General features: G+C 42.5%; 2 protein-coding genes across 3 annotated transcripts; both read right to left on the minus strand.

Annotated features, from left to right (window-relative positions):
• Positions 1–19,543: 19,543 nt before the first annotated feature.
• fgf4 (fibroblast growth factor 4) lies at positions 19,544–26,094 on the minus strand. Its single transcript, XM_004066804.4, has 3 exons — positions 25,673–26,094; positions 24,514–24,617; positions 19,544–19,740 (listed from the first exon to the last, which is right to left on the minus strand). Exons 1-3 carry the CDS (start codon positions 25,956–25,958, stop codon positions 19,564–19,566), a joined length of 567 nt encoding a protein of 188 aa, XP_004066852.1. The 5' UTR covers positions 25,959–26,094; the 3' UTR covers positions 19,544–19,563.
• A 4,931-nt stretch (positions 26,095–31,025) lies between these two features.
• On the minus strand, positions 31,026–34,290 carry fgf3 (fibroblast growth factor 3). 2 transcript variants are annotated; one of them, XM_011487015.3, is made up of 4 exons: positions 32,961–34,289; positions 32,324–32,427; positions 32,044–32,186; positions 31,825–31,943 (listed from the first exon to the last, which is right to left on the minus strand). In XM_011487015.3, the coding sequence occupies exons 1-4, from the start codon at positions 33,202–33,204 to the stop codon at positions 31,928–31,930; spliced, it is 507 nt and encodes a 168-aa protein (XP_011485317.1). In that variant the 5' UTR covers positions 33,205–34,289; the 3' UTR covers positions 31,825–31,927. The 2 variants fall into 2 exon arrangements, with proteins under 2 accessions (XP_004066873.1, XP_011485317.1); XM_004066825.4 differs by having other exon boundaries at positions 31,026–32,186; positions 32,961–34,290.
• Between the last annotated feature and the right edge of the window lie 37,799 nt (positions 34,291–72,089).

Genomic DNA, 72,089 nt, shown 5'->3' on the forward strand with positions numbered 1-72,089 from the left:
ATCACCAAACCGATTGCCGGTAAAAGAGACTAAAAATGAATGAAATAAATATTAAAACAATAGTAGCTATTAAACGTCCATCACAAAGAGGCTGATGGAAGTTGTAGTAAAAAGGCGGGCCTGGGGCACATCCTTCGCGTCCTTAGTCACAGCAGCAGTCGTAAGCAGTAACAGTAGAAGTCTGTACCCCTTTCTGGACACGCCCCCAAATCCTCTCGAGAGAGTTCTACCCCGCCAGCAAGGCCAAGTGGGCCCCATATGGTTAAAAAGTCAGCAGAAAATGGTGTCTGCAGTTTCCGTGGCGCCACTATATTTTGCCCACATTTGTTTAAGTGGGACACTCAGTGGGGTAGCTTGCTACGCTAGCCAGCCGCCTGGTGAACAGTGTTGCGAGGTAGCGAGCTACACTGTCCAGAGGGCCAGTGAATTGTAGATGTCTCTAATTGTGGGGGTTTGTGGTTCAAAATGCCTCTGCACATTTTTAGAAGAAGGAAGTAGGAAGACTTCCCCTCAATTTGACCTCCTTTGCACTGGCTGCCTGCTCATTTCAGAATTCCCTTTAGTAGAATTAGTAGCGGTAGATGTCCTTAGTGCCCCACCCGCCAATTTTAACTGCACCTTAGACATTTTAGGGCCCCTTGGTGGGGAGGGTGCTTGGACGTCACTGTTTGCAAGCAGAAGATGTCCTCTCAGTGCCCGCACTGCCAATTTTAACCCTTGTGCTATCTTAGATGACCCCACCCTTACATTGACATGTTTTCCCTACCATGACAAAGGTGGATAAAGGTGGAAAGATTTCATGTAATCCATGGACACCAGTGAAGATCACAAATCATTGAAGAATAAAGATTCAGAGCACTGTCTACTGGGTCTAGATGACCCAACTCCCAATGGTAAAGTGCCTAGGATAGCACAAGGGTTACACACACCCATTAGTACACACACCCCCTTTACATCACAAAATACACACACACCCAGACACGCACACACACGCTCATCAACACACATACATCACACAAGGAAGAGGAACTTCTGGTCTTTTGTCCCCCGCCCCATCCCTGGTGGAAGGAACTGGGGCCCTCTGTAACGGCTGCCCTGTCCCTGGGGTGCTGGCTTCCTGGGCCCGGCGCCCCTTTCTCCACGCAGGGAGAGGGATCCCTGAGATCTCTGGCAAGACCGGGAGCCGGGGATCACATCACATCTGATGCCGGTGCTGCTGCCGGTGCTGCTGCAATGGTGGGGCCTTGGTGGGGGGTCGGCTGGTTACTCTCCCTATTTTTACATTACATCATCCACCCCAGAAGAACATAAACACTCACTGGAGCACAGGTGCTATCTCACCTTTGCACAAACAGTTTGTGTGACTAAATGAAATGTTTCACATGTGTTAGTCTGAATGCATAAGTAGGCATGTGTTAATGTTAGTGGTAGTATGTCCATGTATACTTGTTTGTGTGTGAACACTTTTGGAGCCAACAGGTGTGTTTGTAACGTTTGAGTTTGTGCGTGTGGACAGGCCCCGCCCATTTTATCTTTTTCATGCATCTTAACCTGTCAGTTGTGATTATAACGCTCCAGCAACATCCCTCTCTCTTCTTTCCTCTTTGTCTTTTCCATCCGGTCCAACAAAAACATATTTACAAATTTAATCAACATGAATAAAGTTTAGCTGAAATTACAAAAGGGTTTATTTAAATATACATCTGGTGTATCATAAGATTCATAACCCCTGTTGTAAAAGTAAAATATGTCCAACACAAAAGGCTTTCAGCTCTCATCTGTTTGCTTAGCCGTTGGACAGGACAAGTTAAAAAAACAAAATAAAATAAAATTAAATAAATTCCCTTTAGTGCTATCAGTTGTCTTTACAGCGTCACATGGTTTGGCACCTGCCCACCTGTCTGAGTTGTTGCACCCTCATGCCCCATCTCAATCTTTACGGTCAGCAGATCAGCTGCTTCAAATATTACAGACGTAGCTTATGGTCAGACCAAACCACGCTTTTGGTCAGCTGCTCCAAACTTTGGAGTAACTGTCTAATTTTTAAGTCTTTGCATAACAAACACATTTTTGACTTAGCTTGTAATGCACTGATATCTTCTTTCATATGAGTTCCTGCACGATCTTTCCACAGCTCTTATATGCATACTGTCTCTTTTTTTGTTGATTCTTTGAAACTGTACAGCACTTCAGGTCTGTATAAATCAGTGAGCTGCTTCATGAAAAAGGTTGGCCTGTTGACTTACACAGGGTCAGGAACTGGTGGTGGAGAACCCAACATGCAGGAGAGCAGGCTTGGTGACAGGAAACAAAACAAATAAACAAATACATAAATAAAGTAAACAAAAAAACAAATAAACAAACTGAAACATGACAAAACTAAGGGGCGAAACAAAAAGGTGACACAACAGAGCAGATGACCTGACAAGGATGACCAGAAACCAAGACACTTAAATAGGCTGAGGGTAATTAACTGAACTGAAGACAGCAGTGGATCATGAACCGGAAACTGGAGTGACTGACAAAATGAAAACCAAAAACATGACCACAGAATCCTGACACACAGACAGCTGATAACAGGATGGGCTCCATCTGTACTAAGAACTGTCCTCACATCTTTCCTTTTCGTATGGAAATGTGCTTAGCTAATGTTTATGCCAGTTCTAAGCGCTGTAAGTTGTGTCACAATCTTCAAACATGACATCAAATCTTGGGCCGTTGTATTATCAGTGCAGATCCTACAAAGTGTGGTTTAAAGCATGAAGACATAAATAAATGCAGAGTCCTGATATTGTCATATAACTTGTGTGTAGATGGTAGATGTATTAACAGAAGAGGTTAGCTTGACATTAGCAGTGTCTCCCCACCGGGTCCTCAAGTCCCCCCCTGTTCTGCATTTTTAACCCTTGTGCTATCCTATGACCCCCCCCCTTACATTGACGTGTTCTCCCTACCATGACAAAGGTGGATAAAGGTGGAAAGATTTCATGTAATCCATGGACACCAGTGAAGATCACAAATCATTGAAGAAAAAAGGTTCAGCACACTGTCTAGTGGGTCTAGATGACCCAACTCCCAATGTTAAAGTGGCTAGGATAGCACAAGGGGTTAACTAAGGTTGTGTGGCACAGTAATGTTCTGAGAGGTCAGGACGTTGTTGATAGCAGATCCTTTTATCAGATGGAGTCCAAAAGTCTAAGTGGCATCAAGCTATAATGTGTAACTAATGATGGTTTTCAGCCCTCTCTTTTCATGCAATGCCTGAACTCTCCATCCCAGGAACAACGATAATTTAATTGCTCGCTCAGCTGAATGTCATCCCTTCTAAGTTAGTTTCTGTTTTTGCACAGAACCTTAACAGCTGGTTGCCCTGTTACTCTTTTAGTGACATCCTACAGACCTCAGGCGACCATGAAGGCTCAAAAGCTGCCGAAGCGCCGAGTCCTCTGGGAGCACTACTGGAGGAAATACGGAAAGCAACAAGAGATCTGAGAGATCAAGTATCAAAAAGAAGGGAAAACTGGATGGTTGTATAGCATGGCCAAACTGAGGCTGTAGCATGTAAATGTTTGCATTATCATGCAGCAATTGTTCTTTGGCAGCAAAAACATGGATGTCAGGATTCATACATGTAACAAGCAAATCAGTCTTCCAGTAGTCCAATCTAAAACTAAACCACTAAAGTTAAATAATTTCTGTCAAGTCATTTTGTGTTGTTTCCAGATCAATAAGTTCCCCAAAGATCCTGTGGGACTTCCAGATCCAGAATGATAGGATGGTAATGGTGAACCAACCAGACATGGTAGTGGTGCATAAAGAACAGAGGAAAGCCGTTGTGGTGGATGTGGCAGTGCCAAGTGATGGAAACATCAGGAAGAAGGAACATGAGAAACCTGGAAAGTGAAGGTGACAGTGGTGCCTTTGGTGATTGGAGCACTCGGGGCAGTAACCCCCAAGCTGGAGGAGTGGCTACAACTCCTTCAGATACCAGATACCTTAGCTAGGAACAGCTAAGTTACTGCAGGACCCTCAAGCTCCCAGGCCTCTGGTAGAGGAGCTGAGCTTGGAGGAGAAACCACCCATGCAGGATCAGACAGAAGGGAATCTTTTTGGGATGGTGTGTTCTTATATATAACACCAATCTTTTCATCATTATAATTAGTGTTATAAGATAGTCTTGTTAGTTAATTATATTGATTGATTGATAGTTGTGTTGATAATTCTTCCACTTTAAAGCAGATTTTTTTTAACCAAACCATCATGTTGGATTCAGCTAATCTTTGTCTGCTTCCTTCTGGTTCTTTTTCTTCTTCTAGTGATCCCACTGCACAATTAAGTTACACAAAAATGTCACATTCATTTATTTGTGCAGTGGGTAAAGTCTGCAGATTGGCTCAAGCTGAGCTTTGGGAGCGGGTCATTCCTCGTTCCAACAACAGGCTTCTTTCCGATCTTATCACATTCTGGCCTCTGCTTCCGCTGGGCTGCCTTGCATTTACATACAAGTTAAACTATAATCAAAGTAAATATCACCATTCACGCAAATGCACTCTGAGGCCCAGATTTCAAAGCTTATCTCGGAATGTGTTTTTTTACATTTGAAAGCGGATCCTCTTCTTGTGTTTTGTAGCACTTTGACAACATTTCATGCAGAAATTGGGCAGATTAAAGGAGGATTTGGAGTTTTTTCAGTGTTTGTCCCTCATTCCGAGCAGCTAGAATGCTACCAAGAGCATGTTATGGAATCCAAAGCGCTCATTCTAAACTCACTAAAACCCACCAAGACCACAAAGATGTCAGATAGAACTTTACTTTGTTCAGATTTCTTGTTTAGCTTTCAGTTCTTACTCATTTTAATTGTTGAGACTCTGCTGTGAGTTCAGAAGAGAACCCGGGTGAAGAAGCTCCAGCCATCAGCTGAATTCTCCTGATCCAGAACTTTATATGAAACATATAAATCATTTTCCATCATTTTATCACTCTTTTTATCATGGTGTGCGTATGTGTGTGAGTGTGTGTGTGTGTGGGGGGGGGGGGGAGGGGGTTGTCGGCACGGTTTGTCTTGTCATCTTGTTTTTAAATTTTATTGTATTTCATGCACAGCACTTTGAGTGACATGTGTTGTTGTAAAAGTGCTATATAAATAAAGGTTGATTTGATTTGATAAATAATATTTGTTTCCTCTTTGAGCAAAAAAAAAAAAAGTTATTGTTGGAAAAAACAGGTCAGCTTCTTCTTCTTTCTCATTTTGCTCATGAACCTTATGAGCAAAAATGTCCGTTTACTTCTGCCAGTAGATGGCGGCCTAGAATAATAAACTCATCTGCTACAAATGTGATTAAAAAAAAAGTTTGTTATGAAAATCAGCAATAGTTTTGACTTATTGAGCCATGCAGAATTTTCTTTGCAGTTTTTTAGATTCATTGAGGAGGAAGAACGACAATTTTCAAACAAGAGCCTGAATAATGGCCAAGCATCACCTGTGTGTCTAAGTGACACCACTTTACAGCAAAACAGGAACAGCCTGAATAAGGAGGGCTGCATGGTGGAAGACTGGTTGGGACTCTCACCTCATCGTCAGACCCTGGTCCTGTTCTCCTCGGCATGCATAGCTTTTCTCCAGTTTCCTCCAACAGTCCAAAAACCGGCTACGTTGGTTGTTCAATGATACTAAATAACATCCACTTCTGCAGCAGTCCAGCTGACTCATTGTGCAGCGAAAAGAGAAAACCTTTGCAGCTCTGATGAAATAAAGCCTCACAGCTAACAGTCTGGTCGATCTTCAGCAGGAACGTGAAGATGCTACCAGCAGAACAGATCCAGGACATTGATCAAAGGATCAGGAAGAACAGATTTAATGTGGACCTCTTGGTTCTATTGTCATCAGACAGTGGTTATGTTAACAAACATAACCACTGTCTGATGACAAAAGAATCAAGAAGTCAGTTAGTAACTACAGACACTATGAACTTTACTGCATCAAAGATTTAATGTTGGTTCTATAGCTAGTCCTGCCTTTACACCACCAGACAGGTACGTCGAAGATGTGTTGGGTGGAAGGTGTGACATTTACCCATAATTCCACACTCCTCTGGGGGGGTGGGGATTCTGCAAAGCAGCAGCAGGAAACAGATCAGACAGATGAGGGCAGCAGAGCAACAGGAACTGCTGGCTCATGACAGCGCCTCTTAGTGTTTACAGCTGGCTCAGACAGAAAAAGTGTTCTGAGGAGCCAAACCGGGATGTCTATTTCTGCAGCCAGTGGTGCATCTGCACAAACAGCAGGTGGCATTAGCAGTTTTAACCCTTGTGCTATCTAAGATGACCCCTCCCTTCCATTGAGGTGTTTTCCCTACCATGACAAAGGTGGATAAAGGTGGAAAGATTTCATGTTATTCATGGACACCAGTGAAGATCACAAATCATTGGAAAAAAAGGTTCAGAGCACTGTCTAGTGGGTCTAGATGACCCAACTCCCAATGTTAAAGTGCCTAGGATAGCACAAGGGTTACAGCCTTCAAAACAGAACTCCCATCACAGATATGGACCTGGACCACGTAGGTCACGTCGATCTTTCTGCGTCATATTTATTGCTTCTCAACACATTGTGCTCTAAATGGGGTTAGAGCAGTACTACAATAGTACCTGTACTCCTCACAGAATGTAATCTATAATGTTTTTAGTACAAAACACAAAAACTATAACCAAATGTCCCTCACAAATAGGAAAATTTACAGTAAAAGAAAATATATCTGACAAACATAAAAAAACCCATAAAGAATACAAACAGAAAAAGCCAGCTTTAGGAAGAAGAACATGAAAGTTTAATTTCCCCATATTGTTAATACTAATAATAATAATTGGGCCCCTGGATCTCTATGCGTGCAGATCCTCAGGTTTGAATGAAACACATGTGAATTCAGGCCAACAACCTCACCCAAAACTCATAAAGCTGTCTTGGAGATTTGATATTAAATGTGTTGAAATGATGTCACAGCTGCCACCAAACCTTCAGGAAACAGTGAACAGAATCATTTGTGACTCAAACACCAACTTTATTGAATGCAAAGCTGAGCAGCTTCCGGACGTCTTGCTGTGCGAAAAGACTTTTGATCAGGGGATGATGGGATTTAAGAACAAAAGTGTGTGTCCACCTACAGTTCCGTTCTTGAATCCCACCTCCTCCCCTGTGGGCAGCTGTTTGACATCATTGCTGACTCAGGCTACGTCGGCAGTTCCTCTTTTCATGAACTCTGCTTAAGGAGGAACTCTGACTCCAGGTTAGTTTATGTGCAGGCCTGGCTTGGATTTGGGGGAGCAGAAAGTTGCCTTTCAGGTGGGCTTGACGCCTGTTTTAGCACAAGGGCTGCATCGGAATGGAAAGACCAAAAATACATAAAGAAGCTATGAGCACACCTGTCCAAGTCTGCCAAAGGCCGGAGAGCACCTGTGCTCGGAGGCAGAGAAAAGGGGAAAATCCACAAATAGAAATGTCAATAACAAACAGAATTAATGACGAACTATTTTCAAGTGATTTACCAGTTCAATGAAGTAAATCCATCCAATTTTTTTTTTAAACTGAGGAGAGCAAAAAGACAACCGAGCAGAGGGATGACATTCTAAAACAACAGAATAGTGATAGTTCAGGAAAGTTCATAGTGTCTGTTTCATTAACTCGATGGAAACATGTCAGGTATGTGAAAAACACAACCGTGTCTGATAACAGAAGAACCAAGAAGTCAGCATAGTGACTGTTTTTCACTTGGACTCTTGGACAGCTTGGACTGGTACCCGGCCCCTGCCCGTGCTCCTTTGTCGCTTTCTGTCTTCGGGGGCTCCCCTGGTGGTCTCTCTGGTCCTGGTCTCTGAGTATCTCGTTGTACGAGGGGGGGGAGGCTCTGGGGCCGCTCACACAGGGGGCCCCGGCTGTCTGTGCTGTATGGAGGGGAAGCCACACCTTCCTGTCTACATTCAGTCCCATCATGGTCCATTCTAGTAAATACACACTCACCTGAACACACGGTTCATGGCTGCATCAGGACGGATGGATCTACGTGTGACGACACGCCTGACAGATGCATGTATGTGTGTGTTAGCTCGTACATGTGTGTGCAGAGAATGTGTGTGAACTTTTGAGTGTGTGGATGTGTGTGGTTGCACACAGTCATTTCTGACATTGATGACTTTGAGCGTCAGGAACTCAGGTTGGTTCTGCAGACATTTCTTTGGGGTCAAATCAGGATAAACTGACATTGAATCAAAAGCCAGATTGAAAATTTGAAGAAAAAAAAAGGGGAAATTTTGCAAAGTACACATTATAAACTTGAAAGAAATACGGAAATATGAAAGAATTGTACTGAAATATTTAATCAAATAAACTATAACCCTAAAACGGTTACCAAAGTTGAAAGATCTTTCTTTGCAACAGCAGCTGTTTTGTGTTTTTGATTGGTGACACACTTTCACCTCCAGAACAGGATCTGATGTCGCTGCCTCTTTTGTTCTGTGTTGCTAGATAGAGTCACGGTTTTTCAGCCCAAAAGTCATCTTAAAACCGCCAGGTCCCACAAAAAAGAAAAAATAAACCTGACAAAAAAAAAAGAACACCCAAGAAGTTAATCGGGGATTAATTATCTGTACTTAGCAGTAATTAATAAATGAATCAATTAATTTTGAATGAAAGTCCAACTTTGATGCATTTTTAATGATTTTTCATCCACAATTTTGCTGCCAGATAGATAAAAACATTCAATCATGGAGTCCCATTGAACTTTGTTAACGACTACAAGATATGAAACTTGAGATGCACCCCCCCCCCCCCTTTGTTTCTTAAACATTTAGATAAAAAAAAAAGAACAAGAAAATAAAAACGTGTTGGTAACATATTCTCATGATCAAAATTGGACATTTTGTTTGCATTTTTACTTTTCGTGAATTTAATTGACATAAAAAAGAGCAAATGTCTGGTTGAAATTTTAAAAACGTGTTCTGGTACATGAATTTTTTTAATAGCCTCGTCATAAAATATTCAAAACTTATTCAAATATCATCTGAGATTACTCCAGAACCTATTCGGCATTTTCTTAATTTTGTGCAACAACAGTAAAAATCCTTGCAAAAACTTTTATGCATTCATAAACAAATGATCCATAGTTACTTTATCACAAAAAGCTCAGCTGTTTTTCCTCACTTCATGTCTTTTCAGTTGAGCTTTAAATCAGATCGGAACACTTATTAATGTTAGACAAACATGAAATAATAATTATTAAATGGAAATTGTCAAACATGTATTAAAAAATAATAAAGTGTTACATCATCAGCATACGCTGAGTAAACTAAAGGCACAAATTCAACCCAGTTCACAGGATTTCAAGATCTTTTGTGAGGCTGCACTCCGTGTGCTGCTTCACCTCACAGCCTGTGCTGTAACTGACCAAGAAATATGCAAAATACCCAGATGTGAACCCTTGTGCTATCTTCGATGACCCCCCCCCCCCTACATTGACGTGTTCTCCCTACCATGACAAAGGTGGATAAAGGTGGAAAGATATCATGTAATCCATGGACACCAGTGAAGATCACAAATCATTGAAGAAAAAAGGTTCAGCGCACTGTCTAGTGGGTCTAGATGACCCAACTCCCAACGTTAAAGTGCCTAGTATAGCACAAGGGTTAAAGTCAAATAAGGATTGAAATTATACATAAAGAAATTGCATTTATGGAAGAGATTAATGGACACATTTATCCATTAAGGCGAGGACGATAACGTTGTAGTATTGTCTCATGACCTTCCCCTGACTGCACCTCCCTGGTTGAGAAATATTTTGATGAGAAATACAAACCGCCAAACCAACCCCAAACCCGTCCAAATCATGTCAGACAGCCCAAACCAAATTTTGCCTGCAAATTCAGAACAAAAATCGCAAAAACACAGCTCCTCCCTCCTCTAACGTACACTAACTCAGAAGAGGGATGAAACAAGCGGCGCCATCCACAGGTGCTGTCCTGGAGAAGAAATGATGTCATCATAACCTCTGTTACCCAATGTCAATCATGTCCCAGTAGCCAGTGGGCTCAAAGCCCCACCCCCACGTAAAATTAGTCTCAACTCCAAAAACAGAAAACAGAAAGCCTGGATTGAAACTGTGGCTTGAGGACTGGAAGCGAACACACAGAAAAACAAAAAAACAAAGTTGAAAATTCACTGCAGCAGCTGTTAGCTTACATTCACAATGTGAATGTGCATTCAAGAAGGCACTAAATGCTTTAGCATATGGTGTTTACATTGAATGAGCTGGAAACGGTGTCCCATTTTTTTGTTTTTCTACTGTTTATTCATGCAGGTCCGCCACCTACAGTTGGAAGAGTTTTGGTGTGAAATGTCAAAGCGATGCCAATCTGGTGAATTTTTTTTTTCTTTCACAGCTCTACTCTGATAGAGGAAAGACTTGGTGTCACGGAATTCCAGCCGGACACAAACTGCAATTATGAATTTCCTTACTGATCAATTTTCCAATGCTTTTAACTTCTGTGAATGAAAGTGGGCGCCATAATAATCTGAGTCCCTGACTGGTCAAAGTTCAACCTGGTTTTAAACTTGTGTAGCGACGCGTGAAGCAGGAATGGTGAACACAGAAGCCCAAAACACACAAATACACGCGTTTGTTAGACTTTTCATTGGAAGTGGTTGCTTGAATGCACCTTGCTAAGGCTGAGGTTCAATAAACAAGGTTTTATATATTTTGGTAATGGTTTGAAGTTTTTTTGTTTTTCTTTCAAAGTTTTTAGTTTCTTCCAAATATTATTTTTAAATACTTCTTTCAAGTTTACATTGTACACTTCTGAGTCTAAAAGAGTTGATACAGTTTCAATTTACCATCTAGTGTTACATTCACTTTACAATGATCCTTATTTGACCCCATCGTTTTCTCTCTTTATCTTGTTTCTCTCCATTTTCTGTACAGTTGTAAACTTTAAAAAATCCAAAAAAAATGTTTCACAAATTTAGAAAAAACAAAGTTTAGTGTCACATACAAATGATACAAATGTACACACAGTTCATAGAGTAGAGTTCATAACAGAACCTCTACTGTAAAGATCAAATCCGTCCAAAACAGGAGGCACTCTGCGTTTGTCTGCTGGTTCAGCTGCTGGACAGCAAAGAAAGGTCATTAGAATTCATACAAATTGTCAAATTGTGCAAACATTTACATATTTATTAGTGAAAAATTATGAATATCTGTAAAGATGTACACGTACTTCAAAGAAAACTCACTTGTGCCATTAAAAGTTGGAGCCTAAAGTCTTTTTACTGTTAACAACTCTTGTTGTTGATATTCCCTCATTAATACAACTGTGTTAGACAGTTTCCCTTTTTTTTAAAAGGAAAAATTATGTTTAAAAAAAATCCCCCTTTTCAAAGTAAAGATGATAACATACATCTAATTTAGAATAAAACATTTTTATTCCCAACTTGGTTTAAGCTGGACTTTAACCGTGTGCACAGCACATACAGTGTTCCACATGAAGACCTGTATAAAACTACAGGACCGCTGAGTAGTAACAGATACAAAATAGTCATAAGACCACAGGACTCAGGTTGGTCATAGTAGTTTCATGACCAGACTTCACCTGAATGCAGAGCAGCAGGCGGCAGACAACAGAGGGCATACGCAACACAACAGGAGTAAAAACGACAAAAATGACAACAAACACAGTCATTCGCTGCTTTCACTAATGCATGACCCATGCTGGGTCACTAAATGGAAGTTTGAGATGTCAAAAGGTTCACTGGAACCATTTTGTAGAACTATGCTGGGAAAAGGTGACGCCACATGTGGTGAACGTTTCTAGAAAGACGGTTTTAAGTTCAGTTGCTCAACTTCAAGACGTGTGTGGACGGACTTTTGCAAAGACATCTAAAATCACTAGGAAACCCACTTCAAACATGAAACAAAGTTTTTCCTGCTTGAGGATTTTTAAGGCAAAGCTTAAACAATCTTGGAGAAACGATGGAGGCTCTGGTGCCTCTTGGTCATCTGTAAACCCTGAGATGAGTTTCAGAACCAGCCTTTGACGTGAAACGACTGACGTTTGCACACGACACCATCACTGGACTGGATCAGGATGGCGGCGAGCCTGTATACAGAGACGTGGAGTGGCTAGTCTTCTGGTGCAGCCAGAGTTAAACTCACTGATTTCAGGAACAACCCCCCCCACGCTTAAACACACACTTATTATCCTCAACCGTCCCTTAAATGGATGAACACCGGCTCCTAAGGTCCACCTGAAGTTGACCTCCCACATAAACTTATTCCAGAAGAAGGCCCAGCAGAGGTTGTACTTTCTGCACCAACTTAAGAGGTTCAACCTGCCTCAAGAAGTGCTGACTCTCTTCTACGCTGCAGCCATCCGCGCCCATCACAGGCCGGGTTTGGATCCACAACCAGACATGACAGGGACAGAAGTCAGTGAAGTCAAATTCTTTGCACGTGCATTTAAACTTGGTCAATAAAGCTGATTCTGATTTGAATGAGAAACTTACTGAGCATCTTCTGAGCTGCAACAGCAGACTCCGTGCTCTGCGATCAGCTGGACAGCAGCTGGATAACCAAATGAGCAGGTGAGGCTGGATCAGCAGAGGGCAAAAAGCGATTCTAGTGTAAACAAGATGCACTTCATGCAAAACAGAGCCACTGCGGAGTAGTGAACGCAGTGTGAGCTCCACATCTTCATGTGTTTGTGCAGTTGTATGCCACTGGCTTCAAGTGGAGGGCATTGTAAATAGTTGTTGTAAATAGATCATGTTTTTGGAGCATCAGAGGCTACGTTCGTCTGACATGAAACCTGCAGGGCTCAGGACCTTCTCTCCAATCTGGTTTGGCAGAAATTAAAGGCTAAAGCCACTACAGAAGAAGTTTGCATGACATTTGCTTAAGTTATTTGCAACTGAAAAGCAGAATGTGGATGAAGAGTGGATCACCTTCATGCATCATCACTTCTGCTCCAGACTTACAGAGTAACTGAAGAAAACACGCCAATCCCAAATGGAAGCCAGATTCCTATGTTAAATATTCCACTTTCTGTTTCTGTTTACATTTTTTAAAATATTTTAATTAAAAAAATGCAGAAAGGAGGGGAAAAAGGAGAAATGACAGCTTTTTGTACGTTTAAGCTTTGTCATTTCTAAAAACGAAATGAAAACTATTATTAGGCATCAATGAGCAACATTTTATCCGCTCCTTTTTGATTGATTAGATGCTAAAAGTAAGCACCACTCCAGCATTTACTCTCAGCGATAAAAGAAGGGAAGAAGTTGGGAATTATATTGATCACGACTACAAAAGCAAAAGTTTTGATATAATAATATGATATTGAAAACTTAGTTCATTATTATACAAGGATTTCTTTATGTAATTCTCATAACAGTTTCCTCCAAAAACATCCCATCAGGGTCATCCTGAGTTCAAACTGCAGATTTTGGAGCAGTGAAATCACAGACCTTAAGGGCTCATTTTCATATCATCATCATCATCATCATCACCAATGAGTTATTTTCATGGCTATCCAGAAGTAAGCTGACTCGATCTCCGACGCACCGCCTTTAGCTCCTTGTGGGTGCCGCCCATTTCATGCTGTCATCCTAGAGTCGGCTTCAGCAGCGTGTCTGCATTTCATCCAAAAAACAAACAGAGTATAAACTTTTGAAAGATGGATGTGCGTGTCACAGGAAAGTGTTTAGCCAATCACTGCTAGCTCCATGGAGAAAGTGGGTGTGTCTGTTATCCTGGAGGCGGTGCTGGCAGTGCAGACTCTTCCTGGAAGGGGCGGTTCCCCACTTTGTGACATCACAATGTGAGGACCCACTTTTTTGTGGAGTGGGAGAGGCTGGTGCTGAGAGCGCAGGTTTTTAAAGGAATCTTCAGAACAGATCAACATAATGCTTTAGGGTTTTTTATAGTAAGGAATGAATATTATAATTCACTAAAAACTTTTAAGAAGTTTTTTTTTCATGATAGACCCATTTAATATAACAATTCCTTAGCAGATTCATTAGAAAAGCCAAGTGCAGAGTGTTCATGAGGCTAAGAGTACCATCTGAACAAAGACTTGATCAGCTCAGACAAGCATGTTAACGTTAGCCTGCATACCATCCAGCTCTGAAGTCCACCATGAACTCCTTTATTTCCTAGTATAGTGGACTTATGGCCGTAGGAGTTGGATCTGGGTCATGGACAGTGGACAGGAATTTAGGAAAAGCTGCAACTCTATGACACTGCCTGAAAAAACAGACCACAATTTGTTGACAGTGTGTCAGTCAAAGTTCAAATTTTACCAAATTGAAATAATGTTGAGATGGAACACTGTAACCAAGAACGCCAACACTCCTGCCTAAAGAGCCACGAAGGACCCAATGCTGTCTCCATAGCAGAATGTGTCCGTGAGGTCCCAAAAACAAGAACAGGGGCTGAGAGTCTCCAGCTGAGACTGAAACAATCATTCATGTTTGCAAATGAGAATAGGAGGACTATTGTCTTAGATACAAAACTGATACTTTCTAAAAAAAAAAAAAAAACACTTTAGTTCACATTAATAAATAATAATATTCTTATTATGAATAAACTTATGTTTTTAAACCTTTATCTAACCAAAAAGGTCAGCTGAGAGCCACCTCTCATTAACAAAGACAGGACTGGACCAGAGCCAGCAGCTCCATATCATCTCCTCAAAAAGCATTCAGGACTCATATGTTCCTGCCAGGATAAGAAATGACCTCTATATGTCAATAATATCAACAGTGGGACTCACATAAATTCAAAAACCAGATGACCAAAACATTTTTTTTTTGGTTTTACCACACACCGCTATTTTCAAAACAAAAGCTGCCATTTGAACTGGTTCCATCTCAGCAAACACAGAACTGCAGGGGCTGAAGGTTTCCTTGATGATGTGGCGCATTTATCTTTTCACTTTATATTTAATATGGTTGTAAAGATCTGCCTTTAATCTTCTTGTGTTCTTTTGTTTGGATGTTTTCAGAGCCCCACAGTGAGAAGCTGTTGGTGCTTCATGTGCTCAGTAACTGTCACAACAGAAGCAGTTGTTTTTGAGAACTCTGCAAACATTAAAGGATTTCTTAGCTTCTCTCAGAACTGATGTGCTCCTGTAGAAGGTTTGGGGATATTTAAACGTGTCTACATTAAATCTACTAAAAGCACCAGAACATAATTTAGCTTCTGACTTTGAATGCATTGACTCACTGTCAGGGTGACCAACGTCTCTGCTGCCACTGAAGATAAGCAACAAATGTTACTCGACGAAGGTGATATTGTCGATAGATGACAATGTGAACAGAAAGTCTGTTTCTGACAAATAACACCGACAGAAAGTTTTCATAAAAAAGTTGTTGTTTGAGAATGAGCCCAAAGTCATTGACAGCATTCTGTACCTTCAACCACTTTCATCCAGTTCTGTTCATTTGAAACTGCATCTCCCTCCCAATGGAATACTAGCACCTTCAGTCACTCAGGGTTATATTTACAAAATATATAAAGAAAAATATAGGGTTACTACCCTGAGTGTATGGTGCAGTCCAACAGCTGTCTATAAATATTTCTCCCATGATTATCTTTTCTAAAAGTATATCATAGGGTAAAGATAGCTGCGACATGACAAGGCGCAACCACTACAACATGGCCACCAGAAATGAGTACTGGACTATAAAGTGGCAGAACTGAGAGAGGAATCGGACTCAGAGGGAAGGAAAACTGAGTCAAATCCAACTCAAGTAAAAACAAGTTAAGCCAATTCTCCTAAACAAATTAAGAACCTGGTTCACAAAAGACTGCCGGTTTATCTCAACACAAAAATGTATGTAGGGTTTAGGGCAGGGAATCCAATAAAAACTCACTGCTGTATGCAACGCGTGAATGACTGTAACTGAGAAATCATAACTCCAACACTTATTCTCGACCTCTCAGCCGAAAAGCATCAATGATGCAGCTTTTCTCTGGGATTCAACCCCCAAAGACCCATTCTGTAAACGTTTCCTACTCGGTGCAGAGGATCACTGCAGAGACACTTCAGAGTCTTGTCTGTGGTGTTCATGAAAGCTCTTTGACATGTTCTCTGTCTCTGAACGCTCTGTGGAGCATTAACTTCCACTGGTGTTCACGTGCGTTAGGACAAGAGGAGGCATGATGTCTGAAAGTGAGATCTACAAGCACTGTTGGTGGATTTTTTTATGCCACTTAGTTTGGTTGTTTTTGCCTATTGGTTTGGTGTTTTTCCAAAGTACGCCATGACTATCAAGCCTAGTACTGGTAGTAGTACTTTACTAAAGTGAGGTAGTACACTTGAAGTTGACTTTTTATATACTATCTATATGATGTAAACTTAAAGTTTTAGTCTAAGGAGAAGTGTTCAGTTCGTATACTGGGTCGCCACAGCAAATCAGCCGTGACTGATTCACACAGAAGGTTTGTCAAAGTTTTTAACGCTGCGCGCCCTTCCTGACGCAATCCTGTATTTTATCCGGGTTGGGGACAGGCACAGGGAAACACAGACTTTGGCACGAGGGGTCTTGCCCAAGGGCCTAAATGAAGAACATTGCGCCCACTGGGAATAAGCCTGGTTCCTCATGAACCAGTCCTACGTGCAGCCAACAGAGTCATTCAACCAATATGCTGTACTACAACGTATACTTACTAAAAGGAACTTCAAGTGAACTAGTATTTTGCTAAGGCTGGGATTTGAACCCTCAGCCAGCTGACGGACACACAGTTGCTCATCTCACTGAACTACACCAACATCAGAAAGCATGTTTATGCTTAAACACTGTTTCAATTCAAGCTGCAGTTAGACGTTGTGATTGTGAGAGTCTAGTGTGTAACTGTCACTGCCAGTAAGGTTCAATAAAGGCTAAATGGAAAAATTGGGATCTTTTCAAGTCAAACTTCAACCAATGAGGCCGTAAAAACACAAAAAACTAACAATTACTGAAAAAGTGACCTTATGTTAACTGAAATGTCTGCAGTCGCTCATAAAATCCACTTTTGATTTTTCAGACTACACTTTTGATATGAGCACAGATGACCATCGTATTCTCTGAGGAAAGAATAGACCATTCCTGCACATTAAATGATAACCAATGTCGCACTGCACCACAGACTAGGGGTTCCCTCGTTTGTTTTTAGCAATCCTCAGCTTCTGGACAAAAAGGCAACACTTAAAATAGTCTTAAACCACTGGTGAAGCCATTGTCTGACTTTCCAGCTCTGTGACCCGGCTTACAAACCTCTACATTCTCCAACATATATAATGTCAGAGAGGATTCCTGTCTCGAATGCGGGACATATAGATCTGACTTAGATTGACGGCAGAAAAGTTCAGAGTTCACTCCCTGACAGAGCTAAAAACAGACACAGTGAAGGTTGTGGGTTTTCTTTGACACCCCCTCCTGACGCTCCCCTACTGCCTCTCTTCACATTTCTCTCCGTCTCTTAATGGTTAGATGGTAAGATGACCACTTCCAACCAGATGTTTCCACCAAATCTTTGCTTCAGAAAGTCCACGTTCTCTTTTGCGATCAGCCACAGACCAGAATCATTAACCAACTGTGGACGCGGGTTTGAACACAAGCCTCTGAATACGCGCCTCTGAACACCCTTCTGGTGGGTTTGGATTATTATAAGGGAGGGGCCTTAGCACTGAAAGACACATTTGCCTGATATTCAATCTATTTGAATAGATCAAGGCATTCAAAGCTTTGCAATGTTCCACAAACTACCCGGTCTAAAAAGACGATTTGGACGGCCCTGCAGTTTGAGGCACACAGTGGTTTTTTACAAACATAAACCAACAACTTCAGCAGAAAACATAATCTTATGGGGGAAAAAAACTGAATTCAGATGGAAATTTAAATATGAAAGCATTGGATGAGGGAGACACTGGAGGTCTTTAAGTTTTGATGCTGAGGTCACAATGTCTTTTTCTGAAACTTGTCACTGTTGGAACAACAGAACAATCAGTGGTCCTGTTGGTGGCACACTTCCTGCTTAGGGAAGAGCCATGAGAGGCCCTGGAGTCCTGTTTGAGTAAAAGGGCCTGTCAACCCAATACAATGTTTTAATTTTTTAAGGATAAATTTAGTGACTTAATGACATTTTCTGGTTATGGGTGCACATGATCTACACTGATGCTTGCTGCTGCTGTTGTTTTCTTGATAAAACCAGTTTGATCACATTTTCCTCTGTTTCTGTTTCTTTTCTCATCTCTTTTTTCTTATGGAACATAACAAGTCTTAAGCTACATTTCTCGCAGACGCACATAACCTGAAAGCGGTTGTCCCATTGTGCATTCATCTGAAGAATGACGATGTAGTTAATATCCTATATCATGCAAAATCTACTTTTGGATCTTTTAAGTGTATTATAATGTTATTTCCTCACAAAAAATGACCCCAAAGCGGTATTTATTTACACCTTTCTTAGTATAATATCTAAAAACCTGCTCTCTGAGCACCAGTCCCTCCCAATCCACGAAAACGAGTGTGACATCACAAAGTGAGGGACAGCCTCTTTCAGGAAGAGTCTGCGCTGCCAGCACCGCCCCCCAGGCTAACACACACCCAGTTTCTCCCAGGTGCTAGCAGTGAATCAGCAAAATCCTTTCCTGCACATCCATCTTTACAAAAGTTTGAATGTTGTTCATTTTTACGGGCAAAATGCAGACATGCTGCCGAGGCGACTCTAGGAGGATGTCATTAAATGGGCGGCGCCCACAACGAGAGAAAGGCGGTGCCTTCAGAGTTCGAATCATCTTACTTCTGGGTGGAAAAAGGAGCTTCAAAAATAACTGATATATCATTAAAAAGTTGTTCTTTAGTGTGTCAAACGTATTGTCATATATATGGATATAGTTTACTCTGAAAGGCTTAAGAATAGCATGATATAGGCCCTTTATGGTTAGTCGGTGCCTGTGAAGCAGCACCGGATGTACAGCAGTGGAAGACGGAGACAGAAGAGCTCAGATAACCGGAAGTCACTGCAGCTTCTCAGACAGAACCATCAGACGATACTTGTGCCTGGCTTTCTCTTTCTTTTTAACTTTGTTTGTCTCTGTTGACGAATATATAAAATTTAAACACGTGCACACAAAAACAAGACAAAACATGGAGCCCTCGAGCATCATGTGTGAGCTGATGCCCATTTTCCTGTGAGGGCAAACGAAACTGACACCCAAACAGAAGACTGTGTACAATAGCAGCAAATATGTGTCTGATAAATAAAAAAGAAAAGCATAAATAATTCTTTTTAGCATCTTCAGGCCCCCCACCCCCCCCACACATATTGAAAAAGACATCAGTTCCTATAAAAGTACAAAACAGCTCTTGAACATCAATTTAAAATGAATATGTATGTACAGAGTAGGAAAACAAAAGTGATACACTTGCATAAAGGTTAGACTGAAAGTGCATCACAACCCCCCCTCCCTCCCCTCAGCCCCGCTCATCCTCAGACCTCCACCCACGCTCAAATATGAGGTGGTCTGCGAAGGCAGCCACTAGATTCTTGGCAAGAAGTGTGTGACCGTCATGGCAGGTGACACTCTGCTTCCTCTTTTTGTTTTCCCGTTCTTACTCAGGCCGATGAACATCCTCGGGTAGGCCAGCGACTCGTAGGCGTTGTAGTTGTTGGGAAGGAGCTTCTCTCGGAACTTGCACTCGTTGCTGTAGTGTAACTGAAAGAGAGGACAGGGGTTTTCTTTCTGCTGATTGTTTGAACAAAGCGACAAAAACAAAGATACTGGGGCATTCTTGTTTGAGGGGGATTTCAAGTTTGCATTGTTCCAAGTGATTTCTATCAAACAATCACTTTATTTCTGACTCTTACTGTGTGCTATTGTACCAGAGGCGTTTCAGACATGCTTTGTACAGGAATTACAGATTGTGAAACAAGAAATGATGTGAGGCGGGAAGTAGGACGTATCTGACAGGTTTTTGATTTTCTGAAGTCTTCACAAGACACTGTTTGACTCCTTTTAGCAGTTACCTTATTTTTGACTGATTATATCTTCTTTTTGTCTTTCTTCTAAGCCAGGTAGCGACCACACCAGGCTTGTCAAAATCCTGTGACTGTTCATCTTTCAATTCATCCAAGTGTCCACAAGGAAGTCCCTGAATCCAACATTGTCCAAATTTGTCCCATGTCCAAAACCTTTGACTCATTAGAGTAGTGTCTTTAGTTGATATAAAACATAAAAAAAGAAATCAAATCTTCGATATAAATGTATTATCTGATTTTTTTTACTATGCTGTAATGGTTGCCAGAGTAACACCTGTATGTATTTGCTTTTAGTGCTTTATTTCTCCAAGTAATCTCAATCCAGATTACTGTGGATGTAAAGACGCTGGTCTCTGGTCACTGGTCACAGCAGGGTGGGACTTTCATTTTTAGAGGCTTTAATCGAAAAAACGGCGGATGTAACGTGGATTAAAACGTTAACGAACAGCCATAAAGAGCAAGGAAAGAAAGTGCAGCAGGTTTTTTTGTGCTGTAAGTTTTTTCTCATGTGAAAATCACTTTATTAGGTACATGTACATGTACACTTTAGTTAGCCCGAGACAGATCTACTACACAAATCAAAGCACAGGAAGCTTTGGTACCGTAACCATTCACCCTGCAATAACTGTTCGGGCTCCTTTCGACTGAGGATAACATCACACTTGGACAAACTACGTAGCGTGGAGATCTGCTCTGGCTCTACCTATTTTCATTTCACGTTTCCTTTTGTAACCTGAAGTTCTTTTCCCTCATAAGTTGTGTCTGACATTATTCTTTGTAGTGTTTATAGAATAAGCGAGCCGTGTCTCTGAGCAGAGCAGCTGGAGTCTCGTAGCTTTGTGTTCGCAGGCAGGGAAGATGATTTGTTATAGCGTGCGGTCCGTAGAAGGGTTCGGACTGCAGTCCATTCGGCTGCAAATGCACTTAATAATAATCATAACAGACAGAACGATAATCTTGCTCTATGTTTGCTTTGTTTGTTTACAACAGACCGCTTCATATCTTCTTGTACGGTAGTATCGTCATTTGTCCAGACCAATCACTATCTGACACGTCATCGGAAAGACGGACAGCCAATCACATTATGTGACGTCAGCACTGGTTGAAGGACCCCGAACGGTTGTTGCAGGCTGAACGGTTATGGAACCTACATGTGTATTAGCATGTGGTCAACAAATGCTGACAATGGAGCAGCATCTCACCCATGCAGAATTAAATGAATCTTTGTTTACTGCTTAATTTTTAATTATTGGCATAAAATTTTGTTTCATTTATTATTGTGACAAAAACATTAATTTTTGTATGTTTAAGCATACAGTTATATTTGTTTGTTAGTTACATAGGTGTCTGACTTGACTTTTGATTTCTGTTCCCCCCCATCATCTTCCCTGGTCTGGAAATGTCAGACCCGAAAGAGGTAAAGCAAATGAAGGAACAGATCAACATTAGATCAACAACAGTGAGATTAATACACGCTATTACACGCTTCCTGTACCTTTAGTTGTGTCGTAGCTCTGTCTAACTAAAGTGTACATGTTTATTTACCTAATAAAGTGATTTTCACATGAGAAAAACTTACAGCACCAAAAAAAAGAAACAGCTTTCTTACCTTGGTTTTGGGCTGTTAACGTTTTAATCCACGTTACATCCGCCATTTTTTTCTATTAAAGCCTCTGAAAAGTCCAGCCTTGCCGGCTCGCCGGATTTGACCTGCAAATTTCGGCCAATCAGATCAACCAGAAAGGGTACCGCCCCCCAAGTGACAAACACCCCCCCTGAAAACTGCACGCAAATCCAGCAAGCAGGCAGGAGCGCCGCTCACTTAGGATTGCAACAGTGCAGTTGTGAAATGCGAGGTCGCTCGGTTAGCATTGGGCTGACGCGGTTGTCAGGTTCACTCTCGCTCACTCAATTCCTGATCTTATCTTTGGGCTCGCTCAACTACCGGCAGCCGTGGAACGCCATAAGATTGGCTCCAGGGGGAATGGAAGCTTTGGCACAATTCCACTGAGGAAGATCTACCTCCTTCTCAGGTACGCCGGGTTGTTACGCAACTCTTCACGCCAACATCAATTAGGCCTTCACTCTGACCTAACAGCTAAATCCTGCGCCCCTTTGTGCTCATTCAATCACATTTCCACTATTAAATTCATAGCCGTTGATCTCCCTGCCTTCCGGACAGTTTCTTCGGCCCTCCTCCACCCCGTTCTCCACACGGCATTATCATCCCATCATCACACCTCCATCAGAGACCAGGCTTTGGCGTTTAATCATCTATGGTCTGAGTTTGTCCCACACATGAAAGACGTTTTCTGTCCAGAAAAAAACCGCCAAAGACTATTGACTTATTTCATGCACATCTTTCTGTATCATACAGAAACTTTTACTTGCACTCTTATGATATCTCCTTGTTGAAGTGGGGAATTAATAATGTGTGAATTTGATATACATTTTTTTTCTAAAGTAGTTCTGATTTTTGTTAAGATGGGGTGGGTGTAGTTATTTTGCTGCAGGGTGAACCTCTGAGCAACAGAAGACATACCTGATTCTGGAAGCCTCTCACTCAATTATACCATGGTCCAGGTCAATACTCAATTCTGATTGGCTGCTGGGTGTGGATTAAAAAGTGATAATCCAAACTGATAATGCACACCTAAAAAAGGAGTTCCGGTCATATATCCTAAATGTTTTTATCACCTTGTTGGCGTCTTTGAAACAAACTTTTGCTTCTTCATTTGGACAAAAACAAGCGGTAAATGGATTGGATTTTTCTGCTCTTTTCCAGACGCTCAAAGCACTTACATTGTGGCCATTATTCATTCACTCCTCATTCATACTTGGTGACGGTAAGCCACAGCTGCCCTGGGGCAGACTGACAGAGGCATGGCTGCCATTTCGCGCCTATGGCCCCTCTGACCATCACTGGGATCATTCATGCACATTCACACACCAGTGGAGCCGCACTGGAGGCAAGGAGGGTGAAGTGTCTTGCCCAAGGACACAAGGACATTTTGCCTGGTGGGAGCGGGGATCGAACTGCCAACCTTTCAATCATTAGACGACCTGCTCAACCGCCTGAGCCACTGGGTCTCAGTCTTCGTTGTGTAAAAAAAATTTAGCGTTCATTAATCAATCAGAATTCTTACATCGCCTCCGCCATATCTGTGGTCCAGGTCCAGCCTTCCACACCGCAACACAAGCTTTACGAAGGAATTCTATTTCCACTCTGTTGATGCGTCAGTTTCATGGCAAAACAGGAACAGGAAACAGGCCGGGTTTCAAAATAAACAATTCTGTTGTCCTTTCAAAATAAAACTTTATAAGTCTTAATTTCATATTTATAGTGATGCGCTCACGCTGTGACGCACGTTAACACAGCGTCAAGTTTAATTGTGGAGATTAAAAAAGAACATCATATATGACACAAAACGTATTTTACAAGGACTCAAGGAAGAGGCATAGGGGTTTATTCGTTGAAGTGTTGGCTGAGGGAAGAGAGCGAGACAAACTACTTAACACAACCACTCCTCTGGGATCCGGGGGGGTGGGTCACGGACCGGAGACGGAACAATGTTAACTAACTGACAGCTGTGTGTGAGACGGACTCCTCACGTAGCGCGGTGGAGACGCACTGCAAACAGGCCAGTGTCCATTCAGGGTCAAGTCTATGAGCTGATGCTTCATTTAACACGTGACGATCAGCATACAGTATATATATGGCTTTCATCTGCCGCTGCTGCTGAGGTCGGTGTGGGCTCTTCCGTAACCATGACAACCCACCGCACCATGTATCAAATAGTCCAGTTTTGTAAAAAAAAAAAGGGATTCAACCAAAAAATAACTAGAAAGTACTAATAATTGACTGAATATTTATTTGGTTTGTAAGTGGCCATGGTATAAGCGGGATGTTGGCATTTGGACCGCGAAGCGACAGACGGTTGCTTTAATGAAGTCCATTCATTTCTGATTGTGGACACTTCATGTGGCATTATCCCATTTCCCACTCCACGTTAAAAATCATAACTTCAACCCTATTTTTTTTGCTTCTTTAGTCTTGCTGTTCCTTTGTCATTTACAGTACAGTGTTCTGAACCTAGAACACGTCATCACTTGTGCTTTTTAAGAAATTTATTTATACCAAAACTGCACATATTTCTAATGCAGAAAAGTGGAATATGTTCTAAAATATTCCAAAACTGTTGACTAATTCTATATGAATGGGTTCTTGAGTAGTTCCTATATGTTTGCATAATATCTATATAATATTGCATCTATATTTTTCTTCCACTAAAAACCTCCAAAAATGATTTCGTAGTGTTCTCAGTTTTGTCCTAAAAACACAACCCCATGATGAAAACACATTCACTTTAGTGTAATTAACTCACACGTGCGTGTGTGTGTGTGTGTGCACATCTGTGTTTATTCCATGCATGCGATCCTGTGGACTTACAGATCCGTAGAGCTTCCCTCGGTGGTTCATGGCCACAAAGCGGTTGCTGCGAACCCCCAGCAGGGTGACCACCCCTCTCTCCACCGGAGAAATCTGCAGGAGACCTGCAAGGGAACCACAACACCCACTGAAGTGTGCTGACACGGTCAACTTCCTGTCGTCATTCCTCACACATCTGACTGCGTGTGTACATGGCAAATGCTAAAAATTTGATTAAAGTATAACGTGTTTGTTTTTTTTAAACTGTAGAAGACATGAATCCAAACCCATTTACTGCTTGAAGTTTTAGTTTTGTTGTATTGATAACCAGGAGATGCAGAAACAGTTTAGTACATCAGATTCTGAGATTTGGCTGCAAACTTGTTTCAGTGAATTTATAACACGCTTGTTTTTATTCTTCTTGTAAGGATTGTGTGAGCACAGAAGTGTGATGCAGATTCTCTCTGAACCTTGACAAGTTACACACATTTGTTTCTCCAAACCAAACAGCACAGGATTGTGTGCTGTTGAGTCTGTTTTATTTCTATGTCTAGAAATTGCAAGAAAAGGTCTGAAGGAGAGGTCAGGACCTGGCTGGACTGCTGGCCACTGATCGGTCACCAGAGCAGATGGACGGACTCAGACAAACTGAGTCTCCAGATTCAAGCTGTCTGGAAATGTCAGCCTTGTTGGGGTGTTTGGCTGTTGTCTGAGTCTTGTCCCAGAGGTTAGTCTGCCTTCATGGAGGCTCTGTCCTAACTTTAGGTGCTGGCTGGCTGCTGGCCTGGTTCACAGCAAGCTCTGATTACACAGTAGGCAGAAAGCAGCATCAGATTTTGGACGGAGTGGAGCCAAAGATGTTCACTGTAAAGTTTTTGATCAGTCTTTCCTGCTGGAGCATCTCCCTGCTCAGGTGAACTGAAGCAGGACAGGTTTGGGTCAGACAGGTGGGTGAGGGGGGTCATTTCATTTTCCTATTTTACAATAAAAGGATGACAAACTGGATTCTGTGAATGCCCCCCCCCCCCCCCCCCCCGTTTCCTTGACATTTTAAAAACTAGTTTCTCTTTTTAATTCAGATTTAAATGAATTTGAAACCGTCGACATATTACAGCAAATAGCTCGGAGTTTTGTGTCCAAAGTGAGCGCGTAATAAATAAACTCAATAAAAGTGACTTACTGTAGCGGTTTTCGTTATGCACTCCCGTGATTCTGCCGTCCGGTAACACTTGCATGTGAAAACCGATCCCCACGTTGCAGTAGAGGCGCCTCAACCTCTTAATGCCGAGGAGGTAGTCGCTTTCCCGGTTAATCTCCTCCCGCTTGTCCCCTTGGATCCGTGCCAGTGAGCGGGAATAGAGGGTCTCCCAGTGGTCCGCCGTCCCGTTCAAACCGGGGGCGCATCCTGCCAGTCCCGTAACCATTCCAAGGACCAGGACGGTCCTCAGGGCCGACAGAGAGCCCATCTCGGCGCTGTCTCTGAGCGTTTGCCCCTCCGGTGACGCGAGCGTGAAAGGAAGACGCAGCAGAGCGGTGGAAAGGAGCGCGTCAAAGTTGCGCTCATTCCCAGACCGACAGGCGCACTCTGGCCTCAGCGCTGCAGCGACATGGATCTGTATGAACGGGGAGCAGCCATGCCTCTATATTTATACCTGCAGACACATTACATCACAGCTCCACACTCAGGAGAAATACACATGGATGAACCCCAAACTCCCAGTCAGTCAGGCGGAGCGCGCACAGACAGAGCGCAGCGTTCAAACAATCAAATAATGGCTGTCTTATCTCGAAAACGTTACGAGCTTGCAGAAAATATGGGAATAAAGGCTTCATTATGATGGAAAATAAAAGTCTTTGTCTGAGGCGCACATTATCAGCAGCAGAATATCATAATTGATGTATGGGAGGATGTAAAATAGGAAACAGCCACGTTTACAGACCGTGATGTGGAGACAGGAGACAGATCTATAAATGAACAATAACAGGAAAAAACACAGGTCCAAATCAAGCAAATGAAAAAAGAGCTCACTTAAGACTGGTAGAAGGGAAATCATGTGGCAGGCCTCCACAGAAACAATGGCAGGGCTAAACAGAGCTGCAGCCTGTTGAGAGGCCCCATCAAAGACCCTTGCATGTGGACCATCAAGACCAGCTCTGAACCACCTCCTAAATACAAGTCACAGTTGGAAATCTGGACTCTTCATGACTGTCAGATTTTTGAAGTACAGGTTTCTGCAGATGGAACGGAGAGCCTGTCTCTCCAAAGGGTTTGGTTCACTTTTAGAGGGGCTCTAACAAAAGTGCCATCACACTGTGTGGCAGCAGACCCTTGCTGCTCTCCCATTGCCAGTTTTTCATTGATAGGACTATGTCGTTTTCTCCAACACAGATCAAGCCAAACAATTCCTCCTCCTCCTCTGTGGTGTTTTTGTTTTCATGTTGCTATTATCTCCTAAATCTCAGAGGTGCGTTTTTATTTGACCTCTGTGCTGGCAGCTCTTTCATTTGTCTTCATTCTGAGGTGAAGGTCTTCCCCGTGTTTCAGCCCCCTTGGGTTCTTTGATCTCCAGGGTGGCTTTGTCCTTCTCCCGTTGACCATGCATGAAGTGTTTTCTCACTTCACATCTCACTGAGCCTTAATGTACAGCAGCGTTGCTCTTTTGTGTGGAGCAGAAAATGGGCAGATCTGCTGGTGCGTGCCGTGGTGGCCCAGAAAATTACAAAAACACAACAAACCTCCAGAAAGATCAAAGTGCTTTGATGGGAATCAAGGCTAAACAATAAGAAGCAAAAGCCCCCCCCCACTGGACTCAGCTCTTGGATTTTTTGGGCCCAAACTCGTTAGGACTTTCAGACTTGTCTGTAGATCTCATTTGAGCAGATCCATCAAACTCTGTACATGTGACAGTTGTAAACAGTCAGTGGACAGCAGCTTGAGAACCAAAAAGGGCTTTTCACGCCATCTTGTTGGAGTCATGAACACTTTGCAACGACACCAAAACCCTCTCTCCTTTGCACACAAATGTAGGGACTAAATGGATTCAGTCGTTTCTGGATCTTTCATTGACATTTTTTATCACCATAAAGGTCGGTTGGTTGGTGTTCTGAGAGTTTCAGCTTTGATGGAAATCAGATCTTCAGAGAACCTAATTTACTTCTGATTGCCTCTGAACTCCAACATCAACTGTTGGACTGACCTGCAGGACACAGAAAAGAACTGCTGTGCATGTAGGAAAATTCCCTCCACCAGAGGGTTGTGCCTCCTTGAAGAGAAGCTCTGGTAGGTTGTTAGATGTTTAAGATAACCAATGGACTTCTGATCACAAGAATAGTTGCACAGCTATGTCAAGGAAATGGGATGGTTGGCATACCATCAGTCTGGAAAAGTGTTGGGCCGTGTGTCTGCTGCAGCACCTGGCTGAAAATCTGTCAAAGCTTCAAGGCAACTTAAGCACCAGAACATTTAGTCAATCATAAATTGTGAAGTCAACAAACCCGTAAACCCTGCAGGTGGGTCTTGCATCCTTGAACCCAAAAGGGGGCACGCAGCCCACTTCCTGGAGTCTGCTTCAAAATGAGAACATTGTGGAGTCGTGACGACAATCAAGTCCAGCATGGTCGCTGTCCATGGTTCTGCAGGCTAAATTCCTCCTGATTCCATTGAAACAGGTGAAGATGCGGCTCCTCTGTCACCGACATGACTAAGTTATGTCTGGCTTTATTTTGTGTTTATGTTGCACCCAAGTGATTGTGGTCTCACATTGCAAGTACGCAATGAATTATGCTGAGGGCAAAAAGGTTTTGGATTTCACTGGGTAGCAGCTGCAATTCAGAGCTTAAAATGTCTCAACATTCAATACACACTTTCATTGGCTCCCATCTTCAATCTTCCCCACGTAAGAACTGGCTGCTGCTTGATCTTTGAAATTCAGAGCCATTGACAACCCGTGGTGTGAAAGTCTTTTTAAACCAGTGGTTTTGTGGCGAATGCAGCACGATTGATGGTATCCAAACTGGGATATGAGGGCCTCTGCCTCATTTTCTCCTCTTGCTTGCCTCATAATGTCCTTTCACTCCACATTTCAAGTTTGGCTTTGTATTAATAAGTATACCTGAGGCCTTCCATTCACTCCTTTCATTCTGTTGATGCCCTTTTTTTTGGACATGCATGTTAAAATGATGAGTATTGTAATGTACAAAAGTAATCCAACTGGATCTCTGCATTCTTCTTTTGAGGAGCGTCCCGTTTTCTCGTCCTGGAAGCCAATTTGTTTTTCGTTCTGAGTCCATATGTGAGTAAATTAGACAGGCTGCCTGCAGGGGGTGTCACACTCCTAAACGCAGGCAGCTGAGCTGATATTTAAATGTGACAGCTGCCTGTAGAGGCTGCTGTTTACACGTTTTGATTCGTAGCAGGGACTCACCTGCATTAAAAGTCCCTTCTGAGGTTTTTTTATTTTTCCCCCTTTGCTCAGTTTTCGTCCGCTCCTTTTTACCATGTTAATTTGAGGTGACCTCGTTTGACTTAACTCTGGCCTATAGGAATCCCTCAGTTTGAAAACTAGTAACAAAGTTAGAGTCTTAAATAACCATTAGTCAACTCAGTGAACTCCTGAAAATGATCTTACACAGATTACAAAGAGGGGAAAAGCTATGTCAATATAGAGGGAATTTCTGTTGTTTTGAATATTTTTCTAAAAACTATTTCACATCAATTCCGTGCCCTGAACCAAAACCCAGCCCGAGAAAGCCAGGAGTTTGTGTTTGATGAAGCCACGTCTCCTCAGTATCATTCAAACAGCTCAGGTTATTTCCAACTGCACAACATGAGAGGATAATCCATACTGGAAGCAGCTGAGCCGGTCCAGAACTCTGACTCACACAAACAAAAGAGCATCTCGTTTAGAATTCATTTTAAAATCCTGGTCCTCACCTTCACATCCCTGCATGGACAAACCCCCCCAATCCAGCCCTACACCCCCCTCCCAAAGGCTGAGGTCTTCAGGGAAAAACCTGCTGATGGTACCCTGCACAGCTTTTAAAACCGGTGGCACCCAGACTGTGGAACAAACTCCCTCCTTCCTTAAGTTCCCTGGACTCTATTGATGTTTGAACAGCCAAGCCAAAGCCCTACTTTAGGATCCAGATTTTCAGTCCCATCAAACGAGCCGCCTCTGTATTTTTACTTTACATTTTTTATTCAAATAATGTAAAGTGGCAGAAAAACAAGTCTTCTTCATTTTTTACTATTCATTTCCTTTGTAAAAACAACCTGTGCCAGATCTTTGGTTTTTATTTTTATGGAAATGAAATAAAGCGTGAAATTGAAATGAAATTATAATTCTGTGTAATTGTAACAGCACTGTATTTGATAATTTAGATATTTCTTTTAAAGAAATGTTCATGTCCCAGAAATCTCATGTTCTCTGCTCATGAACTGAAAGAGATCCTGTTTTGTTTTTTTCCCAGAAGATGGGTTAAAATCAATACATAATTTATTATTTAGAAGCTTCCTATTGTGCCAGTTGATCACTGCCATTGTTTTTTTTTCTTATTGATCCAATAGATGGTATGCTTCCAGGTGGAAAGGTGAAGGCTGACAAATAAAAAAGGCCAAAAGAGCCCCAGCCTCGGTCAGACCTAGCATTCCTGTTGAGTAACACTAGAGTTTGGCATTCATGACAAGGTGCAACACTTTGTGTGGCACAGTTTCTGCTTTCAGGAAAGCCAGTTTTGTTTGTCAACTGCAGCTTTTGGTCGGAACTTCAAAAAGAGAAAGAAAAAAAAAGCCTAAAAGTCTCTGGCGGCTTCGCTTCCCAGGCACCCCCTGGGAGGAGCTTTTGTCCGAGCCAGAAAGCCTCCCCTGCCTGCAGGTATAGAATGACAAGGCTTTATATGCTGCTGCCTATATGGATGGGAATGTGGCAGGGCCAAAGCTTGAATGATTCCCATCAGTTGCTCTGAACCTCATCTGTGCAGTTTTGGCAACGTTGACCAGCAAACTAACATGAACTGACATGTGGAGATGGGGAGGAGATGCGCTCCGCCGCCTCCTGGTTTGGAATGAGCCGAGCTCACAGACTGATGATGACACCTGCCTCTCATCAACCGGAGAATCGACACAATGGAGAGGAGCGAGCAAACCGAAAATCGAAATGTTCCCGTTTAGGAGCTGGGCCTGAAAGAAACGGTTAGCTTTTCCCAGCGCTCCAGATGGATGGTTTACAACGGTTTTTGGTGCATGTGACTTCGGAAAGGAGGTGAAGCCCTTTGGGTCTGAGTGATTTTGCACTTCTCCTGAGAAACAAAATCTCCTATTGTGCACCTCAGGGGCTCCCTGCTTTCAAAGAGCTGCAGCTGAATGAACAGAAGTGGAGGGAAAAAAGTGTTTGCCACACATAAAATCAAACTACAGGACTGGAGTTAAAGAAATGGAAATAAAAAAGCTGCTTTCCCGCCGTGTAAACAAACGCAGGAGTCCAGAGAGGAGCAGCACGTCAAAAACCACCGTCAGTAAATAAAAGAGACTTTCCTTCGTTGGGTCAGTACAATTTATGTTGGAACCAGACAGCGAATAAAAACCTTTAAAAAAAAGGGCAACCTTAGTAAAATGCATCATCAATAACTTACAAGATAGGCACCAAATAAATATTCATGTCATTAGTACAATATACAAAGTATTTCTCTCAGTTTACAGACAGTAGACTATCACAACGTAGGACTGTCACAAAAACAGACAGCAGTTCCTGTTTTGTAATGTGAATCTGACTAAAAACAGAAAACTAAACAAGGTGCTTTGCCTCAGAAACCCTCTTCAGGAGCTGTCCTGCTTGTTAGCGTTTCTAAAAATCAATCTCCTTTTTTGTCCTTTTTTTTTTTTGCTGTGAGGCTGCCGCTCCTGAAGACGAGAACAGATCTGCTCTCCATGAGGCCCTTTCTCAGTTTGGTAAAATGGCTGCTTAATCAAAGAAACTTTTTGAAATCAAAAGGAAAGGTATTTTTGTACATGTGTCCAGAGATGAGTAACATTTTCGTTGCATCAACAGGGTTAAACAGCGGTCTTTATGGAATGTGTGATGATGGCGTCTCCAGAAGATGACCTTTGTGGGCCCCTTAAGCTTTGGTGGTGTCGCAGTTTTCCTTCGTTTGGAGATTTTGTTTTTCTTTGTGCACCAACAACTCCAGCAATCCAGAAAGAACGATCCCAGTTCTGATCCCACATCCTTCATGGCAGCAGCAGAGCTACAGTATGTGTCCAGATTACCGGTTTGAGTGGAGCTGAGGACCCAGAGGTCAAACGTCCTCTAAAAGTCTGCCGAGTCCTCCGGCTGCTGATCTTGGCCCTTCCTAACTCGATGCCGGCGCCGGCGCCGCTCGCCACGATGACTGCTGTGATGCAAGTGTTGGTGTGAAGCACGACTGTCCCTCAGCCTCCTCACCATCTCATGGTCCTTGTTGCCCAGCAAGCGAGGCAGGAAGAGAGAGGCTTTGTCAGTGCTACGAGTTTTAAAGCCTCGCCGTGGCCGCCCTTTACCATTGATGGAAACATACCACAGCTTTTCGGTGCTGGCCCGCCGTTTGCTGCCCCCTCCTGATGGCTGAGGCAGCTCTGTGGAGTGGTAGCGAGATGCATAGGTGTTGTATCCCAACTCAAGGATGCGCTCCACAAATTCACACTCCTTGTTAAACACTTCCTGAGAACATGAAGAGGAAAAAAAAGGACATTTTAGTCCATCCAGGAAACTTCACAAAGAAACTCCCTAACCAAACAGAGAGATTTGTGTGGGATGTGCGTAAAAGATGAAGATGAGAAGATGAAGAAGTGACTTACCGAAGCATACAGCCTCCCTTTTTCATTCATGGCAAGGTATCTGCCAGAGAAAAGACCTTTAATGGCCACGACGCCCACTTCCACTGCAGTGATTTCCATGATGCCTGCAAGACACACGAACCGTCAGCAACCCACGGAGCACGGAGGCCCTTTCCACAGCACCGCGGCGTCTCTGCTCCATTCTCCTCACTTTGTGATGTCACGGATCATCGCATAAAATCATTTGGCGTGGCATTAAAGGTATTTTTTTTATCTTCTGCAGGTTTATCAGCGCCTGATTGACCCGTTCAGCGCAGTGAAACGCCTCTATTAGAGGCCGATTAGATGAACGCGCCCGTTAGGACCGCGCTGCTGTCTGACACGCACAGACAGAGCAGCCCACGCGTGACACCCACACTTCCATCACTGCTGTGCGGAGACAATTCAATGTCGAAGGTCAAAAGAATATTCAGTTCACGCATCAGAAGACAAACAAACGAGTGGATTAAAGTTGAAAATCAATCACAATAATAGATTTTTAAACTTTGGATAAAAAATAAAAAATGTGAGGCCAATATTAGTTTTAAAAAATAAAAAATGCTCCCGGATCCACGCGCGCGCGCGCGGACCTTCGGTCCAAACGCGCAGGCCTACTCACTCAGCGGGTTGTGCTCCTCCAGGGTCCCGTCTATCTTCCCGCTGGGGTGGATCTGAAGGTGGTATTTGGTGGCGCAGTAGAGCTTCCTGCGCCTCGGCGCTCCTCCGAGGTGCTCATACACGCCTCCGCGACCCCCGGCATCCCTTCGCTGCCGGGGGTCGCAGGTCTGGCCCGCTGGGCAGCGCGCCCTGGGACAGACGGGGTCCAGGAGGCTCAGCAACAGCAGCAGAGGAATCACCAGCATTGTGGCATGGCCGGCGAGGTTCGGCTGCGGGGAAAAAACGGAGAACTTCTCCCCAGTCCTCCGAGTCCCATCCAAAGTGTGAATGCTGGAGAACCCAGCAGCCCCGCGCGCATCCGAGCCCCACGGGGCAACAGTGACAGCAGCGCCGCTGTGGAGCTGCGAGCGTCCTCTGGAGCTTCTGGAACTGGAAGCCCTCCTGTGGAGCGGACTGAGAGCCTCTGCTCACACCGAGCGCATATATAAAAGAACCTTGTGGCGACAATAGGCTGAACTTCGACCAATTGATACAAAGGAAAGGGGGAGGAAAAAGGTATCAGCCCTGTGTGAAGTGAGAGACAGGGCATGGATAAAATTACATAGTGGCTTAGCGCGGAACTGCTCCCTCTCTCTCCTGCTCTGAACTCCTCTTCTGAATATCCGAAAAGAGCAATTAGACCAACCAAATTATACAGGCGCCCGAGCCTGGCCCGCCACCACAGCAGGTGAGGAAGACTGTTGCTGGAACCTTCCTCAGAAAAACATGCTGTCCATCCCTCCATTCTCCATTCTCCCACACTGGACGCTTCTCCTCCAACCTTCGCGTCACCTCAGCTTTCTACTGACATGCTGTCATTGGCCAAGGCTGCTCAAGGCTTTGATGATACATTTTATGTCCGTTATTGAGAGATGCAGCCGTCCCAGCCACCTCCAGGCAAAGGCAAGAAAGCCCGTCCACAGCAGCTAATCAACCAACGGAAGCAGTGTTTGGATTGAGGAGCAAGGGCCAGAGAACAGTGCAAACAACACTCATCTGAACCAGGAATCTTCTTGCTGTGAGGTGATGGTGCACCCAAAAAACAGCCCAGACAACAACCCAACTCAGCAGAATTCCTACACACTCATCTGACCCACTGCCAAATCTACTTGACTTTCGATGATGTCATTATTTACTTTAGTCATTTTAGTACAAAGAACTTGATGTTTTACAGCAAAGCCTGAAGTATTTATAGCCCATAAGGCTCTAGGGGACCAGCAAATTCATGTCGAGAAAACGGCTATTTTTTTAATAACCTTCCTGTTAATGTGCTGGTTCAAATGTTTGCAACCAAAGCCAGTAAAACAAACAAACCCCCCCCCCCCCCACACACACACACACAAATATGAAAAAGTTGCATTTCAGAAAATGAATGGTAAACAGTGTGGACCAAGTCTGATTCATGACCGTTGTTCCATTTCCAGAGGATCTGCAGTTCCTCGCGTTCTCATTCAGGAGCTGGTGGTGACGGACCCAAACGGCAGGAGACCGGGTCTGATGGCAGGAACTTCAGACTTTAATAAATAAACTCAAAGTGTAACAAAAACACGAAACAAAGGCAGGAAGAAAAAGGGTGACAAAAGCCGATGACCTGACAAGACCGACCTGGAAACCAGACACTTAAACTCACTGAGCATGATTACTTAAATCAAGACAGCTGTGGACGGCGGGCAAATGAAACCAAGTGAGGCTGTGTGACCAGGAAGGGGGGGGGGGGGTCAACACATGCAACGTGACAAAAGCCAAGAAAAGTTTGCAGAAACTTTGCAGACATCTTCATTTTCCAGAGTTTAAAAGTTTTCAACAAGCAGGAATGATGTGATGCAGAAAACCTCCGGAGGCAAAGAGGTGACATCTCACAGTGAAGAAAACCCATTTTTCTGTCTTCAGAAAGTCAGCTTTGCTTGCCAGTTACAAGGAGAGCTTCTGTGTTATACATGTCTATACATCCGTCTATCTTACTTTTTCATCCCTCACCCGTGGATTGTCCCAGACTTTTCCCATGCTAATGCCTCAACTCTGGCTAGGCAGCAGCCGGTGGGCGGAAGAGCAGCAGGCTAAATGACTACTGCCTAAATTGCTTCCATCTTGGTCACATTATGACTTGCATTCTGGTAATTAGCACCATCATCTACAAATCTCTCTGCCCTTTGGCGCTACTCCACATAAGGCCTCTGCTGAGAATCCCCCAGAGAGTAGACGGTTAATTTGTTTTCCCCTCCCATACATCACCTCGCAGGCTGTCTCTGTCACTTTATTTATACTGATGATCAGAAAAAAGGCGGCCCTTTTAATTACGAGTGTGCATAATGCCTGCAAACCCCCTCACAAGTCAGACAACATACCAAAACACGGGGCAGGTCATGTGCAGAAGAGCTTGTCCTGGTGGCCGTTTCTCAGTGAGATGCTCCTGATGTGGTTAACGTTTGGGAGAGGGTGGAACGTTAGATGTGGTGTGCTTGTTCCCTCAGAAACTATTTTAATTATGCTCCCCTCCACGCCGCCCACAAAGCATCTCAGCAATAAGCAGAGCAGGGGCTCTCGATTTGAGAAGCACATACAAACCTACACATCTTCCTCTTTGCACCAAGACGTGTTTGGGTTTCTGTTGCAAGAATAGAACCAATTTAAGTGCAAAATTGGGGGTAATAGTCTCATCTTGAATCCAGGCAACATTGAAGGTATGTTTTGATTTTCTGATGAGCAAAAACACTCTGTGACTAAGTTATATAGTGTCTCCAGTGAGGCTGAAATGTTGAGACACACCAGAGGGAGATCTAAAGGGAGCCGGCAGGAAATAATTATGAGAAAGACAGACCTGAGCACTGCAGGCCAAACTGAAGAGACCTGAAGCCTGAAACCCAAAGGGAGCAAAACACGTCCCGATCAGAAACAAAGCAGGGCCGCCGTCCGTGAACTGACGAGGAGATTCACAGCAGTTCAACAAACCGATCAATTCAGAGGTAGGGATATTAACATCATAAACCTTATAAAGGAAAAGGCACTTTGATTTTTAGCCAAAAAGATGAACTAATGCTAAGAACTCTATTGTATTATAATCTCTTGCGCTGAACAACAGCTTGGGCCCATATCAGTGTGGGGTCAAGGCTTTGCTGTCTGACATGCGGGTCAGAGGAAGGAAGGAGCTGATCCATTCTGCTTTCTCTGAGTCACAATCAATGTTTCATTTTGTTAAAAGTTCTGAAGAAGTCAAGTGTGGGGTGTGACTAGGGTTGGGCGATGTCCCCTAATTTGGCCGTTGACGATGTTTGCTGTCAACCATCGGGATGGACGATGACATCGTCGGGGGGGGGGGGGGGTATTTTTACATTTTTCGTTCTTATATTACTGCTATTCGTTATTTTGCTTTTTTCATTTTATTTCCCAACTAATGGTTAATCCGCGATGATCCAGTATAAACTGAGGGAAGTGACTTTAACAAAAAAGTAACAAACAAGATAGAAAAGAAGTGTAGTCGCTCCCGAAGTGAAGTGGACCGGCGGACCGGTCCACGCGGACTTAAAGCTTTGTGTTTGATGGGAAGGGGGGGGGGGGGTACATGAGCGGTATGTGTGGGAGATTTAAGACTGCGATCCGTCCCGCAGCTCTAGGGGTACAAGCAACCGAACTCAGAACCGGGTCTAAACGTGTGTCTGAGCACAGCTCGGACCGTCTGCACACACAGCGGTTTGAGCTTCAAAGCAGAAATGTCGCTCAGTCCTTAGAAAACATTCAAACAATCACGTGGATTTGTGTTTTCAGTCGTGTCCCGACTAAATAAAGGCTGATGTTATTCCCACATGTTTACGTGCAGCCAGCAAGCAGCACCACCCAAAGCTAATGTTGTTAGCCCGTGTTAGCATACTGCTAATCCTGGCTTCGTTCAGAAAAAGCACTGACCACTCCACACGGATTAAAATTCAAATGATGAGCGAACAGGTGTTTCATAATAACCGTAAAATTATTAAAAGCACGTTTAGAAGATCATCTCGTATTTTACCGAGCTGACATGTCAATGCATATAGCCGCTCGGCGCTGTTATCGTTTTGTATTGAATTGTTATCTTCAATAAAGTTTGGAAAAAAAGCCGCTCGGCGGAAGTTGTATCCCCTTCCGGTTTTCAAACTGCGCATGTGCGAATGATTTATTCCGACCGAAAGTGTGACCTTAGTGAACGTTTTTATATTCTGAAAACATTTTTCTGGGCCATCTACACGGTTGGATTCTAATTCGACCATTGATCCCATCAGGATATTTTGTACATGTAACCGCGGCTTATGGTGTCGACGCGCAACGTGGCGGGGGCGTGGCATCACGATGGTGGTCTCTCCATCGGGATGTCAGTCACCCATCACGATGGACGATGATATCGTCCATCGGCACAACCCTAGGTGTGACTATAACCCATTTGTAATGGATAACAAGTAAATACAAAGATGGCATTTCTTTCAAAAAGGTTTTTTAACTCAGCAAAGAAATAATTAGTGAAGCCAAAGCACTAACCAGGACATTTTAAGGCGTTGATGGTCACGTCAACAAGAGACAATATAACAATATAACAACAGAGGTGAATTCTTTCTTGCAGTCATAGTTTTCAATGGAGCATCAAAAGCTACGAAAATGATTTGCCTTTTTTAAAGTTGACGAAGAGTCTTGACAAACGTCAAGTAAATCCTGTCAGCAGTTCCACTGGTGGGTCAGTAGACGGAGCATCAGAAAAACCACAAACTTCCTCACTTGATCATGGAAATGAACATTTCAACAGCAGTTAGACACAAGAATGCTGGCAAAGCTGGAGGACTGTTAGAAACAGTCTTTCACCCTCTTGTCAAAAATCTGTTGAGGACCAGGAGCTGTGCCAGTTGAAGACTCATTCCACCAGAATCGACCACCGAGCGCCACAGGAAGTCACCTGCGGCCTTCCAACTCAGCAACTTCCTCCTCCTATGGCCAATCTCGACCAAATGGAAACTTCACTAAAATAAAGGCCAAGCTACAGTATTTTTACATTTCCTGAACTGAAATGTGTTATTACTCAGACCTGGCATGTGAAATGTAGACATTTTAATTTTAGTTCTCATTTAAGTTAAATAAACTTTTAGCCTTGGAGCATCTGCATCATAAAAACGAAATCCCTCCCTGGAGGATGGAAGCTCTCTGGTTCTGGTTCTGGTTCTGATCCGTGCCCTCCATTTTTGCGACATCGTAGTCGAGCGGAAGATATCACAGAAGTCCCAGGAGAAAAACACAAAGACAGTTACTACGTTTTCAAGGCTTTCAAAGTTATAGCATCACTTTTTTGCCAAATTGCCTGACTGAAGAAAGTCCTTAAAAAAATCCATCAGTTAATGAGACCCATTGTCGTCATTACCTTAAGTTTTAAAGTCAGCCACCTCATGACTTTGTTTTTTTCCCTAGTCAATGCTAACAAATGCAGTTTACTGCCTTTGAACAAAACAAATGTTTTAGTAGGACATTAGTACATTAGGTATACAATTCTTAACGACACGGTCTAAAAAAAAAGACAAAAGAACATTTTGAGCAAAGGAACTTTGAGGCTAGGGTCTACTTCAGAAAACTCCTGGTTTTGGGGGCCTACCTGCTTATAATGCAAGCCGTCCTTGACTTAGAGGTCTGAACATTGGGACACACGAGCACGCCTGATCCAGGCGATGAGCAGCAGGCGGTGCAGGGACAGGTGGAGTCCAAGCAGGGCGGTGAATACTGAGAACCAAGGCTGGACAGCTCTGGTTTGCTTGATGCTGGTTTGGTAACTGTTGTGGTGTGATGGGTTGTTCTTCTGTATGAGATCGACGGCACAAGCATTTATGTCGTTTTTTAAACCAAACAGAATTCTTAAATGAAATTACTTTAAAAAAAATCTTTTTGAAAGAATGCGGCATGGTGGTGTTCGGGGTGTCTCCTCATTTTCACCTTTGCAGTTTTTCCCATGTGGTCTTGTCTTGATCATTTAAAAATCAACAAAAAGTTAACATTTTGTCCAACTGGAAACAGTTTGACATCCAGATGGTTTGATTTGATTTGATTTATTAAACAGGAACATTTTAAAACACAACTTGGTTCGACCCAGTTTAAAAACTGATTTTCAGCAGGTCCCTGCTCTGCAGTACATAAAACTCACCACAAAATAACTTACAATCAAGAACTTGCAATTGCTCTGTAAATCATCTTTGTATCTGTATCTGTAAGTATAACTGCTTGTCAAATTGGTGATCAGATATAGCATTTCCCCGGTTCTGAATGATATATTTGGTTTCTTGTTTTGTTTGTTTGGGCATCCCTATGGAGAAAATACTGTCCTGAAAGAGTAATCCTCAGATGTAGATGGATCCGTGACATTAGCACACCATATTTGCCCTGATGTTCAACCACTGGTGTGAATCCTGATCAGAAATCGATGGATCTACAGAATAAGATTGGAATTCATTCTTAATTATAGATTCTTTTGATGACCCCGACTAGTAAACAGTAAGCTTTTAAAGCCTAAAGGCCCGTTCACACCGTGACGAATTTCGCGCGCGATTTTCGCCGACGTTTAACGCCTCGTGACTAAACAAAGGGCACCAATGAGAGTGTGCACACCGACGCGAAAAAACGCCACGCGTCAAAGCGTCAAAAAAAAAACGCCTCGGGTTCGTTTTTTTTTTTTGACGCCTCGCGTCGAAATCTATTCGACCAATGAGAATGGCGCTTTTGCACACGTGTCTGGAGCTTCTGAAGTTACAGTAAAACACAACTTGGGGGCGCTCAAACACAAAACTGCCTTGCTGAGCACACATACCAGCGAAGAAGATAGATGCCGAGTTGCATCTACACAGCCGCGAAGCAATAATGACGGACATTCTAAAATATCCCCGAACCAAGCACCAGTTGGAGCTTCTGGTGCTTGAAACATTCATGTTTTCTTTGTATTATTCTGACAAGCGCGTAAATACTTGCTCTCTTCTTCTGAGTGAAAAGCGACTTTAAGAAGCGTAAAGTTGCGCAGCGCCACCTTGTGTACAGGAGTATTTCTGTTTTACATTAAGCGCCATCTAATGTCAGGGAATGAAATTGCATGTTCGCTCGGCTCATCGTCAGCGAAAATCGCCTGGGTGTGAACACAAAAAACGTCGCGAAAAACGCTGGTGAATAACGCCTGGCGAATATTCGTCCCGGTGTGTACGGCCCTTAAGTCACATGCTGGGGTTGACCCGTACTGGTGCTGTGGGGTTGTAGTTTTTTTTTTTTTTATTCATTTGTTTCTTTTTCACTTGTCCTGTCCAGAAGCAGAGCACACCGATCAGAGCTGAAGGCCTCTTGTGTTGGACAGATTTTACTGTTACAACAGGGGTTGTAGATCTTCTAACACATAAGGTTTGTATTTATACGCCTTTTGGATTTGAAAAACCCAACTTTATTTCTATTGATTGTGTTTGTTTACATTTCTTGTTGGACCAGATGGAAAAGAGAAGAGAGAAGGAGAGAGAGGGATGTTAGAGATATAAGGGTACAAAAGAAAGGAGAGAACAAAGGGGGTTAAGGAAGTTGGAGGATGATTAAAGATATGTGTGTGTGTGGAGGGGGGGGGGGCACAAAGCAACAACATGCTGGAGGTTTATCATCATTACTGTCAGGTGTAGATGTTAGTCAAAAGTGCGGGGCCTGTCCACATACACACTCAAATAATACACAAAAATTGTCAACACATACACAATGCAAGTACAGCTAACACGCACATACTAATCAGTGACGTGCGGTGAGGTTAATGGCTGGTGAGGCACTGATGTCATCAGTCAGATTTACAAACATATGAAGCATACTGAGTAACTTATTCACCATTTGATTGACAACAGTTAACGTGTTTTGTTTAAAATATCATTTCAACATGTTTTTTTTCATATGCAAACTGCAGCATAGAAAAAAGCACAAGCCTTATTATCGTCTTACGTTTACTTGTAAATAAAGTCCATACGCCGCTCCTTCTGAAGAAAATGACTGGCCGCTTGCTATCACTTATTCTATTGTTTTTTAGCGTCATAATCTCAGGGCTCACCGGCGCCCCCTAACATGAGGCACGAGAATGTCTGGCCTCACCCTGCGGCTTTTTCGCCGGCGTTTAGCGCTCAGCACAAGAAACACGTCCCACACATACAGTTATTTATAAAAACAAACACTGCTACAAACTCAGCTCATATAGTACAAGTGATTGAACCGACATACAGAGAGACAGCAGTACCGTCTGACTGCATAGGTATTGCGCAATCCAAGGTGAGGCTCAGCGGGCTGGTGCCTCATCGCAGGTCACTTAGTATCTGAACGGCAAATGCGGAAATTCAGCGATTTTGAAAAGAAAAAACACCCAAAAATGGTACATTTAAATGGAAAATGACTGCAACGCACAAATTACTGATTAAATACAATAACTGAATTTTTTTTTCTCTTTTCTTCCCATAATGACAGGTGAGGCACAGCCTCACCTACCTCTCCTGACTGCACGTCACTGATACTAATGCATACAAAGACACACATGAAAAGCATTTCATTCTATCACACATCCTATTAGTGCAAAGATGAGCTGACACCTGTGCTCAGGTGAGTGTTTGTGTTCTGCTGAGGTGAATGATGGAATGTAAAAAGAGGGGGAGTGCCCTGATCACCCCCACACCAAGACCCCCGGTGCAGCAGCAGTGGAAGCCAGGGCCCTCTGACACCTGCACAGGACAGCAGATCAAGGGATTCTGCCACTGGGGTACCCCATGGCCCCACCCAGCCCCAGACGAGCAGCCCACCACCACCTGGGATTTCTGAGCATCCCCCCACCCTAACCCCCGACAAGAACAACTGCTCCTGAGGCTCCAGTTCCTCCCTGCAGGGTTAGGGTAGCGGCCAGAAGATCAGTGACCCCACCTTCCTTGTGTAACATGTGAGTGTGTGTGTTTGAGTGTATAGTGTGGTGGGGTACGGTATATGTAAAATTGGAAGGTAGGGAACTGAGAGGACATCTTCTATTTGCTTACAGGGATGTCCGCCCAGCCTCCCACCAAGGGTCCTACATGTCTATGGTGCAGTAAAAACCGAGAGTAGAGGAGTCAAAGGCAGCGCTGGAACCAAAAGGAGGGGAGACCACTGCCAGGTAGCCGTACCCCCGAGGTGCATCGCAGACTGACACCCCCCACCCCCCTCAAAAAGTTTTCATGTAAGAAAGTATGACAGCTTTTTGACTCCCAATTGATTAAAACAACCGTCCCCCAGCTCCCCCCCAAGCATTGGGTCCAAAGTCCCCGCCCCAGAATTATTACACAAAATACAGCAAAAAAGAATAAAAAGAAATCAATAATATTAACATTAAAGCAAACAACTGGGCTTTAAAACTGCGTTGTACTTGTATTTATGGTGTAGCTTCTTGACCAGACAACACCCTGCAGCAATTTTGGGGCTCTGTGGTTTTTGAAAGGAAAAGGTTTGGAGGCTTCTTTAGATTTGAACAGTTTGAGACAGTCGTCAATAATGTCTTTGTTAAGGGACACAATGTGAATTTGACGTAAACTTTTTTAGTTCCAGTTAAATTAACCCTTGTACCATCTTAGATGACCCCACCCTTGCATTAACGTGTTCTCCCTACAATAACAATGGTGGATTAAGGTGGAAAGATTTCATGTAATCCATGGACACCAGTGAAGATCACAAATCATTGAAGAAAAAAGGTTCAGCGCACTGTCTAGTGGGTCTAAATGACCCAACTCCCAATGTTAAAGTGCCTAGGATAGCACAAGGGTTGAAACAGTGTCAGTATGTCCTGTCTAATAAAGTTACCTTGTTGCCAGATTCACCATCTCTGGTACTTCCTATTGTTTTGATTTACCATGCCGAAACATCAGCATGTACCCGACCATTTGACTTCCTAACCAATCATGATCTAGAATGCGACTGTTTGGCGTCGCCAAACACCTGAAACACCCTTTAATCAATCAATTACAAGACACTTAAGTACTGTAAAGAGCCTCACTCAGTGCGAATTGTTGTTTGTGCCACTCTGCCTACTTTTCCGAGCGTCATATCTGGACCTGATTTTCTGATTTCCTGACCCAGTTTTGTCTCTGACTCCATTTGCCTGCCGCCTGTACCGAATCTGCGGTTTCTTCTCTGATGCTCCCATGCTCACCATTGACTCCTGCCTGTCCACTTAGTTTTGTGGACTTTAGCTGTTCTAATAAAGATGCTGCAATTGGAACCAGCCATCTGCCTGTTTTGTAGGGGTGTGCATTGGCAAGAGTCTGATATGCGCCCCACGATGTTACGTACCCGATATTGTACCAGAACACATTTTCTTTCTTTTTAAGAAAATATGACTTAGAAAAAAACTCTACCTGTATATCAATACGTCATTATAATAAAATTGTAAAAATCAGTTTATTTAATGATCACAATGTTAAGCATACACATAAGTTGCTTTTACCCAAGAAATTTCATTGTGCTTTTATTTTGGTAACTAAAAATAAATAAAGGGAACAGCCGACAAGTATTTTGACAACAAAATATATTTCAGTGTAAGAAAGAAAAACAAAATAAATGTGCCTTAATATATAAGGTTATAAAAGTATGATTGAGGAAATAAATAAATAAATGTTGTTTATTTTCAACATTATTGTAGATTCTCCAGTACTTGTACCCCTTGTGCTATCCTAGGCACTTTAACATTGGGAGTTGGGTCATGTAGACCCACTAGACAGTGCTCTGAACCTTTTTTCTTCAATGATTTGTGATCTTCACTGGTGTCCATGGATTACATGAAATCTTTCCATCTTTATCCACCTTTGTCACGGTAGGGAGAACACGTCAATGTAAGGGGGGGGGGGGGGGGGGTCATCTAAGATAGCACAAGGGTTAAACAGTTCAGGAGCCTGAGCTGTGCTTCAAAAATAAAGGGAAAAAACAAGACACTAATTCTTTCCAGATAAACATAAAGTGTGATGATTCCGCAGCATGACAGGATGAAGGAAAGTTGCTTTGATGTGGCTAAGATGCTTTATTTAAATGATCGTCTGCACTGCATCTGCAGCTCCGATTTCTTACATGCGGAAGTAAACTGTTAACGGTCGTAGCCATGAAGTTGCCCTTTTTTTTAGAGCGTTGTACACATCACTCTGATCCATCAGGTCGCTGTACAAGATTCTATTGCTGGGAGGTTCTGCAGAACTTTGGCCCACTTTGCCGATAGATTTTTAGCCGATGCTAAGTCCATTAGCCGCTGTGCAGCTGCAGTGCTTCACACGTTTTTATCTGAGCGGCTAAAAAGCACCGCAATCGGCTTTTTTTATGTTGCTGGCAGCAACATGGCTCAGAGTTTCAGTTCAGAAACAATCGGAAACATTCATCCCAAGTAAAAACTAAACAGATCATGTCTCATAACAACAACTGAGATCTTGTAGTCGTTTTGTGCGTGTAGAGCTGCTCAAAGAGGCTCCGTGTGCTCTGCTGCCAACTAGAGGTCGGAAGGTGAAGTGGAACAAGAGTCAGACACTGAAGGACGCTAAGAAATAATTAATTAGATCGTCCTGACAGCATTTTGAATCGATTCAAGTATCTCCAAATGAACTATCGCCTAAACGATTTTTTCTAACACCCCTACTGTTTTGTGACAATTGTAGACACATATATGTATTTCTTCATATCTGAACACAGGAATCTTAGAGAGGCCAATCAAAAATAGTCCGACCGTCTTCTCCTCCAGGTACGTGGAGCTGCTGCTTGATGCTTCCAGACTCCACAGCCGCTTGGAAATGTTTGCCACAGACAGATGCTGAGTTTTGGAGCTCCAATACACGTTAACTCATTGGTTCTCTTTATGCCCAAGGACTTGATGTTGTGCCGCACGCTCACTTCCTGACCACCTCTCAGTGCAGCTACCCATGAGCACGTGCGTTTTTAGAGGCAACAAAACAGCGAGCGGCGCTTTCACATCACCATTATTTTCTCACCTGAAATATTTCCAGACATTCTTGTTGCTTTCACACACTCGACAGAAGAAAAGAAGCACAGGCACACAAAGCAGTTAAACACTGAACCCAAATGCATACATTTTAACTTTTCCCTTTTCTCTCCTCCAACCACCAGTGAAAGCCAGGATTTCAAGGCTCCTTTTTTAATTGACCTCCCTAAAACTCTGCCCCCACCTCCACCTCCCAAAACCCCTCTTGGCACAAAAGGGTTTCTTTTCTGCAATAATACAAGGGTTATTAGCCAGGTCTTTTTTTGCCCCCCTCCTGCCCACTCTTCACCCTAAATGGAAGAGAAAAGGAGTTACCAGTAATCCAGAGCAAATCAAAATGACCTTTGAACCCTTTCTGCTGTACTTTTTCTCATGGGCAGAGTTCTTTGGTGAGGCGGTGATCAGAGGGCCCGGTCCAGGCGCTGCCTCCCATCTCCTGACAAATCGCTGCTGAAACTCTTTTGTCCCCTTGACTTTGATCTCACCTGCTTGTCAGGGACTTCAGAAGGAAGTCTAGTACAGTTCTAGCACAAAGCAAACAAATCTGAAACTTTTTTATTCTGCTTTTTTCTTTCTCCTTTACTTCTATTTTATCCCCACATTTTTCAATGGTTTGTAAAAGAGCTTCAAAAAGAACTTAAAGCTGCATAGAAGATGGTTTTGGAATCTGAACAATACAAAAAGGAGCAACTGTTACGGGGAGACTGTATTAGTTTTGTTCTGGTTTAGAGGCCGTAAAACAACACCTAATGAGTACAGCACAGGTCTGACCTGTCAATTGGACTTGTGATTATTGGTTTTTGAGCTGTGTTTGTTTCACTGCAGTCACAGCACACTACCGTTACACCATCATGGGTTTCAGCACAACACTAACATCAGAAGATCCAATAAAAAAGCTGCAACTCTTTACCAGTTCTGAGCCGAATCCCTCTGTGCTGCAGGCGTGTTCCGTGTTTACATGCAAACCATGTTCCAGAAAAGGAAGTCAATCTGAGTGGTACTGTTCTGAATAACCTGTGAATGTATCTTGCAGTGATGTTTTATTCCAGTCTGTGTAGATAGTTTGAATATCGGCGGCAGATGATGACATGGCCATGTGCTTTGATTTCTGTAAACATCTGTCCTCCCAACTCATCGGCCAGCTGTTTGTGTTCAGATGTCCTAGGGGCGTGGACAAAAGTTCACAGAGTTCATAGCTACAGAATGAAGCACCTTTGTGCACCTGTTTGTTATGGTATGGGAAAAAAACATTTCGTGAAAATGGAACACTATGTTTTAGTCCCTTAGTGGATTAACAAATGAAAATCATCACCAAAAATTGCCGGAAAAACTAGAAGCAAAGCCCATTTACAGATTCCAGTTGACATTTTTTGACATTGCCCACTAGAAGTAGCTCAAATTAAAGCTGCAAGCTGCGTTGTGCGGCCTGCAGGCGCTACCCACCCCTGCCCCCGCGGTCCCCCTCTGACCACCCTTATTTTACTGAGCGGGAGCTTCATGCCCCTCCCCCCTCTGCCCATGCCACTCTGGTCAGAGTTGCTTGTGACAAATTCTTTCAGAGACAACAAGACTTTTTTTCCCCAAATTGCAGCTTTTCTAGTGGATTTATCTCCATAGCACCCATTTTATTTTTTAGTCGAATGGGGTTGATGAATAGGTCTACGTAATATTTAGAAGAATTGGGAATAGAAAACATTGGGTTATCTTGCAACAGAGGCTTTTTCTTTTGGTCTATAGATTTCCATACTTTTAATGTGGTCATATCATGTCATTATCTTTTATTCAGCTTGAGCTAAGGATTCATGCATTAACTTTTCAGTTTTCCAGTAAAAATTGTGGGAGCAACAGGGAAATGGCACGTATGCGAGCTCGCCATGCTAATGCAATTCAAAGTCTACAACCTTAAAAACAAGATTTTTTTTCCCAAGTAGTTTCTCAGTGATGCTAGAGGAGTTAAGCTGTGTTAAATCGAAATCATTAGGAGTTTAAATTTGAAGAGGGTACTAAAGGTGACTGTTTTTGTGGAAATTTTAAGATGGCAGCCTTTTTCCGAGGTCAAACGTCAACAAAACTTCGGTTGTGGTTGTAGACATAAGCTGGCGGCATGAAGATCACTCGAGAAAAAGTTTTTACCTGTGTTGTGAAAAATTGTCAACAATTTTCATATTTTGCCATGAAATGGCCACAGAGCCATAGGTCCTGTAGCATAATAGTAGTCCATAATGATTTCAAAGGTTCCTTTGGATATCAATGACACATGTGTTTTGGTTTTGTTAGTGGATTTAAAAAAAATACTTTGAGGAGATTTTGGCCCCATTTATTTTTTTGACGGATTCTCCTGCTGTGATGTCATCTTGTTTTTTGGGGTAGGGGTCGTCACTAAGCTCAAAATTTATTTTCACAGAGTATTAGCTATTTGTGAATTTTGGTGAGTTCACAACCATGTGGCGGGGGCGACATTTTTGCTTGACCCTTGTGCTATCTTAGATGACCCCACCCTTACATTGACGTGTTCTCCCTACCATGACAAAGGTGGATAAAGGTGGAAAGATTTCATGTAATCTATGGACACCAGTGAAGATCACAAATCATAGAAAAAAAAAGGTTCAGCGCACTTTCTAGTGGGTCTAGATGACCCAACTCCCAAAGTTAAAGTGCCTATAGCACAAGGGTTAAACGTTCAGTAAGAAACAATGTGGTCCCTGCAGTCCAGGACTGCTGGGGGACTGAGTAAATGGTACGTGTCCCTCACCGTTATCTCAGCTTTGTTCCAGTTTAAGACAAGAAGGAACCCTGGAGCAGGTAGGACTCAAATCCAAATTGTAGCAGAACCGAAATGATTAATAAAATCTCACCACAAGCATGGGTCAAAAGGACTCAAAAACATCAACAAGGTGTCAGGTCTAAACAGGACACTGTGACAAAAAAAACAACAACAGACCTCTCCTTAAATACCGGAAATGCTAATTGGAAAATGTAAGCATCTTTGGAACCAGGGGCGAGCGCATGAGGAGGAGGAGGCAATACTGCTACCCTGCACTAATCATGACATAACCCCTTTCAAGTCCGGCTCCCAGACGGACAACTAGGCTGGTCCTGGTGATCTTAAAGGAAAGGGGTGATCAGATCCTGGTCGAGGACATGGCACTCTGGCACCCACTGCAGAACCGTAACCCTCCCAGTCTGCAACAATGCCCCACCCAACCCTCCTGGAGGCAAGGAGCTTATGAAAATTGTAGGCCGGACAAAACCGTCCACGAAAACGAGGTGCAGGAGTGGATCCAGGAGCTGGTTGAAGGGGAGAGTCTTTCGCAGACTTCAGCTTGCTCACATGGAACACTGGGTGGACTCGGAGGTTGAGGGGAAGATCAGGCTTGACTGTCACAGGGTTGATGATATGACAATCGAACACGGTCCAATCAACTTTATCACACCCTTTTTCAGCGGCACATCTGTGGAGGAGAGCAATACTCTATCTCCCACCTTGTACTCAGGAGCGGGAGTCCTTTGGCAGTTGGCAACTGTGGTAAACTTCTCATGGTTTCTTAGCTACCAGAGTCGAAAACCCTACCAGCTTCGCCAGCAGTGCCTCATTAATGCTGCAGAACCAGAAACTGTGGCTGACTGCTCTTGGTGCGGGAAAAGGGGTGGTTGGTAACCGTATGCTGCCTGAAAGGGTGAAAAAACAGTGGAGTTGATTAGTTAATTGTGGCAGTATTCTGCCCAGGGTAGTTGAGATGAGCAGGTACTGGGGTTATTTGTACAGATAGCCCGTAGGGTGGTCTCCAGATCTTGGTTGAACCTCTCCACCTGGCCATTGGTTTGAGGATGGAAACTGGAGCTCAGACTGATCTTGATTCCCTAACAGCATGCAGAACTCCTTCCAGAATGAGGCTACAAAAAACTGAGGCCCTCGATCAGACACTATGCTCTGATGAAGACCATGCAGCCGAAACACATGTTGGGAAACCAGTACGGCCATTTCTTTAACTGATTTCCCTCGCCGCCAGCTCGTCCTTGAGTGCGCTGGAGAGGCCCTGAAGAAAGACATCCACCGGACATGTAATGTTACAGCTTGGACACGAATCCAAATGACTGGAGAACTGAAATGTTTAATAACAAAAATCTCACTGCAAGCGTGGGTCAAAAGGACTCAAAAACATCAACGAGGCGTCAGGACTACACAGGACACTGCAACATAGAAAAACCAACAGACCACTCCTTAAATGCTAATTGGAAAATGTAGGCAGTGGAACCAGGTGAGAGCACAGGAGGAGGAGTCAATTCTGCTGCCCTGCACTAATCATAACAAGCTTTGTTTTACCTGTGACGTTTTTTGGGTAGGCAACTTGAAGTCAAGCTGATATATTCTCACATTTTCACTACTTGAACATCACATTTTTCTGCAAATAAGTGGAAACCAAACAATCTTATTATTTTTACTGATGGTTCAGGCTTCGGACCGTTTTGGAGCTTTCACTAAAGGGATGGACACTTCTGACTCCACCTACTTTGTCAGTGAGTGAGCTTAGACACGTCATTGCCAGGAGTTGTGACAGGATTAACCATGGAAGTTCATGTTGTTCACTTGGCCTCTCTCTGAATGTAGTCAGAGCTCAACAGTTTTGAAAGCTACGTAGATCTGCATCCTATGTTTGTCTTTCAGACTATAGTGCTGCCTTGGTGTAAAACAAATGCGATTGTTTGAAACTCAAAGCTGTTTAATAAACCAAAAGGCTTTGGGGGACTTTAAACGGCTCATTTTGACAGATCTTTGTCCTTTGAGGTTTCTCAGATGTCAACAAAGAAAAGTTGTTTATTTGCAGCTGCTTGTTACCTTTCTAAATCTTGCACAGGAAAACTATAAATGAAACAATCAGCACGATTAAAATGAAAAGCAGTGAGGTGAGGCACTAAAACTGGGAAGACAATGTTCAACTCAAACATCTGATTCAGATGAACTGGAATTTATAGCTGTATGTGAGAATGGAATTCAACTGAGAGGAGTTCCAGTCAGGCTCAACGTCTTGATTTTCCCCCCACACTGACGTACGTTTGGGTTTTTCTTTTTTTAGCAGAATGACAGTGAACTTTGTTGATTTGATTTTAAGTCAATGCTGAAATTAAGCTGCAAACAAAACTGAGCACATCATAAATGAGCTTTAAAGTGTCCAGTTTTCTTTAAATAAGATATTCTCCAGGGCTGAAATGTGGAACAGTGGTTAGCACTCCCGCCTCATGGTGAGAAGGCGCTGGTTTGAATCCCAGCTGGGACCTTTCTGTGTGGTGTTTGCATGTTCTCCCTGTGCATGTGTGGTTTTAATCCGGGCACTCTGGCTTCCTCCCACAGTCCAACAACAGGCTTCATAGGTTCATTGATGTCTCTACATCAGTGTGCATGTGGGTGTGTTTGAGTGTGTGTGGCCCTACAACTGACTGGTGTCCTGTTCAGGGTGGACCCTGCCTTTGCCAAGAGTAGCCGGGTTGGCTCCAGCAGCTTCATGACCCCAAAAAAGAACTCCACGGGTTCTAAAGATGGATAAATAAACACATGTTTCTCCTCTGCTACTTCCTTTTCTGCTTGATTTGTGCCAAGTCTCCTTTGAAAAAGAGATCTTATCTCAAATGAGAATTCCTGGTACAAATAAAGCTTAAATTAAAAAAATGAGAATTGTTTTCTATGTTGACCTTTACGCTTGAGACAAAAACAAAAGATGTTAAATGTTTTTTTCTTTGCAAATTATGGTAGCAACCTTAGTGTGAAGGAAGAACCTTCATGTCCAACTATTGAACCAAAAGTGCAGCAATAATGATGTCAACCAAGAGAGGAACTGGATAAGGGCAGAGCTGCCTTGAGGTAGTAATACACAAAGTTTTGACTGTTTCTGAATGTGCACTCCCATTGAGCAGGGAGTCAAAGGGTTCACAGATGAAAATATATGTTAAACCACTGGTAATAATGCAGTTGGTTTAGTTTTGTTTAGTGAATGATGTGATTCTGAGACTCCAGACTCCCATATCACGCAGGCTTCTGATGTTCAGGGCAGCCCAGTCCTGGTCCTGGAGAACCAGCATCCTGCTTGTCTTACAAAAAACCCCACTGCTGCTGATTATCTGAATCAGGTGTGTTAAAGAGGAAATGATCCGATTCAGCGAACAAGCACCAGGTAAAATGAAAAACGGTCAGAGTGGTATCTCTTAAAGACCCTTTAACCCCTAAAAACCCTTCTGATTTATTTTCAAAGCATTCAGTGTTTTTTCCCCAATTATGATTATGCCTTTTTAGCCGTAACCCTTGTGCTATCCTAGGCACTTTAACATTGGGAGTTGGGTCATCTAGACCCACTAGACAGTGCTCTGAACCTTTTTTCTTCAATGATTTGTGATCTTCACTGGTGTCCATGGATTACATGAAATCTTTCCACCTTTATCCACCTTTGTCATGGTAGGGAGAACACGTCAATGGAAGGGTGGGGTCATCTAAGATAGCACAAGGGTTACATCTAAAAACCCATGTTGTTTTCTAGGACATAGGTGGATGGTGGATGTGGATGGAGGTGGATGTATCAGAATGGAGTGGAGCAGGGAGATTTAGACCCACCTTTTGGAGCTTCTATGTCAGCGCTCCAAGCTTTTTCAAACAGCTGATTCACCGCCGTTTGAATTTAGAAATACTCAGAAATGACATTTTGAGAATCATTTTTGATACACTGAACAAAAATATGAACGCAACACTTTTCTTTTTGCTCCCATCTATAGCTGTTTTTTACACACATAATTCAAAGCAATATGCACTTCCCAATTCAATTTGTAATTTTAACATACAATTTGAAAATGAATCTTGCAATTGACAATTTAAAATGAAAAATTGCAATTCAGCCTAACATTAAAAAAAAAAAAAATCAGTTGCATTTGAAAATGTTTTACCACGATTCAGATGAAAATGCATTTTGCAATTTAGCCTTTTATACAATATAAAAAAAGACATTTTAATGTATTGTTCACTTTAAACTCATTTTAAGTAACTCACCATCTTTTGCATTTGACTCTGCCATGTTTTTTTTTGTGTCAAAATGTGAAAGAAATTGAAAAACAGTGCACCCTCCTGAGATGTCGGATGTCCTCCCTGACACAACCCTGCATTTTATCCAGGTTGGGGACGGGCACAGGGGTACCGAGACTTGGACCCCTTGTGGCTTTATTAGGTAGTGATTCCATGTCCAGCATGGTGATAGAAAACCTCGTAGAACTGATGACGCTCCCCTGATTCGAATAATATTTGTCTGAATTGATCTTTTCTCAAACAAAAATACAACATGATTTTTAGAATTGCTACTATTTAGCTTATTTTTTTTCTTGTAAACCTGTCCAATATTAATCGAATCAACGTGCAGTTCAAGCCTAAATTCAAGAGATTTTTATTTTTAAACGATGAAGGAAGATTATGGAAGTTTTTTTAATCATGATCCAAAATAATATGCAATTCTCAATTGAGAATTCAATATGCAATTCAGTCCTGGAATATGAAAATACATTTTGCAATTTAGAATTCAGTATTAAGATTTACAATGTAAAAGGACAATAAAAACAATTAAATAAGAAAATTAATTGCATTTAAAATTGTCATGGTTTTTTAATGTTAAAATTCAAAAAGCAATGCATTTTGCATTTTACAATTCAATATTGAAAAATTATATGTCAATACATGGTTTGTATTTGTCAAATTTCAAATCGAAATGCAAATTGCCAGACACTCATCAGGGTGGAGCCTATCACCTCCTTAAATTAGCTAAATCCCGCCTCCAACTTCCTGCTTGAGATCTGTCTATGGTCCATGGGCCAGAGTGTAAATCCTAACGCAGAGGATGGAAGAGCTTTCCTCCTCTCAGCACCAAAAACCGTTTCTGTTGTGGAAACCAAACATTTTCTGTCTCCTACACATCATGAGGGGACATTTTTAACCCTTGTGCTATCCTATGACCCCACCCTTACATTGACGTGTTCTCCTTACCATGACAAAGGTGGATAAAGGTGGAAAGATTTCATGTAATCCATGGACACCAGTGAAGATCACAAATCATTAGCCGCGTTTACATGGGCAAAAGTAATCGGAAAGAACGCCTGATCGGAAAGAAAATGCGTCATGTAAACACGCCGTTCGGAATACTCTGCCCCGATCAGACTCATTCGGATCAAAATTTCTTTCCGATCGAGATAGGTGGGTTATACCGATCGTTTATCCGATCGTGGAGCATGTAAACGGTCATTCCGATCGTGTGTCACTACTGCTCTGGGTTACGTCACGCATAGATGGTGTTTCGCTGAGAGAAAGCTTTGGAGCACATAGGGGACCGACCAGCTGCTTGGCGGAGGCCCCGTGAAAAGCGCCGCTCTGCTCTCACCCCGCTGGCTCTCTGCCTCTCCCCCCTTCACGAGGGGTATGCGGGGCAGCAGCGCTTCGGTCCACTGGCACCCGAGCCCCGGTGAGCGAGCAGGCGCTTCATAATATTCATAACATTAATAAAAGCACGTTTGGAAGATCGCCTCGTCTCGTGTTACAGAGCTGCTGCAAAAGTCTGTGGCAGCGGTCTGTTTACAACGGGACGCATCTCTTCTTCCGGTTTTTTTTTTTTACCACTACTGCGCATGCCCAAATGATTAATTCCGACCAAAGGTGTGCGCCATGGGAACGTTTGTTCTAATCGGAAAAAGGTTTTCTGATCCCATGTGCACGGGTGAACTTTAACCCGAACATTGATCCGATCAAGATATTCTGCCCATGTAACCGCGGCTAGTGAAGAAAAAAGGTTCAGAGCACTGTCTAGTGGGTCTAGATGACCCTACTCCCAATGTTAAAGTGCCTAGGATAGCACAAGGGTTACGCATAATGTCGAAGGATATTTATACAGAATTTGTCCATCTAGATCTAAACAAAAGAGCACATCCACAGACATATTTATACAGCATAAAAAACATACATACAGGGGGGCTTGTGTGATGGTTTAAACTTAGACTTTGTGATGAAGATTTTCCCTTAAACGTCAAAGTCGACAAACTCGACAGACTAGCGACCTTCGCCCACAAGTGGCCGGGATAGGCTCCAGCAGCCCAGTGACCCCGAAATAGACAAAACAAGTTTAGAAGATGAATGACTGAATGTGCAAAATGTATTTTCATATTCTAAGACTGTAGTGCATATTGAATTGTCAATTGAGAATTGCATAATGGCTTGAATTAAGACTCAAAAAAACTGCCATAGATGACAGACAGTACTTTAAACAACCTTTAGAAATATTATATAAATATTATATAAAGTTCTCAGAATTCAATTCTTCATCAAAGATGTACAGACACTGACTGCATGAAAATTCGAGTTCAACCAACAACTTTAGCAAAAGAAGACAGTTGTAGCTTTTGAGTAAAGTAAAATTCACTTAGGACAGCTGTGTTTGAAGAGGAGGACACCATGGGCTTTCTGTCACGTGCATTCAGTTCAAAAGATCATCTTCAGAGGACGAGCGACAGAAAGACAAACAGCAGGGTTTGTTTCTGTCTCTCATGAATTCATTGTAGTATAAATAGGTTCTCATGGAGAAATTGTGAGTGAGAGGACAAACGCAGAACAATCTAAATGATACCCAGAGGGCAAAGGAAGCTTAAAAAATACTTTTTTTCTTCTTTCTTTGAGAAACTGTATATTCCACCAGGCGATAAATGAAAATAACCACCTCTCTAATGTTTTTGTTTGATTCAACCTTACGCGCTTTCTCTTTCTTGTTGGTCTCTCATTCTTGCAGTGTCACTCTTTGTTTGGCATTCACCCGTTCCCTTTCTGTAACCAGATAGGTCTGTCCTATAGACCCGCAGCTCTTTGATTGTTACCTGCAGGTTTCAGATGCCTGCAGAGCAAGCAACAGGCAAATGATTGTGGAGGCATGAAATTTAAGATCCCATCAATGACTGCGACACACACACAGAAATAGGCTCTCAGGCACACACACACACACAGATACACACAAAGAAGACACAAGTACAATTAGAAAAGAATATCCTCACAAATGTATTTTAAAAAAAACAGACAGAACACGCAGCTGCTCATCGACCGGCACTTCCTGCAGTCAGGAGGCGACTGGACCCTCGTGGGTGGGACAGTCACTACAGACGACAGCGAACCAAACGTGCGCTTTAGAAGCAAGTGTCCGTTTGTTTCTCGAGCTGAATTCTCAGCCTCAACAATGAACTTTATGAAGAAATACTGTAAGGAGACACCATATAAATGTCTGCATCACTGCAACTTAATATATTTTTGCAAACTTTCACTAGGGGTTTTAAACAGGACTGTGCAAATCCCTCTGAGAAATTATAATCTAATCCTTCCATCCTTTTTGCAATTCACCGCTTTTGCTCAGCTTCACATCTGAGAACAGCAGATACAAATTGTGTCTGATTTAACCAACTTTTTTCATTTCTACTGCGTTTCTTAACATAAGATTTTAGTCTGCTCTGTGTGTCATTTACAGTTGTGCTCTCCAACCTTTGTCGGGCCACGGACTGGTTTAATGTCAGACAATACTTGGCTGAAGTGGGCGTCCGATTTCTTTCTTTTATGATTTATTTTTAAACCTCCAGCTTCCCTTAACTTTTGAAGATAAGGTTTATCTTCCTCCTTTATAAAATATCTGCAGCTGCTTTAAACTTTGTTTGTTAGATTTTGTGTTCAGATGTGATATAGATTTTCTCTTAACCCACAACTGTCAATGTGGAAGCAAAAAAATCTGACACCAACTTCAGCCTCGCCTGACTTTCAACAGATAAAGACATAAAAATACGGATAAATACAGGTAAAAAACGGTCACTAAAAATGGTATTTTCTCAATATAATAATAAATGGTGGCACAGTGGTTAGCACTCTTGCATGTTCTCTTTGTGCATGCGTGGGTTTTCTCTGAAGACGATGTCTTCCTCCCACTGTCCGAAAACATGCTTCATGCGTAGGTTCATTGCTTACTCCAAATCACACGTATCAAACTCAAGGACCGCGGGCCAAATGTGGCCCGCCATGTCACTTTATGTGGCCCGCGAGAGCATAAAAGTTTTTAATTTCTTAAAATAAATATAGTATATATCTAGGGGGGATTGGACTTGAAATATGGGGGTTGGGCAACTAAACATTAGGACTTAAACACTGTCCATATGACCTAACCTGTCAGAATCAAATGTAAACTGATTTATGCTAGAGTAACAAGCAAACATATGTTTCTATGCAACTGGAATTGTCACTTTAAAAAGTTATAATAATTAAATAATGAGTTATTTATCATTAGGGAGTAGTTACATTTATTTTTCATTACATTTAGTTACATGTATAAATTATATCTGGTCCTTTGAGGACAGACACTATGCTGATGTGGCCCTCGGTGAAAATGAGTTTGACCCCCCCGCTCTAAATTGTCCATAGGAGTGAATATGAGTGTGTATGGGGGTCTGAAGTAAAGACTCCTGGTTTTTGTCTGTTAAATGCAGATTTCTTTTAGTTTGAATCTGAACGGTCTTCTTCTGTTTCGCCTTTTCTGCCAAAAGAAACTGTCCAAAAACGTTTTTTATGTTTTGTTAACTTTGCTAGCTTGGTGGTGTAAATTTAGCGCTTTAAGGAGCCGCTTTATGAAAGTCACGGATGGAATTTTGGCACGTGACAGAGTGAGTTGACACGTGGCTGAGGGAGTCCGCTCTCTTTAAAAAAAAAAAACTCCCTTCAGAATCAGATTCTTAGTAAAACAAAAAAAATTAATTGTCATGTGTTTTTTTTTCTTTGTTGCCCAGTACCAACTGTCCCGCAGACCAGTGCCGGTCTGTGGCCCAGGGGTTGGGGCCATGCACTGATCTAGATGCTGAATACAAAAGTAAACAAAAAGACAAAGTTTTTTTGTAAATGTTTAATCTATATGGTGAAGTAAACTTTTTCTTATCGGTTGGCTGGGTGAAGGACTGTCACAGAGTCACGAAATATGGTTCAATTCCTAGGGTGTGCAAGGAGCCAAAATCCAGTGTAACTGCTGCCTATCTGGGTTTCCCTGTGCCTTGAAAATACAGGGTTGTGCCAGGAAGGGCATCCAGCGAAAGAACTCTCTGCCAAACCACCTGTGCTAATCAGAAAAAGTTAATTGGCTGTGCTGACCACTAACTGGATAAGCTGAAAGGTGAACATCATTTAATGCCAAAACAACTGCCTGAAAAGCTTCAGACCTTCTCCACAATCTGCAAACAGGACCGAAAAACCTAAAACCACAGAAAGCACACAAATGTACAGAGCTGTGAAGCTGTCACTGTTTCTTTTGTCCATTGTGAGTCATGTTGTCAGCTGTGTCTTTTGGTCTTGCATGTTATAAAGTAAACGCACACTTGGACATGAAATGGATTTTGGTTGTCTGTTTGTGTAATGCACTGTAAAATGTGTTAGCTGATGTGCAAAAGTCTGTTTTCCCCTTTAACATGGTGCCAGCAGAACGCCACATCCTCAACCATGAACCATGAATCCAAATGATTTGTGCTGTTGTTTGAAGCACAGATGACGGACACCAACTGTGAGAATGAAAACTGAATATCAGACTGCATTCACATTCTTGGTATTAGCCCTAACATCCAGAAGAGTGTTAACATGAACTACCTGTTTCTCATTCAGTGAATTCTTTCTGCTGATAGCCGCGCCTTTCTGTTCCACCACAGCGACTCATTTGCATCACAACACATTTCTTTCCTTGTTCTCTGTTGATGGGGTTGAAATTTCTCCTCACATGGTAAATCCACAGCAGCCAGCAGGATTGGGACGAGTGTGTGTCTGTTGTTCAAACGCCTCACTGAAAGAAAAATCCTATATGGAGTAAAAAAAGCCTTGGTCACATGCACAAGTCGACCCCCTGTACCGAGTGCTGCAGGTTTTAGGGCTGCCTGGGTCTATAGAGGGCCGTAGATAGCTGTGGCTGCATCATAAGAGGGGGGGGGCACAGGTGTGTCTTGAAGTTTCCTTGTGACTCCTGTGACCACCTTAAGGGACATCATGAAAATGGAACGTGCCATTGTTGTGTGTACTAAGTGTATCGTGCAGTATTTGTACATAATGGAAGTTACACGCACTTGTGACATACAGGTGATGTTGTTATATAGTGTCCTAACGCCACACTCTAACGCCACACTCTAACCATTAGTGAGATGCGAGTACTAGCTAATGACCACACACTAATGCTTTACGCACAGAGTGTGCACGTGAAATGCAAGTTCCTACGAGTCCACACAAACTACACTGTGATTGTCTAGTTTTCTCATTTTTTACAGCTAGAATCCACACAAAAGGTGCGCAAAGAGTTCACACCTTTCACCTGAACAGCTCCCTGCACAGAATGTGGCAAGGACAGAAAAAATGACAAATCTGTACAACACGCCTGTGTCTCACCTACTTCTCCCGTGCGTGTTGGTTAAGTGTTTACCACAACCTGATGACTGCAGCATGCCTGTAGAAAAGAATGTGAATGAACATTTTTGCCTTACAGGCTCACCGTGTTGTACAACTTTGATATTTTCTCCACAGCTGTCTGCGGGTGGAGAGGATTCAATCAGCATCCTGTGGTAGGTGGAAAACTACCACCTGATATGGTCAGAGGGATGGAACCTGACATTATCACAAATTACTGCATACTTGGGTAAAACATTTTGATTCAGGTCCCTTTCATCATCAAATGACACTTTAGAGGTTGATTCAGAATTTGTAGAGATGTTGGGTGGTGTACAGCCCCAAAACAGGCAAAAAGAACTAGCTCATCAAGGTCTAAAGTAGAAACATTTATAAGACTCTTTTTCCTCAGTGTTCTGCTGAACTTTGCCCTGTGCAGTTTTAATCAACTTCAAGACGACTGATTGTGCCCTACACCCGCCCCCTGGTCCTCGTCTGCACACGTGCAAGTGAGTTCTCTAGTAGTTGAAGTTTTGATGTCCTTCTTCTGGAAAGACCAGAGAGCAGGGCATGACAATAATCCAATCTGCTGGAAATAAAAGCATGCATTAGGACTTCTGTGCCTGCAAGAGAGAGAAATGAGTGGAGTCTGACAATATTTTTATGGTGACGAAATCCTGTTTTTGTTGTATTTTTACTTCATAGAATAAAATTAATCTTAGACTAAAAAAATAACGCCCAGGTTTCTCACACACTGAGAAGTCATATAATTTTTTAGTTTTGATAAAACAATTTCTCTCTTGTCTTCAGAAGCGATCACTAAAACCTCTGATTTGTCCTGGTTGAGATGTAAGAAGTTTTCTGCCATCTATGACTTTATGTCTAAAATACAATTTAAAGTACGTTGACTCTGTCACCAGGAGACACAGCGATGTAGAGTTGTGTGTCATCAACATAGCTGTAAAAACAAACGCCACAACTCCCGATGACATCCCCATGTGGCAACATATATTGATACAAACATAGTGGGCGTAAAATTGAACCTTGGGGAACCCACAACTGATTTCTTTGAACTTTGACGAACACATATCCATAGTTACATCAAATCTTCGATCTGTGAGATAGGAATAAGACCACTTAAGAGCAATACCAGAGAGGCCCAAACCTCTCAGCCTGTTAAGTATAATGTGATGATCTACTGTGTCAAACACAGCACTCAGATCCAGTAGACCAGGACCAAAGGTTTCTGACAGTCCAGGTTACATCTAATATCATTTACCATTTTTACAAGGACTGTCTCTGTGCTAAAACCAGATCGATACTTTTCAGAGATGTTATTTAAAAAAAAACACCACAATTTTAATTGGATGAAAACATTTTTCCCCCCAAACATTTTACTTACAAATGGAAAGTTGGATAATGGTTGATAAATACTGAAGTTGTTAGCATCTAAATGACTTTTCTTCAGAAATGGCTTTCGTTCAAAGACACCAAGAAAGACAGTCTGAAGAGAATAATTTACAGTATTTAAAAGCTGAAAGTTGCCATCCAGGTTCAAGTCCTGGCTGGGGGACCTGAACCACAACATAAATGGGGGACCTTTCTGTGTGGAGTTTGCATGTTCTCCCCGTGGATGGTTAATTGGTTCATCCCGAGGTGTGAATGTGAGAGAGCATGGGTGGGTGATTGTGGACACTACCCTGTGACAGACCGGCTATCTGTCCAGGGTGCTCCCTGCCTTCCCCCACGAGTGGCCGTTATAGGCTCCGGCAGCCCCGTGACCCCGAAAGGGAATAAACGGAAGAAGATGAATGAATGAATGCTCAAAAATAAAGCTCAAACTCAAAGAAGTAAAATGCGATTAACAATGATGTGCATCTGGATTGGGTCTAAAAGACAGGTGTTTAACTGAGAGAAAACTTGACTTGGTGCCGTATCATCAACCAGGACAAAACTTTCTAGTGTTTCCACTGAAAATATACAGTGAGGCAAACGAGTACTTAAACACCCTGTGATTTTGCAAGTTCTCCCACTTAGAAATCAAGGAGGGGTCTGACGTTCATGTTAGGTGCATGCATCACCACTGTGATGGATGTAATGTAAAAAGAAAATCTGGAAATCCCATTACATGATTTTGAAATATTTTTTTGTGGTTTCTATTTGGGAGAATCCCAGGCTGTTGAAAAATACTTATTCGCCTCACTGACAATGCTGTAAATTTATGAAAAACAAAATCTTCTTGAGTTAAGAGGCTAGATCTAATAGCATTAATTTCACTCCTGAAGTGGTTTGCATGGAGATCCTGTGAGAATCTCTTTTAGTCAGAGTATCTAAAAACTGAAAGATACATTTTGTATAGTTAGGTTACAGAAGTGGAGAGTTCCAGCTTGTTTTAATGCATGACTTTGAATATCATTTGCCGTTCTTTAAAAATTTATTGTTCCATGGTCGTCTGGGTGAATTATCGATTCTGACTTGCTGCTGGGTGTGCATTAAAAAGAGACACACCACAGTGATAACCGCATGCCTAAAAAAGAAGTTCCAGTCACATAACTTAAATGTTCCATATCACTGCTCTGGCTTCTTTAAAAAAAACTTTGTGCTTCTGACTACGGTCGGAAAGGCAGAAAAAAAAAGTAATCGCGGGAAAGGTTCAACACCACGCTCGGCCATTTCGCTGGAAGTTTTTTTTAAACCACCCGGTTGCGATAAGAGCCCTGGAGTTTGGCCTGAATAAAGCTGTCACCCCAAATATGAATCCAATCGGTGACCTCGCTTCCCTTCCACTGACTGGTCTCAGCAGCATCGTCCGCCATGGTTGATGTTTATGTTCTCGTTCCCGCCTACTTCAATGCAGAATTTTGACTTTTGTAGCGCATCGATGACGTACGGGTCGGATTCATGTGGCCTGGCTGGTCAGACGGAGGTCGCATGTCAAAAGATCGGACACGTATTGGATTCAAAACCACATACCCAAGTGGCCTGGGTCACATTTGAAAACATCTGATCTGTGTCGTTCAGACTGTCATAAAAAGATCAGATACAGGTCGCATAGGGGAAAAAAGAAAATCGGAATTGGGTCGTTTCAGCCTGCAGTGTGAACGTAACCTGAGTCTTCCCTGTTAAACGTCTTGAAACCACAACGAACACGCATCAAACAGTTTTTAAATCTTTTAACTTAACTTTTATTACATCTTTTAGAAAAAACAGCTTACACGTGAGATTGTGGAGGGGCTGTAGATCAATACAGACTATGAGTTTCTCCTTTTTTTTTTAACTTTTGGGTGCTGGTGTGTCGCTGGATTTTTGTCAAGGTTAAAGTGTGCCGTGGCTCAAAAAAGGTTGAAAAACACTGACTTAGTGCACAGTTAATTTCGTGTTACTCCGCCTCCTCTCTGCTCTCTTACATTCACCTTCCATGGCTCTTTTTGAAATGTTGTAATAATTTTTTATTGCAAAGCTGTGCACAAAGTATTACTTTGTCTTACATCCCTCTCCTGTTTTGTACAGTTCAGTTACCAATACAGCACTGGATGATTATGCAAACGTCAGTTGAAACTCCAAGACCTTTTGTGCATACACATTGATTCCTGGCAAACGAGTCACAGGTGATGATGGTTACCTTCAGCTGACATTTAAAGCCTTTTGTTTCAGCTTGTGTGCATGTTTTCAGAACAAAATCATCAGGGTATGTCAACTTTTGATCAGGGTCATAAGGTTAGTTTCTGTTGGCAGCTGTGGATCAGTGGAAGGGCGGGTGACCTTTGATTGGAATATTGCAGGTTCGATTCCTGCCTTGCCTACCCACATGTCAAAGTGTTCTTGGGCAAGACACTGAACCCCACCTTACCTCTGGTGGAAGCTTGGTGCCAGTGTTCGGCAGCTGAACCACCATAAGTGTGTGAATGGGACTGTGATGGAAGGTAGAAAAGTGCTATACAAGTATACGCCAATTGTCATTAGGATTTTAAAACTGTAAACAGATTTTTTTTAGATAATGTCTTCAACCAACCACTAACTATGAGTGGAAATAAGTTTTTGTGTTGTTCATGTTCTATGAAAAATAACCAAGAAATTATGATTTCTTCCAGAATATCTCAATTTATGAGCACAATTGTGTAACTAAAACCAACGAGTATAAAAGTTCTAATAATGTGACGACCACACACTAGGCAAAGTCCTGGAGCGGATCGATTAGGCAAGAGCGACAACTCCTTTTCTTCTGCTTTTCTGTCAAATCTTCAGCAGCTGATGTCACTCAGAACCTTCATCATTCCCTTCCCTACTCATCATCGCTTCTGAGATGCATTTACTTCTCTGCTGTAGTTTTGTGCTCATGTTTAAGTCCAGATCATTTCATGTCTTGTTAAATTTCTGTTTTTGGATCTCAATTTACTTGTGGATTTACAGATCTGGATTAACCCCCTAGATTGTTTAATGGATTTTTTCTCTCAGGTTATCACAGCTTCTCGTCCTGCCTGGTCCTCTGAAATGTTATCAAAGCCTCCTGAGCTTCTACAAATACAAATTAAATTGGTAAATCACTTGGAGAAGAAATTAAAACCTTAGATTCCTCAGGAATACTTAGGAAAACGTCATCATTGTACTATTATGATATTTGTGGCTGATACTCAGCACACACTGGTGCAGATAAAGGCAGAATGAGGAAGGTTTCTGTCAAACAAATAAATGGGATTAAGAGAGCAGCTGCTGAAATACCATTACAGCAGCAAGCACATATTTGAAGCTGCTGGTGTCTCTGGAGTCCATCAAGGTGTAGGATCCTCCAGTGGAAGCGCCTGTTCGCTCATCATTTTATTTTTAATCCGTGTGGTCAGTGCTTTTTTTTGTGGAAGAACGGAGCCGGAAGAAGCCAGGGTTAAGAGAGGCTAACACGGGCTAACAACATTTAGCCTTTGATGGTCATAAAATCCATGCGGGAAATGCTGCAATCTGCATTTTGGCTGCACGTAAATATGTAGGAATAAGAATAGCCTTTATTTTGACGGAACACGACTGGAAACATAAATCCACGTGATTGTTTGAACGGTTTCTACGGACTGAGCGGCATTTCTGTTTTGAAAAGCTCAGACACCGCCCCAAAGCCGCTGTGTGAGCTGGCGGCCCGAGCTCCACAGTCCACAGTTCTCCTGACTCTGGCAGCCGCTAACCCAGAGCGGCGGGTCGGAAGCCTCCCCTCTGGAGTGCACACGTAACAAAGCACCACCCCGCTGTCCCCAAACACAAAGCTATAAGGCCGGCTGCTCTGCTCAGAGACACGGTTCACTTGCGCGGAGCAGCCAGTCGGTCCTCTGTGAGCTCCAAAGCTTTCTCTGAAGCGCCGCACCGTCTATGCATGTCGTTAAACCAGAGCAGTAGTGACACACGATCAGAATGAACCGTTTACATGCAATACGATCGGATCAACAATCGGCATAACCCACCTATCTCGATCGGATAGAAATTTTGATCTGAACGAGTCTGATCGGGGCAGACTATTCCGAACGGCGTGTTTACATGACGCATTTTTCTTCTTTGAAGTTAAAGTCTGCTGTTAATTTATAAAAGTTCTCTGCCAGACTATTATGCTCCTGTTTGTCTGCTTTCTAAAAGCTGCATGACCTTTCCATGACCTTTTAATGACGGCTTCTAGTCTTGGTGTCGGTGGCATAGATCTCCTCTTTGACCAGTTTATTATAAAGTCAATAGGGGTTTATGGTGACTAGCAAAGGTGTGTAAATAATGTTCTTTACATGCTTTCTAACCTGCCTCATTTCTTTACGAAAGTGGATCTGCAGTGCAACAATAGAGCTGATCTACTGCAGAAACATCTGAACACTATGAACCAAGAAGACCAAAAACTCCACCCTGCAAGTTTACTCCATGTCAGCCACTGCAGCCCATGCCACGCCTTTTTATTTACCCACGCAGCTCACCTTTTCTATTATCTCAGAGTTGTGGTTTTCCCCAGTGTGCATTTTCTAAAAAGGAGGACCCTCACCACATTCCTCATCTTTCCAGAATCCTCTTCTTGGCACAGTTTTGCTGAGAGACAGAATGTCTGTTCTTATGTTGGGGGATTGCAGGTTGAAATCCAAAGTGGGGAACAACAAAAGCTTTAAAATGGGACCAAATGCTTCCTGTAAGAGCTGGACTGGGGTGGGGGGTGGGGGGTGTAAACCACCAAATGGTTCTCAAAGGGGTCTATGGCCATCTACAGTTCAATGGTCTTTAGAGGATGGGTCAAATGACATCTCATGAGACTGGTGTGAACTCTGGGTAAAACCTCCCCAGATCACAGAGAAGTGTGCAGATTTCAAGCCTTTCAGGATCCAAGTGACACACCAGCAGAAAACGTTATTTTTTACATCAATCTAGAACCCTACATTTGGTTGATCTTTCTGCTTTTGGCGTTTTTCAAAGGGTGGTTTAATAATAGAGGTGACTGTTATGTATTGTTTTCAGTTTGAACAAATATTCAAAATTCACATTTTTTCCTCTTCACTCATGTTACGTTTTTACGGAGCCCCTAAAGGGACATTAAAAGAAGGAAAGAAAAAAAATGAACTGAAATCAGTTTTTATTTTTCTACTTCAATTGTTTTCCTTATTTAATGTCCCTTTAGGGGCTCCAAAGGTTACACCTCAGCGTGAAGATTTTTTTTTATCTATCAACAACAATTCCAACTCGGTTACGCCCCTTTGCTTGTACAGTGACTTGTGGAATGAATCGTCAGAAGCCCGACTTCACACGCCACACCACTTGATTTCTGCTTGGGTACTCTGTGTGTGTGTGTCTGTGAATGTGTGTAAATGTTTTGGTGGGTGTGGTGGCCCGTTTGAAGTCCTTCCTTGTTGCGTCTGTGTGTGGTCAGACAGACAGAGACTGACAGAAAAACGGGGATGGACTGCGACAGGCCAAACAACAGGTGTGTCTTTTGAACATGGCCTGCCGCCATGTGAATGCCCCCTTTACCTTTAGCTCTGCTGATTCATGTTTTCATCAGCAAAAGAAAAGGCTTGTCCTCCTTGCTGCTGACTGTCTTTCATCTGCGAGAGACAGACAGCCCCTCTCTCTGTGCTTTTATGTCTACTGTCTCTTGCCCTTGATGCTCTTATTTCTTCCTTTAGTTATGACTGGGCCTGAGCTTTACCTTGTTTACAGGCACTGGCTAATCACAGCCCTTCACCCAACAGCACTTTATCATGACTTCAGCTCTGCCTTCTGGAGATCAATATTTAATTTAAGGGTTGCTTGAATTAAGATCTTTCACCAAAGAAGCATCTTTCATTTTCTGACATTTCAGTTTTCACTGTACCAAAGAAAATGGATGTTAACATTACGTTCATAGGGGGGTCTGTCAGAATCGTACAAGTGTCAAAGTAAACTATGCTTTCTAAACACAACAATGTTGACCCTTGTAGATCACAAATGGCCGGCAGCATACTCAGATTTAATCACATTTTCTAAAACAATGAAAACAACCAACAACAGGCAGAATGGACTCGTGCTGCTGCAAATGTGACGTCTCTGATCCAGGTAGAAGTCAGGGCCGCCGCTCGGCACTAGCATGTGTTCTCTCTGAGAAAGGGCAGTTTGTGTTAGTCTGGTTCATGTCTGTGTCTTTAAAATTGTCTTTGTCTGTGTGTGTGTGACTCCATCGGTTCCAGCAGTCGCACCATGGACCATAACAAGGACAGGCTACTATTAAAACCAGTGATTATTCATTTCCTCTAAGTTAGATAAGATGAGCTGGTGTGATGGAAGATTCGACAGGACCTTTGAGCAAGTCCTTTACTGAAATCAGGTCTTATGTTTTCGTCATCCCCAAATCAGAAGGATAAATAACAAGTTTTTAACTCTTAAATGATAAATTATTCTTTTTTATCCATTTTTAAACGGGTCTAAGGAAAGACACAAACAGATACAGACCATCAATACCATAATTTTATCATAAAGAATAGTGAATACTTTATTTCCCACATTTCTTGACATCTGATGCCACTTCTAAAAAACAATAGAAAATTGCTAAGAAATGCCAAAGTTTTCTTTGTGATGCTAATGAAGATATTCACCGTTGACTGGCTTACGGTGGCCCTGAAGGGGAAATCACATCTCATCCTGTATTACATCATTGAAATTGTAATCATATTACAGCTGCCCACATTTCCTTTTTCTTTGCTGCTGCATCATTTTCTTTTGTTTGTTCTCAGAAAAAAGCAATAATTGTGATAAAAAAGACAGATCAAACTTTCTAGAAACAAATCATAGGTTGTGACTGACTTCCCACCCTAAGCCCTAAAAAACTAGATAGTGCGGCAAAATGTATTGCCGTGAATTTTAAAAGCAATTCAGACACCATGCTCACCACATTTTTTTGAAACGGCGGACATGAGCATCGATGCACACTGGTTTTTCTCAGAGACTTTTGGGAAATTTCCAGGGCACTACAAAATGGCGAGCGCACTACATATTGCACTATACAGGGCTTATGGGGGGAATTCAGACATACCCATCCAGTTTTATCCCAGATTTCAGTCTGCTGAATGTGTATTTTGAAACACATCTCTACTCAGAATTCTGTCCAGCTGGCTTGTTAATTGTCCACAGTTGGTTGGAGTTACAATCAGCACAGTTGTCTCCCAGTCTGTAATTATGCGTATCTTAGTTTGTTTGTTGTTTCTCTCAGTTATTATTCTCACTGTTCCGTTGGTTTAGCAAATTAATGTTTCAATTTCTGGGACCTGCTTTATTCAGATTTGCTCACATTTAGGTCAACAGATGTGTGAATGTTCAGGTAGAAAATTTTCTGAAAAGAACGTAATAGGTGTGCCATCCCACTGTTCTCAAAGTGACTATCAAGAACCCTTTCAACCATCACTCATCATGGGTTATGGTTTTTAGATGTTTATTCAAGTTGAATATTTGTTCCAGAACAGGTATTCAGAAGAGTTGAACTTTCATATTAAAGTACAGACAAGAAGATAAAAGATGGGCAAAGCGAAGGGGCGGTTGAGATGACTCATTGGTGGGTATTGGGGGAACTAGTTTATTAGCTGGTTTTCCTCATCTCTACCATATATATTATCAACAAAGCTCAACCTCTGCAATAAACAAACCAGACCAAAGTCGTTTGTTAAGAAAGATCCCACCACCTCCTCAGTCTGGTTTTTAGTCAAATTATTTTATTTTCAAAAACTATGTTAAATATTAGTGCTGTAATGCAAATTGCTGTAAAAATCCTTGTTTTGAAGTATTTCCATTGAAATTTGTGACATTGTGGTGCAGTAAAAGATCAAATTACAACTAAAAAAGTGGCTTTATGAAGTTTTTTTTTTTTTTTACAAGACTTCTAACCTTTACTTTTAAACCAACAAGGGTTTTTTTTCACTTTCAAACAATTAAGAGAACAAGAACAAACTAAAAGGAAACCAGAATGCTCTAATTTATCACATCAAAAAACCGTAGGAGCAATTTTCTAAACTTCTTAACTTTTTATCAATACGACATATTTGAAATGACGATTTATCGTATTTCGGGCAGATACTCGCTGCAGTGTTTTACGTAAGGGGTAATGGCCGACGAAGTGTGCGGTTACTACTTTTTAACGCACGCCGTGGAAGCCTGACTTCGCGTCGGACGGTTGCTTCCGCGAAGTGCGTTAAAAAGTAGTAACCGCACACTTCGAAGGCCATTAACCCGCTTATACCATGGTCACTTACAAAAGCAATACATATTAACCAGGTTTTAGTCCTTAATTCTTGTTTTTTTTTTTCGATTTGTATCACTTTTCTCATAAACAGCGTACTATATGTTACGTGATGCGGCGCATCGCGCCGCATCACGTAACATATAGTCCGCGTCGCGTAGCACCACCGCTGCAGTTAAGATTCGGCGATATATATGCTGATCGTCCCGATGGGTTGAATAAAGCATCAATTCAGAGGGAAAGTTAATCGCTTACCGCTTGTTTTTGCCCAGATGATGAAGCAAAAGGTTGTTTTACAGAAGCCGGCACAGTGATACAAATCATTTAAGCTAGCCGACCGGAACTTCTTTTTTCACCGTGCGGTTATCAGGTTTTAACGCATACCCAGCAGCCAATCAGAATCGAGTATTCAACCGGACCATGGTATAAACGTAAATACCCTAGGGCGGTTCAGTCAATTAACTCACCTGCTCAGCGTCCTATTTAAGCCCAGGTGCGCAGTCGTTCATTCTCTTTCTTACCTTCAGCGCTCATTCTTCGCCCCACCCTCCTCCCCGGCTTCCACCTGTGGGCTCCGTCAAGGGGGGGTTTTGTTACCCGAAAGTATTATGGAAATGTCTCATGGAATTGAACGGAGCCTTATGCCAAACGAAAATATGTGAATGCCAACTTAAAGAATGTGGAAAATGTCAAATAAATATTTCTTACTGCAAGAGTTGTCTGACTGAAATGGGCAGCAAGACAGTAGAAAAGACATGAGTGATTTAAAGTATATTTTATTCCCTTTGGTGAATTTGATCATTCTGAAGACTGGGATGAAACCAAAGAGAAAGAAAGAAGACACATTAGAAGGAGATGAGAGACGAGGAGGAATTGAACTGTTTAGACTTAGTTTTTTTTAAAACAAACTTTAGCTTCATCATCTGAACAAAATCATGCAGGAAGAGGTGAACTTTCTCTCTGAAATGATACTTTAACTTCTCATGACGGTTGTTTTCCTCACAGAAGAAAGAGCGAGAGAAGAGTGAGGAGGTAACGGTGCGGTATTACCATGACAACGTGAAGCACTGCTTTTTGTGAAAAACGATTTAGACTTTAAAATATTATATATAATATAGATAATTGATGTAATAATTATATTTTTCATAAATTACCATGGTATGGGCGAGATAATGCTTTTCAAGGTTTCCATTATCAGACATGAAAGGACTTGATGCATGGAAGCCACCGTCCACTGTGAAAATGAGATTAACGCGATAAAAAAATATGATGGGCTAAACTGTCTGTAATTAATTAATCACAATAAATGTGATTATTTGACACGCCTCATTCATTCATTCATTCATTTTCCAAACCTGTTCAGTCTCCTTCATGGGCACAGGGCTGCTGGAGCCTATCCCAGTTACTTCTGGGTAAAGGCGGGCCACATACTGGATCACCTACTGGTCCATTTCAGGGCGAGCGGGGTTCCATTCTTTAAATGAAGTGGAGAGGCTTTACAAAACCTCAGAAATGAGTGAGGAAAACAAAAGTAGGTTTGTGGATTAAATGAAAACAGATTGTGTCATGAGGGGTGCCAAGTGGTGTCTTGGTGACTCGCCCTGGCTCTAGTTTGTTTCATTTATTTATCTTTTATAACCTTGACCTTCTTTATCTTTCATAACCTTAAGGCCCGTACACACCGGGACGAATATTCGTCAGCTGTTATTCGCCAGCGTTTTTCGCCACGTTTTTTGTGTTCACACCCAGGCGATTTTCACTGACGATGAGCCGAGCGAACATGCAATTTCATTCCCTGACATTAGATGGCTATTAATGTAAAACAGAAATACTCCTGTACACTAGGTGGCGCTGCGCAACTTTACGCTTCTTAAAGTCGCTTTTCACTCAGAAGAAGAGAGCAAGTATTTACGCGCTTGTCAGAATCAAACAAAGAAAACATGAATGTTTCAAGCACCAGTAGCTCCAGCTCCAGTTCCAGCGATGAAGAAATTATTGTTCTGTAGAATGATGAAAGACGCCGGAAAAGACGTCGATTTTGGGAACATCCCATAGTTACGATAAGAGAAGAACATGGGGAGTTTTATCGACTGGTACAAGAGCTGAAAATGTATCATGAGCGTTTTCGGGGATATTTTAGAATGTCCGTCATTATTTCTTCGCGGCAGCGTCTATCTTCTTCGCTGGTGTGTGTGCTCAGCAAGACAGTTTTGTGTTTGAGCGCCCCCAAGTTGTGTTTTACTGTAACTTCAGAAGCTCCAGACACGTCTGCAAAAGCGCTGTTCTCATTGGTCGTATAGTTTTTGACGCGGCGCGTCAAACCAAACGAACCCGAGGCGTTTTTTAACAAATGACGCTTTTACGCGTAGCGTTTTTCGCGTCGGTGTGCACACTCTCATTGGTGCCCTTTGTTTAGTCACGAGGCGTTAAACGTCGGCAAATATTGCGCGCGAAATTCGTCCTGGTGTGTACAGGCCTTTACGGCGGCAGTTTAGCTCAGGCGGTCAGCCGGTCGTCCAACAACCAAAGGGTTAATGGATCAATCCCCGCCCTCCCCAGCCAGCTGCAAACGCAGCCAGCCTGCAGCCCCCCACTCCCCCCAGTAGATGGGCCAAAATGTGAAGAAGAATTTCCCCATTGTAGGATAAGAAAAGTTTCACTTCTTATTATGAAAAGTCACAGTCCTCCTTCTTACAACAGGCCCTTTGCTTTTGCGCTGGTCAGTTGAAGTAGTACAATTTCATTCATTTAGAGAACTGCCTCTGCCAAGTACCACTGAGACGTTCAATTATTCTGAGCAAAGATTTTGTAGGTTATAATCCCTTTTTCAGTGGGCAGAAAACATGTTTTTCACCAGCTTTTTTCTACAAAACTCTATAGCTGACTTTGATTTACACAACAGCAAGAACGTTTAAAAGCAGTGTCCAATCTTTCAGGCTTTCTCCCAATGAGAGAGAAAATTAGGTAATAATCTATAAAAGTCAAAACAATATTTATAATCTATAAAAGCAAACCTTTTCCCTAAAATCAGATCAAAATAAAATAGAAACGACTTAAAGAAATTTTCAGCAGAATCAGACTTTATTGTTGTTCACCTTTCAGCACAAATGTTGCTACAGCGAATCAAATTTCACTGATTACGGGTAACGTTTGATTCTGATGGTTGTGGATAGAGAGAACTGAAAAGACAGACAAATGCAAAAACCCTGTCAGTCATCTGTTATAAGAGCAGGAAAACTGGTTAGAAACTGCAACACAGAGAGACGACAAAAGAGACTAACACAAAAAATACTGGAACACCAGTAATCAGAAGACAGCTGCCTTGCATTGTTGCTCAGGATAATCCTACAGACCAGGGGCCTCATTTATAAAACTTTGCGTAGGATTTGCGTCAGAAGTGGCGTACAGATGAAACATAGGACGTGCGTACGCACAGAAATATTCGGATTTATAAAACCGTGCGCACGCACATCCTACGCATCTTTCCCTTAATAAATCACAACCGATTCTAAATGCAGCGCAGCTTTTGCGGCTACATGACACGCCCATAGTTGCCCATAAATAGTCCGTGAAACGCCCACAAATTAATATTTATGGCTTGCTAAACCATGGCAAACACAGAGGGGAAATCAAAAAAACGTAACTTCACTCAATGTGAAGTAGAAGTTATCGTTGGCGAGGTGGAAAAGAGGAGAAAAGTGTTGTTTGGAGGGCACAGTGTGGGCATTACTAATGCCAAAAAGGCACGTGAGCGGCAGACGGTGGCAGACGCCGAAAATGCTGTAGCCTCATAACCTCGGACCGTGGCCGAAATAAAAAAGAAATGAAATAAATGATCGGACATCAAAGTCGAGGCAAAAAAACGTCTAGCGCTGCATCGGCAGAGTGTGTCCGCCACGGGGGGGTGGGGGACCGGAGCTGACCCCTCTTGATGAGAAACTGGCCG

The sequence above is a fragment of the Oryzias latipes genome, chromosome 3, assembly GCF_002234675.1.
Source record: "Oryzias latipes chromosome 3, ASM223467v1".
Lineage (NCBI taxonomy): Eukaryota > Metazoa > Chordata > Actinopteri > Beloniformes > Adrianichthyidae > Oryzias > Oryzias latipes.

Coding starts and splice junctions, on each gene's coding strand:
- fgf4 (XM_004066804.4), bottom strand. CDS start 25,958: ATGGGCTCTCTGTCGGCCCTGAGGACCGTCCTGGTCCTTGGAATGGTT. Junction 24,618..25,672: donor GCATAACGAAAACCGCTACA/GTAAGTCACTTT, acceptor GTTCCCTTGCAG/GTCTCCTGCAGATTTCTCCG. Junction 19,741..24,513: donor GAGGGAAGCTCTACGGATCT/GTAAGTCCACAG, acceptor CCTCTCTTTCAG/TTACACTACAGCAACGAGTG.
- fgf3 (XM_004066825.4), bottom strand. CDS start 33,204: ATGCTGGTGATTCCTCTGCTGCTGTTGCTGAGCCTCCTGGACCCCGTC. Junction 32,428..32,960: donor GGAGGAGCACAACCCGCTGA/GTGAGTAGGCCT, acceptor TGTGTCTTGCAG/GCATCATGGAAATCACTGCA. Junction 32,187..32,323: donor AAGGGAGGCTGTATGCTTCG/GTAAGTCACTTC, acceptor TCATGTTCTCAG/GAAGTGTTTAACAAGGAGTG.